At 45.4% G+C, this 70719-nt stretch overlaps 6 protein-coding genes across 17 annotated transcripts in view; 2 read left to right on the top strand and 4 right to left on the bottom strand.

Annotated features, from left to right (window-relative positions):
- homer1 (homer scaffold protein 1) overlaps positions 1 to 8399 on the bottom strand; it is a 22369-nt gene extending 13970 nt beyond the window's left edge. The window contains exon 1 of the mRNA XM_027004312.3: positions 7500 to 8399. Coding sequence (XP_026860113.2) covers positions 7500 to 7504 — 5 coding nt within the window. The 5' untranslated portion in view covers positions 7505 to 8399. The remainder of the gene's footprint in view (positions 1 to 7499) is intronic.
- A 2520-nt stretch (positions 8400 to 10919) lies between these two features.
- On the top strand, positions 10920 to 14654 carry si:ch1073-398f15.1 (uncharacterized). Its single transcript, XM_027004289.3, has 2 exons — positions 10920 to 11248; positions 11765 to 14654. Exons 1-2 carry the CDS (start codon positions 11112 to 11114, stop codon positions 13908 to 13910), a joined length of 2283 nt encoding a protein of 760 aa, XP_026860090.2. The 5' UTR covers positions 10920 to 11111; the 3' UTR covers positions 13911 to 14654.
- A 3059-nt stretch (positions 14655 to 17713) lies between these two features.
- zgc:86839 (CKS domain-containing protein) lies at positions 17714 to 20643 on the top strand. The gene is made up of 3 exons (XM_027004184.3): positions 17714 to 18378; positions 18869 to 18996; positions 19603 to 20643. Exons 1-3 carry the CDS (start codon positions 18320 to 18322, stop codon positions 19647 to 19649), a joined length of 234 nt encoding a protein of 77 aa, XP_026859985.1. The 5' UTR covers positions 17714 to 18319; the 3' UTR covers positions 19650 to 20643.
- Positions 20644 to 21324: 681 nt separating this feature from the next.
- LOC118241550 (uncharacterized) lies at positions 21325 to 27253 on the bottom strand. The gene is made up of 6 exons (XM_081718979.1): positions 27221 to 27253; positions 26619 to 26756; positions 25655 to 25988; positions 23565 to 23792; positions 23141 to 23232; positions 21325 to 22242 (listed from the first exon to the last, which is right to left on the bottom strand). Exons 1-6 carry the CDS (start codon positions 27251 to 27253, stop codon positions 22213 to 22215), a joined length of 855 nt encoding a protein of 284 aa, XP_081575105.1. The 3' UTR covers positions 21325 to 22212.
- On the bottom strand, positions 26837 to 62939 carry LOC113573722 (sema domain, immunoglobulin domain (Ig), transmembrane domain (TM) and short cytoplasmic domain, (semaphorin) 4D). 12 transcript variants are annotated; one of them, XM_081718885.1, is made up of 17 exons: positions 62390 to 62934; positions 50897 to 51006; positions 46156 to 46230; positions 37039 to 37172; positions 35088 to 35233; positions 34755 to 34817; positions 34567 to 34665; positions 32694 to 32787; positions 32388 to 32504; positions 31917 to 32068; positions 31170 to 31345; positions 30741 to 30897; positions 30252 to 30474; positions 29967 to 30082; positions 29000 to 29169; positions 28611 to 28657; positions 26837 to 28282 (listed from the first exon to the last, which is right to left on the bottom strand). In XM_081718885.1, the coding sequence occupies exons 4-17, from the start codon at positions 37133 to 37135 to the stop codon at positions 27294 to 27296; spliced, it is 2646 nt and encodes an 881-aa protein (XP_081575011.1). In that variant the 5' UTR covers positions 37136 to 37172; positions 46156 to 46230; positions 50897 to 51006; positions 62390 to 62934; the 3' UTR covers positions 26837 to 27293. The 12 variants fall into 12 exon arrangements, with proteins under 12 accessions (XP_081575011.1, XP_081575010.1, XP_035382858.1 ...); XM_081718884.1 differs by lacking the exon at positions 62390 to 62934 and adding an exon at positions 61931 to 62267; XM_035526965.2 differs by lacking the exon at positions 46156 to 46230 and having other exon boundaries at positions 62390 to 62939.
- A 7620-nt stretch (positions 62940 to 70559) lies between these two features.
- The window catches only part of LOC113573687 (synaptic vesicle glycoprotein 2C), a 42063-nt gene continuing 41903 nt past the window's right edge, over positions 70560 to 70719 (bottom strand). The window contains exon 13 of the mRNA XM_027004101.3: positions 70560 to 70719. This exon is cut by the window's right edge and continues 3105 nt beyond it. The gene's annotated coding sequence lies outside the window, so the exon portion shown is untranslated.

The following is a 70719-nucleotide window of genomic DNA, read 5'->3' as shown; positions in this document are numbered from 1 at the left end:
GAGAGAGAGAGAGAGAGAGAGAGAGAGAGAGAGAGAGAGAGAGAGAGAGATGTGTAATTGGATGCTTCAAACCTCATAAAGAGCTGATGGGGGCTTTTTCTGGGACAGAGCCATCATGGAGCTTAGGGACTATTTGTTCTCACTAGTGCTCTCTCTCTCTCTCTCTCTCTCTCTCTCTCTCTCTCTCTCTCTCTCTCACTCACCTTCACTCCAGCCTCTCTTTCTCCCTCGCTCCCACTCTCTTGGCGGGGGGGCATATACTCCTCTGTCCCTGGTGTTAATTAAGTTAGGTGAATGAGGGAGTGCCAGCTGTAACTTAACACGGGGAATTCAGCACCACTCCTGCTATGGAGAGACCCTGAAACTTCAATCCTAAATTAGCATTCTTCCTCTGAGATGCTTACAGGTCTTAAGTTTTTCCTTTATACCGAGTAACACGTGGAGTAACACGTATTTCTTATAGAAACACTTGGTCCGATGTCCACAAGCAGTCGTCCCAGAACGGTTGTCCCTGATTTCACTCGCTTCCTGTGCCACTTGTCAAATAGGATCTGACAGCTTTCTGGTGTTCCTGGCACTCGGTGTCTTTGGTCCATGACTCTGGACCGCAGCCCTGGCACAAAGGTTGGCAAGGCACTGTGCAAGCAGTACACTAGCCCACCAGGTGGTCGGATTTATGATGTAGTGTCAGTTCATCTGAAATGATCAGCAATGGTTTAGTTTTGAAAAAGTATGTCATATGTTAAACTCTGTTCAAAGGACAAACTTGACCATGGGCATATGCAAACGAGTTAAGGCTGGGATAAGGCTGACTGGCAAAAGAACCATGTTCTCATTCCCAGAGAGTCAACGCAGAATTAGCAAACCATAACTAAAGTGCACAGCATAACCCAAACGTAACACAAACACATCCTGCACCATTCCAACATTCATCTCAAACTCCATTTACAGCATTAGCTGACACTTTTATCCAAAGCAACTAACAATTATGACTGAATTATGACATCTTCAGCAATTGACAGTTAAGGGTCTTGTTTAGGGGCCCCACAGTGGCAACCTGGCAGTGGTTGCGCTTGAACTGGCAACCTTCCGATTACTCAAGAACCTTAACCACTGAGCTACTGCTACCCTAAAAGAAGAATTAAATGGTACAAAGATAGAAGCCCACCAGTTTCTATTAAACAACCGTTGTGCTGACGAAATGGCTTACATCATCCCATCACAGCCTTGAGCATGTTGGGGTTAACTGCCTTGCTCCGGAGAACAGGCGCTATAAGTTATAGCTGCTACTGAACCTGTGACATCTTGAACAGTAGCCAAGCTTCCCAGCCACAAGAAATCCCAACAGGAGAGCATCCAATAAGAACGCTTCGAAGACAAGCAAATGGCAACGCTGATCACTAATTGGCTCAAAGAACGAGTCTTCGTGAAGTGTGGAAAGATGGACGGAAGCAGCAGAGGAAGACGCTCCTCACAGCAGATCTTTGTCCTTCCAGAACTCTGCTTTCTCTGTGCTTCCCAGATTTTTGTCCCTTCCAGATTTTTGATCAAGTGGTTTCTTACTTTTGCTGGAGTGTGAGTATTTGCCTTTCTGTCTTGTGAGGCTTATTGTAGATTTTACACGGTGCTTCTTTCAGAGTGTACATTTTGAATTGACATTCATCCAGAATTTCAGGTCAAATAGGTTGAAAAAAAAAATCTATTTTCAAGCTCAGTGTGTTGTATTTTAGCACCACAAGTCCCCTTGACCTGTAGCTAAAGGCAGTTTTGTGGTAATATTTGAGTTTGAAAAAAAGGCGCTCAGGTGAAGTTTGGCTGTGGGACTTCAGTGATATTGTAACTGCATTTGTCAGTACATCATTTGTCATCCAAGTCTTTAACAGGCATGCAATGTCACTTAAAAAAGATTACCTACACGGGTGAGTCTACACAGGAGAGTCATATTAGTTTGGATGTGTTTTGGATTTTTCACAACAATTTTTCTCCCCAATTTAGGGCAAGGACTGGCACATGCTTCCTCTGAAGCGCAACATGCGGCCAATCGCTGCATCTTTTCAGGATGTGCTGTCAGGAGGCAGAGTAACACACTCGGTTATCCGTGCCTTTGTGACGCACGAACTCACAGTCACCCGTAATTGGCCAGTACCACTGTGATTGACAGGGGAGAGCAATATGCCACTCCCTCACTGAGAGCATGGTCAGTTTGCTCTCTCAGGCTCCCCGCCACAGATGACTGACAATCTGATGATAAGGCAAATATATGGCAAACACTTTCCTGTTGCATCCCTTAGGAGCCCTGGATAAACACTGTTAAGTGGGTTAAACACTACAATTACTAAACACCACAAAAGTACTGCCATTCGGTGTATGGAGCAAAAAACAAGAAACCCTTAACAATGGACATGAATTGATGAGACAGATCTGAAGCCTTGGAAAAATCCCTTCAGTCCACATCCCTTCAGTCCGAACATGTGGAGATGGATCTGTACACATGGGGGTATAGCAATCCATAGATTCCATTATGGAATTTGGTTGGCCATTTCATGGGAATCTGTTGATTCCTTGGAAAGTTCTGGAGTGCAGAAAGAGAGTTCTTCCTTCATCCAAAAGAGCCTTTTCCTCTTGAAGACTGCTCTACTGTCCTGCTGCACTCAGTTCAAGATACAGCGTGACAGCACCCAGAAGGGACTGAATCTGTCCTGGTTGCCCTATTCGTTACTTGATATAAAGAATATGTTTATTTTGTCCACACCTCTGTACATTCATTCACACCCACATAAACACCACTAAACAAACACAAACAATACAAGCAGAACATGAAGCAACAAGAAATTAGTTGTGTGGTCTTGATTTGTATGTGTGATAAAAGCTTGACAAAAGACCATGTTTATGAAAGAGGAAGCATTTATGTGTGTCTCTTGATGGGGCACCTTACCGTATGTGTGTGTGTGTGTATGTGTGTGTGTGTGTGTGTGTGTGTGCACGCACGTGTGCATGCACTGAATGTAGTTAATAATCTCCAACACTACAGGCAGTTTGTAACATGCATACTCCGTGATGAAAGTCACTTTGCAAAAGAAATTGTCTAATTTTCATATCACATCAGCAGTTGTTCCCTTCTACTCTGTTCCTGTTGCATATCACTGCTTGGTCTGTTCTGGGTTTGCAATTCTGCACTGGTCACCACTGAACTCTTTATTAGCACGTGGTTGGCCAACGTTTCCACTGTTCCACTCTGCTTCACTGAGGCTCAAAACCTTTCACACTAATCTAGGACAAGCGTTCCATGACAGAAGCTGAACAAAAATCCATTACAGACACCACGCGACCTGGATCTCTTCATTCAGAGGGGCCTGCAGTGTGCAGTGTACAATCAGAGCTACACTGAATAGTCAAGACTTCACTACAATTTGATGCTTTTTTTGCAACTATGTATTAACATGCCAGCAATTAGTATATCAAGTATTTAGAAAAGAAACTGTTTAGTATATAGTGACAGATATGGAATTACCGCGACTGAATTTAAGATCTTGTTCTGAGCTGTGAAGGCCTGCTAACAGCCTGCCAATGTCAGGAGAGCACTATTCTCTTCAGTGAGACCCACCACATCCTATCAAGATGTCACATGTGCCTTGTCATTCCCACAGGGATCGGCCTGCAATGAGATCTGATCTGAAGAGCCACAGACGGAAGCAGCATCTGGCTCATGCAGTCGCATGTGACTTATCTGTGGACATAAATCTAGCCACAGTGTGGATAGTGCGACCAAGATTGTCCACAGTCCCTCCGCTGACGTGCCTACCATTGTTTTCTGCTTTCTCTCTCTCACACACACACACACACACACACACACACACACACACACACACGCACACACACACAAAGAGACATTTGCCATTCCAAAAGCCTAATCTTGTTTCTGCCACTCATCTCCTCCCCTCTTGTTGCCTTGGAAACATTTTCAAAATCATATACATTTGCCATGTTAAGTCCAGTTCCACATTAAGTCCAGTTCCACGTTAAGTCCAGTTCCACATTAAGTCCATTTGCCATGTTAAGTCCAGTTCCATGTTAAGTCCAGTTCCACGTTAAGTCCAGTTCCACATTAAGTCCTGTTCCACATTAAGTCCAGTTCCACATTAAGTCCAGTTCCACATTAAGTCCTGTTCCACATTAAGTACTGTTCCACATTAAGTACTGTTCCACGTTAAGTACTGTTCCACGTTAAGTCCAGTTCCACGCTAAGTACTGTTCCAGTGCTCTGTTCTCTTCATGTGTCACTTTCAGTAAGACCTGATTTAAAGTGTACTCTCTGAGGGCTCACACACGACGCAGGAAGAAACACTCAGTTTGCATTTTCATTAACAGTGTCTGCAGCCATCTGTATGTCAAACGTCAACAGTTTGTGATCTATGAATGAATGCTGCATGGTATGCACGCATTCTCCTCATCTCCTCATACTATGGAGCTCCCTAAATGCCCACACTGAACGAGACAAAAAAATAAGACAATCACACTTAGCTGCATGATCTCCATGGCAACGGTAACATGACCGCTGACCTCATTGAGCAATGAGCATCGCCTCCAACCCCCTCTCCTTACCTTCCCCTCCATTAGCCAATCAGAACAAAGCACTTTTCTAACGTAGTCACACTCACACAAGCGGTGGTGTTATAGGCCACAGTGTACAGTTCTCATGCTTTTTTGCAACACACACACAGAGTAAATGTAAAGAAAGACCCACATGTCTCTCAAGCATATGCACATGTGCACATACATAAACTCACACAGTAGGCAGTACAGACTCACACCAGCACTGTTCCCCTTCTCATCTCATGATCTTTATTAGGCTGGTAAACGATCAACATATCTGAGTTTCCGGAGATCTCAACCCTTTCCCACAGCTTGACTAAAGCCTTTCATACACACTCTCTGTGCTGTACTGTACTGGGCAAACACACACACACACACACCTTACACAGGCTCAGATTCTTAGTACACTACTGACCAACAGATCGACAGAGGGTACATAGATCTTTCTCTTTATCTCTCTCTCTCTTGCACACACACACACACACACACACACACACACACACACACACTGCAGTGTTAAATACCAGGCACAGGCTGAGGGTGAGAGAGCGCCCATCTGCTCACAGTGCAGACACAATCCGACCAATCAAATCCATCTCCAGCCCTCATTATACTCCTAGGCTATAGCCCCCTGCAGCCTGTGTACTGGACAGCTCGCCCATATCCTATACATGCCTGGGACTTTAATCCCCGAGCAGTACAGAAAAGAACTTCACCGTCTTAACAAAGATGAGTCAATGTGGCACAGCAATCAGCTGCAGCATTGTGCATTTCCACAAGCATCGCAAGGCCTCCGTTAGAGAGTGAGATACCACAGATACACAGAGAGGTGTGTCTGTATGTGCACAGCCAGTTGGGCTGGAGTAGAGGTAACAGTTGTGGGTTTGTGTGTATCTCAAGCATCTCAAACATGAGGCATGGGACACACACTCACACGCTCAAACTATCATCAAAACGAGAAGGGAGAGAAAGGGTTAAAGGGGCAAACACACTCACGTTACAAGCTACATTACAGGCGAACACTGGAGCGCCAGCCATAATGTGCGCTTTACACACCGCTGCTAAATCCGTTCTCCTGGCAGGAGCAGTGTGAGATCTCTGTTTAGAGGCATCTCTTGTGCAGTACAAGTGCTGGGTATTTTCATTTGAGCCAGCAGAACTGGCTAGGAACGGCAGCCAAACCTACCCGGGCAGGAAAACTCTTGGTCTACCATGTGAGAACATGACATCAATTTCCAAAACATTACAGGAATAGAAACATTCTCTCAGGGCTAGGTGCGGCTACACGCTGCATTCGCTAGTGCTAGTATGGACTGAAAAGCTCCAATAATTTACAAACATTTCCAAAGCATTTTTGCACTTTTTGCACACTCAAATACAAATCTCAGATCAAGTCTAATTATCTACTGTATGTGACCAGATCTTTCTTAAGGCATACAGGGGCCTCATATCAAACTACATCATATTTCCAATAAACATATTCAGGAATGCAATATCTCCCAACACACACACCCTTAAAACCCGTCTCACACACACACACACACACACACACACACACACACACACACACACACACACACACACACACACACACACACACAACTACCTGTTTGTATGATCAACCAATCCCAGCCTGTTTCTTTAACCGCTGCTATTGCATTATCATTTACCTGGCCAATCCATGCTCAGTATTAGATTACATGCATTAATCACGTACAGCCCAACACACCAGAGGCCCTTTGCTCAGCTGCGCCCCAACAAACTACAGAGGAGGATTTTACGTTGGCTATTTCTGGACCGGTTGAGTGCTCTCCGGAGTGTGGCTCAGGGAAGGACCACTGTCTCCTACATTCTCCATGTTTTCTTTATATGACTTAAGCATGTTGAAATGTCTGAGAACATTCTAGCTATAGCCGTGAGAGCTTATCCGTGGCATAGGTTATGACTGACAGGAAAATAAAAGACTTTGGTAAGTTAAAGAATGTTATAACAGCACCTCGCACAGTAATAGTGAGATTTGTCTGAACAAACCGTAATGATTGCACTGCCGCTAAGAACCGAGCATAGGAAACAGGGTCGGTCCCAGCCATGTAGTGTTGACACTGCCAGCAAGCCCAAACAGACCCGCACAGACCATCCACCAACCTGCTCCCTTTCACCGAGGGGTACGTCACGTCATGAAAAACTGCTGTGTCAACACGACTCTTCTGTGTGACCTCACAACTGGCCCAGACAGGCAAGGGAAACAAATATGGCCGACATCCCTCCAGTGGACGTTGGTGTCAACCCGGCCCCTTACCCCAGAGTAGCGAGAGCTGAACTCAAAGCCCTCCTGCGTTTATTCGTGGGTATGAGACCTGAGGCAGAAACATCGGCCAGCTGAGACATAAAAGGCTTTGCATAAAGATTTCTTTTATTTATCTCCTCTCTTGCTGATTTAAGCGGCTTTCAGCTCTGCGAAGTCCAAGCAAATGTGAAAGTGTCTTTCTGGCTGACCTCAGTGAAGTCATTTTGCTTCACATGAACTGCTTACGTAACACATCTACATGCAGTAGGTGGGATCAGGATAAAATACACCGCTCTACAAAAACCCACGATCACAAAGCTGTTATACAGTGAGTTCAAATGAGAGGCGAGCTAGTATGTATGGCTATGCATGGCACTCATCAACGCAATCCGCAGTCCAGACTATGCCCGAGCCTAACTCTGGCTCTGCACGTCGGACACGTCCACGAACGGGTGGCTCTAGGAGAATAGTAAGGTCTAATCACACAGCTGGGTCGGTCACACTCCAAAACACAGGACCTTGGTTTTAAAGACACGGGGCCTAGGTAAGAAGTGGCGAATCGGGCTGAACTCTCACAGAAAAACGGGCTTTTGCACACACACCGACGTGTGGTACTCACCCCATGTTGCCTTTCCTTGGCTAACCGAACAGATTCAGTACTGGAAGCCGGGAGTTGTCACGACACGCGGAGCAGGCTTTTCCCTCTCCAAAATCCGCCGAGCGCAGCTCGCAGTTTGGTGGTGGTATCGATGCTGGGGTCTCTCCCCCTCGGTGCCGACACGGCTGGCAGCGCAGTGTTAACTCTGAAGGCTTTTATCTTTAGAGCGAATGCAAACAAACGTGTGCGTGCATGATGGCAGAAATAGGCGCACTTTTCCTTCTCCGTCGCGCAGGGTTTCGGAGCGCACCGCGGGCTACCAGGAGCGAGCTGCGTGACGGACAGACTCAGGCTGCAGGACCAGAGCGTGCCCTCGCCTTCTCTCTTAAATCTCCACTTGTACGCTGCCGGTGCTATTGCCTAGCGCGCGCGCGCGCGCTCGGCGCCGTTTGGCATTCACTCCCACGAGCGGAGACCTCTGCTGAATTTGCCCAACTGCAGCGCGCGTATCGTTATCCAGGGGCGAAGAAGATGCTGCGCGCTCACCCCACCATTTCACCTCGGAAGAAGCGACGGCTTTCGACGTCCCCGCGTTCGCAGCTCCCCGGTGCCATCAAAGGCGCCCCCAGCGCATATCTGTACGCATCCTCGCCCACGGTGGAGCGACGCCCGCAAAATATCTGCGCTCAGCTGGTCGCGCAGAGCCGCGTCTCAACGCCCTTGCTCGCCGAGGCGCTGTGCATGCATCCCCCCCGTCTCTGTCTCTCCGCCCTTTCCGCCTGTAATAACGGGCCCGCCCGGGAGATACCGAACCGTTATGTGGAGATGAGCTGGAGATGAGCTGGAGATGAGCTGGCGCTCCAGGGACCCGCAGACGGAAACGTAACTTGCATTACACCGTCCCTTTCACCCGCCGGCGCATCGCCTCAGCCCTGCTAGCTACCCATTCATCACCTCCCCACCCCCTGCTCGCCCACAGTATTCAATTAGCATACGTCATCACGCCAGCATCAGCACCAACGTCATTACAAGCGCTAAATTCTGACGTAATGGACAACACAATTATTCCGTCACTTCCGGCTGTTTGATTATGCGGCATTTGTTCTAGTACATCAAATGTTGCTCTCGGGAGGACAGGCAGAGATATCACGTGGCTGTAATGGACACAATGCGAGTCAAATCGATGCTTTGACAGCAGAGCAAATATTACTGGGAGATGCATGCATTTAAAAGTTCCACAGTAACGCGACTTCTTGCTATGATTTATTGTGAAGAATTCACTACTGTGATTTAGCAAATGACAGCCGCACCTTACCTGTTGGGATGAAAACCGTAAAGAGTGCAGTAGCACCACTGGGAAGTGAAAGTAAACCTAAACACAGCTCTAACAATACCCACAGTCCTCTAAAACAGTAAAACAATACACAAAAACACAGTGCACAAAAAACTACATGGCAGCAGTTTCCCAGTGTTTGATCTGATGGTGGATTGAATGCTAGATTACCATGCCAAAACGAGAGATCATATGTACATGTGATCATATAAACACACAGAGAGAGAAAGATTTACTATTGTCACTTTTTAAGGCAGTTTTAAAATTTACTCATAAATGCATGTTGTCATCAGGAAATTAATCGGACATAATATATCAACCATATTTTGTAGTCGACTTCTGCCTTCCTTTTGTCGCGTATTTAGTTCTATAATCAGTCAAGTGACGATTCCAGCGGCTCTATGACTTTAAATCATAACTGATGAGCGCCATCTTGTGGACAATAACTGAAATGTATGTAGGAGTAGCACCATGCAAGACATTCATTCATTCATTCATTCATTTATTCATTCATACCTCCTTATAATACATTAACATACAATACATAAAACATGTGTATGTTTAAATCTTGTATCTATATATGTTGCTTAGGTCAAACCTTTTCTTTTGAAACAAAATACTAACAGTGTTCTTTAAAATAACTAGCTACTGGAGGATCTAGTTAACATGACACTAAAAAAAAAACTCCATTTCAGGGATCTGTTTCCTTTTGAGAAGACTTCTTAGGAATTCCCAGACTGTACTGGCAGGCCTGGGGTGTGTTAGAGTAGCAGGCCATCCCATGTTTTGGATGGAGCACCTCTGCTCCCACATCTGCTTCCTTCTTACATACATCCCCTCTTACTGGCATGCGCACATGCTGGACTTGTTAAGAGTGCATGACCTAATTAATATATGGTAAATATGCAATATATGAATGTCACAAGTATGAGTGAATATATCTTGTGAGTTTGTCTGCCCAAGTGAGGCCATTAGAACTGGCCAAGTTACCTTTAAATGAAAATAAGACGCAATGCATACTTGCTTGCGCACACACACACGCATGCGTGCAGGCCCGCGTGTATAGCTGAAGACTCTCTGTATGTGTTCTACTCTTCAATAACAAGCACAAGCACACGCACACACACACACACACACACACACACACACACACACACGCACACGCACACACACACATACACACACACGCACATACACACACACACTTTAGCTGCTTTAGCTGTCTCCTGTTTCTTGCCCATCTTCTCTTACACATGTGCATAACTAAGGTAACAGGCATTAACAGGTGACTGTATAACCTTCAATCTTTGTTACTGCCCCCAGTTTAAAAGCCAAGACTCCATAAGACATTATCCACATGCTCCCAAACACTGTAATAACTGACTAATGCAACATATCTGATATAACCTCCAGCTGTTATGACTGGTTAGGACTGAGCTGGGATCAGGGAAGGAAACTTTCATGAACTTTCAACTTCATGAAAATGGATATGACAAATGCCTTTTTTTTCTAGAATTTTCCATTTCTACTTTTTTTTAATTTATCCAGGTGCGTCATGTCAGTAGAGCATTTTAGGGCAAGCTTACATGTGTTGAGAGGTTTTTGAAGAGAGGAGTGACGAGACACTCTGGCAGGAAGTAAACAGCTCAGTCTAGGAGAGGTTGTGTTGCAGCTTGGTTTCTGAAGACTAAGAAGGTTGTTTACTGCTGCAATTTGGCACCAACCCCCCGCAAAAACAGAAACTCACAGCCAAAACACAGTCAGCCCTGTCAAACTGGCCTGTGGTTGTTGTCTTTCTTTAAAAGAGATTTTCTGCAATTTATGTGTTCCTCTTGGAGTTAAACACTATGAAACAGCAGTTTGACAGGTCACGTCCCTGTACACCTGTAGCTACTTTTTGTCATTAGTCTGTCTGGTACTTGTTTTCCTTCACTGTGATTGGCTGGGTTGTATTTCGGACCCTCAGCAGGATGTCTCATAACTGACATGTATTTTTAGCTCTGGCTAACGTTAAAGCTCCCAGAGTCTGAGTTTGTATTGTGATACTGATATCCGGGAACCAAGATGACCCCCAGTTCTGTGACGCAAACGAAATGTACAAATAAAACGTCTAGTGCGTAAGTGGGATGCGACGACCAGTGAACTGTATACTGTTGCGTTTTACAGATAGTTTGACTGGTGGGTAGAGGACGCATGGGATGCCGATCTGGCTATTTAGAGATAACGCTGAGCAAGAGAAAGATCTCTCGGCTTCGGTGGCATGAGGCTCACGACACGGAGGTCTCCAAAAGAGTAAGGAAATGAATGCTACAAAACTCACAACAAAAATGGATACAGTGGGAAAAGCTGATCTGGTCAATCAGATGACGATACTGCAAGTTGCAGCCAGGGACGAGACAGAGGTTATAAACGATGAAGTTGAGGATTTGAGGAACAGGTGATGTGCATTTGGATTTTATAATCATGTTAGTGTACGGCATTCCCATTTCACATGTTACACGAATATGTCACATCTTATGAATTTCACTTATTAATTTTATTCTATTATCTATTTTTCACAAATGTTCACATTATGGTTGCAGTGTACGTAGTTTTTATTCCTAAATAAGATCCTTAAAAGGTAACGCAAAAAATGGCCTTTTTTGTTTTTACTTTTTTGGTTACATTTATTAAAATTTGTATACTTACGTTATTTAATCAAAAACACATTAGTAAGAATTAGAAGAGCTGCTGACTTGGAGTGAACGACTAAACCTTTAGACACTTGTACATTCCAGGAAGCAAATATTGAAAAATTGCGACATGATGGCTGGCTAAATCCTTTCTTACATATTTATGGCATCGAGAGAGGAATTGTTTTAACCAAACATTAAAATAGCAGCAGGCACAGCAGGCACAGAAAATCATACAAAGGCATGAGAAAATAAGACGTGAATTGATTACTTTTTTCCAGTCTCAGAGAGATAGTCCAAGACGAGGCAGTGAAGCCCAAATTGCAATGTCTGATGATGGACCCGGATTTCTCCATGGTAACGGTGCAGAGTGAGGACAGTGGGATTGTCTGGGAGACTGTTTCTAGTCGCTGCTCCACCCCCTGGGCTTCAGAATTCAGTTCCATCGCTCCGGAACCCTGCCTCAGCGTAGTCCCAAAACATTCTGGAATGCCAGCTTCCGGATCAGCAGGAAGGATCATCTTTGAAATGGACAAGGATTCTGGGATGATGAGGAAGAAGAGGAAGCGGAATAAAGCAGGGGAGAAAGTGACGAAGCACGCAACTGACGAAGTACCGGCAGAACCTGACAGACGGGCCATGGTGGAAGTCTCCCTGCCCAACATGAAAATGGAGCAAAACACGGTGGACGAAAAGACTGACCTAACAGAGGAGGTGAACCAGCGCCTGTTCCGTCTAGTATCCGAGGGATCCGAGATTCTGAATATCATTGTGTCGCCCAAGATGTCCACAGTGGATGAGGAAGAGAGCAACGAGCTGATGGACAACTTGTCTTACCTTGAAAACACACCAGTTATAAAACCTGACGAGACTGCGGAGGACCATGAGACATCTGCGGAGAACCCAACCGGAAACCTAGAAGGCGTCCGAGCCATCGTCCTGTCAGAGCCAGAGCCGTTATCTTTGTTACCGCCGACTAAACCACCACGAAGGGGGACCACTAGTGAAGACTACTTTGAGAAGTTCACACTGTTGGACCATCAGGCATCAACAGGGGTGCATACAGAGGAAGTTCCTAGTGAGCCCGAGAGCAAATCAGGGGAGAGTTCAGGCAAAGTGACTCATGCAAATCCAGCACCAGTGGTTTTGGATGACTCTGCGACTATCGGTGGGCTGGAGATCCCCGTCGAACTTGTGGACGAGGTATTTTATGGTGGAGGAAGCGATCCGAAGAGTCAAAGCTTCTCCACAGACAGCGCAAATGTAGAAGCAGACTTGCTAAAATCACCCTTAAAGGAAAGTGGATCTGCCTTGTTCGGCAGCCAGGAGTCAATCCTCACACCCGTGTTCCTCCCTGAAGGACCTCGGAAAATCATAGACCCTGTCCTGCTGGAGGAGCCGAAAGCCATGGCGTTCATGTACACGGATCTGTACGCTGATGCTGTAGGCAGCAGGATGAAGCAAGATGACATGGCGAGTGTGACATCAGAGAAGTCCTTCCACAGTCAGGAGTCGGACTCAGAGGCCAGGGGATACCTGGAGAAGTTTGTGCTTAAAGACGAAACTGTGGTGACTCCGGTGGAGCCTCTTTCTGACAACCCCAAGGAGGAACGAGTGAAGCTGTGGTCACAGGATGCCTTTGGCATAACACGGCATCAGAGAAACGAGGCCAGGGCCCCAGAAGATGAAGATGAAATTACGGATTTCTTCAGGAACAGCGCTAGCTCTTCCCCATGTGAACCTCTGCAGATAATCCAGGTGGAAGGAGAAAAAACGAGGGAGTCGTTGAAGACCCAGTGCGTGGCTTTTCAGGATGAGGCGGCAAAGGAAAACAAAATGGCAACAGAAGCAGGAAGTGACATTTCACAGTCACCAGAGGAGGACATAGAAATTGCAGAGGCATTTTCACCACTTGACATTAGCGTGGCGCCTCCAGCAGCGGGAACATGGTGGGAAACCGGAGACAGGAAATCCACTGCGGAAAATGCCGAGCTGAGCCAGATGGGAAGGCCTGCCAGAGTCGGAGCACACAGAGTGGTCCCATTCTCCATCCAAGCTCCTCAAGCACCCAAACCTAACACCCCGTGTCACAAATCCTTCCTAGACCTGACTCCTCTGCTTCTAGCAGTAACACCCAACGAGGGAGAGAGGTGCGAGATAAAAGCGAGAGAAGGAGAAAGTGGCCAGGCCAGAAACACCGTTTGCTTGCCCTCCATGGAAGGAGAAGAGACCACGGGCGAAGCCCTGGACTTCGAGCTAATCACCGAGCAGGAGGCAAGTGAATACAGCTTGGCTCAGAGGTGTTCGCCCATAGGTGAGGGCACCGACATTGGTGGCTTTACCATGGTAGATCACCCTGGTCAGCTGGACGACCTCTACCATGCTGATGAGGCAGATTATGAGATCGTTGAAGCGCTGCTGTCATAAAAAGGTCTTAAAAAATAAAAGGGTCACACGTTAGGTTTGGACCACTAAACTTGCAATCTGTAACTGTTCACGTGTGAGTCCTTTCTGTATCTAGCCTGTAAAATTCAAATAATCTTTCACTCTGTACAGATTTTGCTTTTAAACATCATATGATTGATGACGCAACATGAAGGTAGTTGTGCAGGTCCTGACACTGTCACTTCTTGAGTGTTCTGCTTAACACTATAACATGCTAGCTGCTCAACGCTCATTATTTCTAAGAAGTTTTTATGAAAAGCCAGTTATCCACATCCAGCTTGTCTGCACTGAAACATAATTTCTGCCGGGCTCATATGGAAACAAGGGCTAAACAAAGTTTATTCCAGGACCGTAATTAGGCTCCAGTAAGTTGTAAGTGTATTAAGTACGATAAAGCATCAGCTTTCTGATGCTTTGTAAAAATGCCCTTGGTGTAAAACAGACACGGAGTCGCGGGTTGGTTGTCTAATGATGAAGAATAGTTTAATTGTATGCATGAATCTTCCATGTCTCTGGGCGTGTGTTATGATTTGGATATTTGTAAATCGTACTAATAATGTTAAAAATGTTTACCCTTAGGTAAATCAGATACATATATTGTCAGTTTTCTGTAAATGTTTATCAATTCTGAAGCTCTCATGTATGTAAATGTAAATACACGCTCAGTTAAGAAGAGAATATCGACATCCATATTAGATAATGTGCATTAAAAACCTTATAAAAAGATTTTCTGATTCAAAAAGTATGTACACATACATATGTACATGTATGTACACAGGCATTATTTTACCACTGCTATATGGACTTTACAGGACATTTGATTAAAAAATCATTCCAGTTATGACTGGTCTGGGATATTATGCACATTTGGATGTTTTTAAAAGGTCTGAATAGCTCACTACTACTATTACTACTACTACTACTACTACTACTACTACTACTACTACTACTATTACTATTACTACTACTATTATTACTACTACTATTAATATTACTACTACTATTACTACTACTACTATTACTACTACTACTACTACTACTACTACTACTACTACTATTACTACTATTAATATTACTACTACTATTACTACTACTACTACTATTACGATTACTATTATTACTATTAATACTACTACTACTACTACTACTACTATTACAATTACTATTACTACTATTAATATTACTACTACTATTACTACTACTATTACTAATATTACTACTACTACTATGACTACTACTATTACTATTACTACTACTACCATTACTACTACTATTACTACTACTATTACTATTACTACTACTACTACTATTACTATTATTACTACTACTATTACTACTACTACTATTACTATTATTACTACTACTATTACTACTACTGTTATTACTACTACTATTACTATTACTAGTATTACTACTATTACTACTACTACTATTACTACTATTACTATTGCTACTACTATTACTATTACCACTATTACTACTACTACTATTACTACTGCTACTATTACTACTACTATTACTATTATTACTACTATTAATACTATTACTACTATTACTATTACTGCTTCTATTATTACTACTATTACTACTACTATTACTACTACTATATTACTACTATTATTACTACTATTACTATTACTACTACTGCTATTATTACTACTATTACTACTACTATTACTATTACTACTACGTCACAGTGCAGACATAAATGTGCAAACTGTAGGAGCAGCACAGCATGGTGTGTGTGTGAGAGAGAGAGAGAGAGACAGACAGAGAGAGAGAGAGACAGAGAGAGAGAGAGAGAGACAGACAGAGAGAGAGAGAGGGTGAACACAAATACATAACTCTTTCAGAATTACTACTATTTGAATCCTTGGGATTTGTCTCACCTAAAATCATCAATCACTAACAACTGCCACTAGGTGGCCCTAGAATTTCTCATGAGGCAAAGAGAGATTGCAAGCGATGAGCTATTTTAAAGGAGAAATGAGTCATTTTTACTGCCAAAAAGTAGTAACCAATAGTTATGAAAGTTGTACTTTATAGAAAAAAAAGTATAGCTCACATGAGTTTGCTTTGCATTCAACCAGTTCTCCATAGAGCGTGACCTCCACATGGAGACGGTCATGTTTAAAATAGATTTAGTACAGAATCTTAGAAACATCCAGGCCACTAAGATTCAACATTAAGCTTCATGATTCAGCTATATGATTCAGCTTTATTGTTCTTGCTCAGTACAATGCAACAAAATTCTGCATAGAACAGCTTCTTTTGAAGCTGAGGTTAGAGTGCAGGGTCAATGTAAAGAAAAAACTCACTGGTCATTCAACACCTGTATTTTTAATTATCAGTGCATTATGATAATGAATAATTTTGCAGTGTCAGAAGAAACATTTATTATTAGTTGATTCTCTGTCAGTTATATATGTCACAATACATGTAACATTGGGAAATGTCTATACATACTGGTCTCCCTATTCAGAGATCTTACAGGTAACCTTAAGCTGTGTCTGAAATAACATACTATGTTCTCATTACTAGAGTGTGCACTGCTGACAAACATCTGCAGAATATGCAGTTTAAGAACACTGCCATATATGTGTTATTCTGTGCTACTAAAAAGCACTTAAAGGATATGACGCCCTCATATGATGGCTAATCCATTGGGTAACGACGCAGACGTGAGCTGGCACCTTTCAAATCTCACCTAGCCAGATTTAATGGAACTAAAATGATACACGCATGGTGAACATGGAAATACAAGAAAGCGTTTTCTCATATCTAGAATTTATAGGTACAGCCAGAGCTGGTGTAAGGGCACTCGCTGTTTTATCCAGGCCACGGATGTTTTATCCAGAGCGTCTGGATTTGTAATTATATCGGATAATGATATAATTCTCAGTTCTACTATAAATGGCTAAGTATAGTAGACAAATGAAAGTAGACACTGACTCAGTACCTTAGAAGTCTAGCTAATGCACAAGGCTTTAACATCTGTAGAGTTTTGCGTGTTGTATTGTATGGGCTCTTCTGCATGCAGTGCCACAGGAAGTCGCACACAGTACAAAGGAAGCCGAGCTGTGATCTTTACTGGAGTCCAACAGGGGACCAACAGTTGCGCTCTTCAATTAAATCTTTAATTTCTACCAGCTTTTTAAATTAAAAACTGTTAATTATGTACTACAAACACCATATGCATACCACAAACATTCAATGTAGCTTAAAAATATTTCAATAAAAAGGCATTTGTAGAGAGAAAATTAAGTGATTTGGAAACAGTTATTCTTACCACGCTTGGCTACGTGGTGTTTGTATGGCCGTTTTATGAGCTGGTGGACTGTTGAGCCACTGCTCCATACTAGCGACATCCATCAGATTGATAAGATATCAAAGGTAATTTTATCAAAGGTTGTTTGATTATTTTAGATTGCTGCCATAAATTATACAAGCTAACAATTTTTTTTAAATTGCATTAATTTCCTAAAATTTGTTGTGTCATTTTAAATTGCATTATTATGAAAGTTATTGTTAAACTACACAAGTTTGCAGAGTATTGAAATGCAGAAGTGATTTTTACACCCATTCTCTAGTTCTAATAGGTAGGTGTTTCTTTGAAGTATCACAATTGTTATTTTACAGTCTTGTCCGTTTAAGTGGCTTTTTTGTCACGCTTTCCGAAAGCAATGGAACTAGCCGGAGTAAAAACCTAAAACTTTCAGCGCATCGCAAGCTTTTGGGAAAAGCTGTGGAACAAAACCTACAGCATCTTGGTCAATAGCTTCATTCTCACTTCTGTTTTTATTCTCACAGTTTATTTTCTTTTATTTATTCATTTATTTGTCAACGTGATGTGAACATGGTCCAGAAATACCTAAGGTATTACATAGCATGGAATAAGCATAGAAGTGCCCTGACACGCGGGTTAAAGACACTACTTTTAGTTCACTTCTTTTCTATCCTTGATCTTTTTCTCTCACCTACTATATCTTATTTGCTTTTATGCATATTATTGTTTCATATTTTGTTTTTATGATTTCAACTCAACTCATTTCGAGTTTTAATTTGTAATCGACTTTGTTAACTTTCTCTATATTCAACTCAGTTATGTGCGTTAACACATACCTGCGCCCTCTTTCGGTAGAAATGCGCCACTTCAGGTCGGTCACGTGTGCGTTTTCCTTCTTTCGCTCATTGAGCATGTCCGAGGACATCTACTTGGTCACGTGATTGCTTGTATCCAATCACAGGCGCGAGGTCTCTTTCGACAGCACGTTCAAAACTCTCGGCTTGCACGCGTGATTTCCTCGCGACCGCTCAGGAACACGCTCTGTCGCGGGTTTTTTTTTTTCCCCTTCATTATTACTTCAGGTTTCCTCACGCTTTTATCCGACATGGCTCACAAACAGATCTACTACTCCGATAAATATAACGACGACCTCTACGAATACAGGTAACGCGCGGGTGTACAGGTTGCTAGGTTACGTCTAGCTGGAGCGCGTGGGTCTTGGCTAGTTTAGCTAGCCACAGCCCAGAAGAGTTAGCCTAGCCTAGCCTATCTTATCTTAGCCTGCCTAGTTTGTGTGTTTGTCAGGCAGACTGTAGCTCGTTTGCGATTAGATTACCGTCACATATTCAGAACTTGTGTCCTAGCTGGCGAAGGAACTGTTCCCAGAACTGCTCTGAGGTAGCATTCCTGCGAGTTAGCTAGCCTAGCCTAGCTGGGATCCGCGAGCTGTCCGGGATAAATGGGCTCCTCTCAAATTGCGTATATTTTGTTTGGGTCGTGCTCACTCAGTTTCCTTCGTTTTCTTGAAAGCTGGCACAAACCTGAGCAACAGTAGGTAACGTTAACTAGCCAGCTGAAGGAAACCTGTCCTACCTCCGATCACTGATCATCTGTTTTTGCGTCTGTGCTTGTCCCTAATCGCGCTGGCTGGCAGGCACGTCGTTCTGCCCAGGGAGTTGGCCAAGCAGGTCCCTAAGTCTCACCTGATGTCCGAGGACGAGTGGAGAAGACTTGGAGTGCAGCAGTCGCTTGGATGGGTGCATTACATGATCCACGAACCTGGTCAGTAGAGTAGACAGGAAAACCCATTTACAGCATTTTATCCAAAGCGACTTACAATTATGACTGAGTACAACTTGAGCAATTGAGGCTCAGGGGACCAGTGGTGGCTTGAACCAGCAACCTTCAGATTACTAGGTTCAAAAGCAACAGTGTGGATGATGGCGTGTGTTATGGTATGATCGGTGTGTGTGCTTGTAAAAGTTGATATCTGTCTATAAAGCATCCTTGAGTTTGAGAATGTAAATAATAATAATAATAATAATAATGTGTCACTAGAGGAGGAACTGAAACCAGTACCAGTACTCGTCGTCAACCTGGGTATTCATGATTAAAACTGAAACCCTGATCAAGTAAAATGGTTCAGGTGGCAGAGGCCATGTCAGAATGTTGTGTGTGATTGGGGACAGTTGTAATAGACTATAAACACTGTAGCTGAACAAGATGGTTTAAAATGTGATTGTTTAAAAGAGAGATGGAGTAGTTGATTTCATGATTGGTTGTTTAGTTTAGATTTGACTATTGATTATCCATACATTTCTTCAGACATGCATAGTGTTTTGTTCTTGGTTTAATGTAGTCATTCTTTTTGGGTTGCTTACCTTTCAGAACCCCACATCCTGTTGTTTAGGAGACCCCTTCCAAAGCAGAAGTGATGACCGTGATGCTGGTCTTCCTCTGATCCTTCCTCTGGATTTTTCTGGTATTCAGTGAATACTTGGGACCTTTAAGTTGACGACCTCCTGTGCAAGAGCTGGATTTTTCTCAGCAACTACGCTCAGTCAGGGAATCAAGGCTATGCAGAATGTTCCAGCACGGAATTCCAAAAAGCCTTTTAAACAAACGGATCTTTTCTACTGTCTGATCAAAGTGCCTGATTTCTATTATTATTACTTAAGTGATCAAGACTCCTGAAGCTCTTTAGTGACTCTAGCATTTTGATATCCAGAAAGTCCCTGTTTTCTGGCCCAAGGAGAAGAAATGTTTTGGGTTTTTTGTTTGCTTTTATAAAATAAAGTAAACAGCTTTTTGTATTGCAAACACAGCATGGGGTGCGCACTGGCAACCAAAGAATCATTGGGCAGCACCTGATTCAGCTTAACAGAAGACTAGCTGGTGAATTGAATCGTGTATTGTGGAGAACAGAAAATGCAGTTTTGTACAGGGCTTGATTTGAACAAACAAGTAAATTTTAGGATGAAATTCTCTTTAGTGCTGTAACACCTGATTAAAGTCATCATCCGAGTGTTGAGTTCTGAGAGGTTCTGTCAGTTGTACTAGAGGGATGGAAGCCTGGTTAGGACATAAAACTGGACTTCCAGTACACTGACTACCTTTTAAAATGTCAGGATGTGAAAGGTTACAGCAGTGCTATGTTTAGTGCTTGCTTGAGTCTTGGAGTGATAGTTATGCTGATTAAGATTTGAAGGTTTTTGGCTTGTGTACAGTAGGATAGCTATGCGTGATTACCAAAGGACCAGTGTTTGAGTTATACATGCCTTGCAGAGCAAAAATGAAAAGCTCATTTTCGATAATCTTGAATTGTGACTGCACTTCTGTTGGTTGCCATATAGAAAAGATCACAGTTTTCACATTACCAACACAGTGTGACTTGTACAATTTATTGATTAAACACCTTTTTCATATTGAGTTGTTTGTGTGCGGAAAAGTACTTCTTGGAGTAACTATGTAATCTATCTTGCAGTAGAGGGTGCTATTTTGCCATTTTTAATATTAGTTTCTAAGGATTCTCCATTAAATGTCTTACAGCTCTGTCTGCTTCATTGCACATAGTTGAGCACTGCAAGTACTTAAGCGGTATATATTAAATCATGAAATTGCTAAGCCCTGCTGTGCCATGTTCTGACTAGGCTCTGCTTGAAGATATGGGTGTGGCTCAACTGCTGATGAGGGCAAGTCCGATGCCCAGTTGTTACTGCAGCAGGGAAAGGAGAGAAGCTTGCTGCTTGGTTTGTGTGTGGCGGCTTTGAAATCTTTTAGTGTTGGGGCATGGGTTGAAATGAGCGTCTTCTATGTAGAAGTTCCCTTGAACCTGATCGTGTTGATCTACGCCTGCATTTGTCGACTGTGCATCAGTTAAGTAATTTGTGCCCAGTTCACAGAGGACGACAAAGTATGAGAGTGGACTTGTCATTTGGGAGGAGATAAATTATTCAAACCAGATAACTGTGGTGAGGGTTATTATATGAAGGAAGGAGGGACAGTGATGGTTAAGAGGACGTATAGGCGCTTATATGTAAATGCCACCTGATAATCTGATCTGTATAACACTGAATGCTATAAGATCAAAATTACAACAGTGCACTGCCATATTGTATATCTGATTTATTAAATGTATTCAATGTTGCATACAATTGTGAATAATAATAGGCTTTACCCTGGAGTGTAAAACATGTTAACAGTCCTTCCATGAATCAAAAGCAATGAAACTTAATTGCTTTCTTTATGAATACAGAAAAAGGAAACATCAGATCAGTGGCAGAAAACTAGAAAGAAAATAGATGTCATAATATATGAATACTGTATTCCTACCTTCAGTCCAGAGGTTTATGTTCATTGTAAATGCCTGGACAACACTTTCATGTGATTTCTTTGAGTTATTCCCCAAAAATGGCTATTGCATTAAAATTAACACCACCACACATACCTTTGGCTCAAAAAGTAAAATAAGACACACAGTGTACACAAAATATAGGATGAAGGATAAAGGGACACTTGATTGCTCATCATTTTTTAAATACAGGTAACGTTAAACCACTCAGCCAGAGTCTAAGATCAGCATAAAAGCTCATTTGAAAGAAAGAAGAGAAAACAATGTGATTTTAGGTGTCTTGGTGTTTTTTTTGTTTTTTTTTGCATATGCTGTGTTCATTTGAACTGAATTTAAGCCTCACACTAAAAAAGGCCAGTAGTAAGTTTAACTGATCATCACTAACTGCAAGCTGAATCCACGTGATGACTTCTTGAATTGTTTTCAATATCACTGCTTTTCAGAAAACTAATTTCCACCATCAGAAAAGTGACTGGAGAGCTTTTCCATATATTCTCCAGAGAGGAGGAGATCCCTCATGCTATACAGCCACAACCAGAGCAGATCTTGGACGTCTGGGTGTAGGCAACAGCCGTGGCTAGTGCACCCTGGGATTTCACTCCAGGTCACATTGCCGTGGAAACTCATCCTGAGTGAGCAGAGCCTTCTCAGAGCACCCCCTGTCCATCACAGCTTTCCTGGAGAGGTGGCAACACACAGGCTCAGCATTTACTGAAGAAACAGTGGTTCCATGCGAGTGCAACCATTAATAATTAGTCCACACAGGCTGTTATAAAGGCATGCGAAGGCAGAACCCCTGAGACCTTCCCGCTCACTGATTGGCTGTTTGATGCTGGTGGTACGTCTACAGGCAGCAAATGTATTTCTTAGCAGAGCTAGCACCCAGACAGAAACTAGAACTCCACCACACACACACACACACACACAGTGTCGCACCAAATGTATTTCTTAGCAGATCTAGCACCCAGACAGAAACTAGAACTCCACTACACACACCAACACACAGTGTCGCACCAAAAGAAAACCACCAAAACAATGGCACAAAACATGCAGTTAGAGGCACATTTCAGTATCAGCTGCAGTTATAACCCTTAAAAGGACAGCACTGGAAAAAAAAAAGGTTTCAGAAAATTCAAATGACTGTCAGAAATTTTTTCCAGTGTGTTAAATGTACAATGAATTATTGATCTCCCTATATGAGGATTCCCACACATCTTCATTTACATTGAGCAGTGTTATACTACTGAGTTATTGTTAAAAAAAAGTTACTATTAATTTATAATGAAGCATATAATTGTGTTCTGCTCCTTAGAAGTGGGTGAGCTCTGACCTCTCACCTGTTGTAATCTCCCAGATACTCTGCTCAGAGAGCTAAAGCTGCCTTCTTCCCCACTCACACAGCAGATGGACATGGCTTTTTTAGTCACCTTGTTTACTTGGTTCATCCCGCCCCATGTTGGTTCTTTTGGCATTCCGACTACAGCCCCCCTGCTTCAGGATTAATGGCACCCCTGTGCGCTGCTCTCTCAACACCCGGTTGCTGTTTGCCCACCACAAGCCCTACTGTGGACATACCCAGGCCTGCTTCCATTTCTGAAGCTGTCTGTCGTGCTCGGCAAGTGCGTTGCTCCAGTCGTTCAGCTCTCTAGAGAAGACATTGGCCTCATCTGCGAATAACAAAGACCATTCTTCCCTGAATAGGTAGCCATTAATCTGGAACAGATTCTTAGGTGTGGTGGAACAGTGAAACCCCACTACCTTTGGCACCACAGCCATTAAATGGTAGCTTCTGAATGTCAGGACAGGTAAAGTTCCCACACTAGTCGGTATGGTAATTCCCAAGAAAGTTTTGTTTTTTTTTTGTTTTTTTTTTTGAATGAAGCCTTTAAAGATGTCTCTTATTATGGAATGTAACGTTTCAAACAACGTATGGGCCGATCTGTATGGATGCCACACTTAAAGCTGTACTAGTTTAGAGTGACTCATACCAGAACTTTACCTCTGGATCCATTACCTCTGCTGCCGGGGAGAAGGTCAATTTTCGACGTATCATTTCCAGAACTGGACACGGCGACACACTGGTACTGGGCGTGTTTGCCCAGAGGCTCCTCCCTCACCCAGCTGCTCACAAGGACAGCGTCATGGGTGAGGGCGTGTCTGTACTCCGTGACGTGTGCGTGGAGTCTCCGCCCATTCGAGTGCCAGTGAACGCTAACGTCACTGGGCCCTGAAGGACAAACGGCCCTTACACATGAGCCCAACACAAAGCACAGCGGTTGCTTGCTAGTTCAGTCAAATCCATGCTTTTGGGGTGAACACTTCAAAACCAAGGCAGCTTTTGTTCACAGTCTGAATAGGGTGTTTTTAGGGGGTTGTAGCCTGTTAAGTCACAACCGGAAATCAGGTGCACCGTCTTACGGGTTTAAAAAAAAAGAAGGGATAAATCAGTTCTGTCTTGGGATCACTTCTGTTGGTAAGAGTTTTGGATTGGCAAGTGTGCGCTATTTGGTAACTGTGATTTGCACATCAGTTTTAATCCTAAGAGAAAGTTTAAAAAAATTATCGTTTCAAAACCAACACTTTTGGCCTCCCTTGTCCTAGTTCGTAATATTGAAACATCAAACAGTTTACAATATATATAAGGAATCATTACTCTTTAATCCAGTAGTAAAAGATGTCGCCTAACTAAAGCCCAGCGGCACAGAGAGCCTCTTGTGTACATGAAAAATGAAGGTACCCGTGGTTACCTGGCAACAAGTTGCCATCAGAGAAAATGATGATCTGGGTGTGTCTGTAGGTCAGCCCAGATAGACCGACCACTGAGCTAAATGATACGTCTGTTACCTTATTCATAACCTTCCGAAACTTGATTTATGACTGGAGAGGCAACAGCAGACCGACAACCATGGAATGGGGCAAAATATTAGACCACAAGAAGGCCTTGTAGTGGTGAATTTAACGGTGACCATCTTGGCGACAGATTTGCTAAGGAAATTATGATAATGTTTAAACATTATGAAGCACTGACACAAAGGGAATAACCCATCTATGTTTAGCACATATCTGCAAATAATCCTTATATTTTGATTGTTATTAATAGACATGATGTATATCCATCATTTATAGTCTCTTCACTCACCAAGTATCATAACAGAAGAAGCCAACAGTATCTACAACTTAAATGAATTAAAAATTTATTGAAGCTTCCTAGAATTTAAACAAAAAAAATATGTACAAGCAGAACATATATGTACTTATATTTACACTGTACAGATATATAACCAGGTAACAAGGACAAAAACTGCAGAAGATCAAATATACACCAGGCCAAATGCATCATTCTGGCAGATCTTCAACAGACATCTCCAAAAATTTTTAAGAAGCTCCTTTTAAAAAAAATGTTTGCCCCAAGGCAACGCTTCCTAACGTACTCTCTGGATCACACAAATTAAGTCTTGATTTGCAGGTTCTAACAGAAAATACAAAAACAATGCAAAATAATTTATTTAAAAATGAAATCTTTGTTCAAGAAAAAGGGGAAAAAGAGAGAACTGAATCAAATACTGGCCAACGTATCATGTGAAGAGGCCTCTGAATCCTAAACCCTGTTTGTACCAGCGCCTTTTAAAGTGACAGATCACAGATCCCACCCATGAAGAGAGAGTGATGGCAAGGTATGAACATTTGGCAACATGCATCAGTTCAATACTCCACAGCAGCTTCCTCTCTTTGACCTCAAAAAACCAAACAAAACAAAAAGCCCCACAACCTGACGTACAGCATAAACCTGCACTGCCCTATCAGAGGCATGTATCCTGCCGTCCCACCTGTGAAGGTGAAAGCGGAATACTAAGGGAAGGAAGTGACTCTGGAGTACCGTGTGACCAGGTTGGACAAAAAAAATAAAAAATAAGTAGAGGGATAAAGTTAGTAATCCTGGGAAAAGGGAGACCTGAAGCAGTCAGAAAGAGCTGGACAGAGAGACACACAAGTCCACAACATGCAAAACTTTGGGGGGGGGGGGGGGGGACAGAGAGAGAGAGAGAGAGAGAGAGAGAGCGCCAGGCAGAGGTCAAAGGTACCACTCACCAAGGGCCAGGCAGAAGAGGAGAAAGGCCTGGTGGGAGCAGACCCCCCAAGACTGCTCCTGCAGCAACGGGGGCAACAGGCGAGCCCCCCCGCCCTCCACGCCCCCCCAGGCAGACGCGGCAAAGGCAGGGGAGGAGCGGGACACGGAGAGGCCGCCTCCCGAGGCAGGCGGGGGCGAGGAATCGACAGGGGAGGAAAGAACAGATGAGCAAACTGTGCAGGGAGAGGAGTAGAAGGATGGAAGGAGAGAGAGAAAGATGAGAAAGGAACTTAGAAATGGCTCTCTTGGGTATGTGGGAAGAGAGGCAAGGCAGAAGGCAGAACGGGGAACTTCTCAAAGACTATACAACGAGACAAGAACCCGCAACTCCAGACAGAACCTACCTGTTCGTTAAGAATGAAAACATACCGATACAGGCAACTCCAACACACACTTTTTTTTTTTACATCTAAATTGTAAAGCTTCTCCTTTGTTCAGGAAAAGAAATGTTCTGGGAAACACAGGGACAGTACTGGGAAAAGTATTATTTTCTTTCACATATACACGTATAAGACCACAGGACGGACAGAACCAAGCCAGCAACACCAAGAGTCAGAATACATTTACTGGGACTCCAGTTTCACAGGATGAAATTGAGGGTAGCAGCTCAGTGTCAAAAATGACATAAGTATCTGTGTGAGGGGGTAAGTGTCCTAAAACCCCCCCCCCAGTTGGTCGGAATTGCCCTCTCCCACCCCCAGTGCGCATGTGCGCACCCACCCACTCCCCCATTACTGACAGCGCAGGAACAGAAGCACAAGACCCATCAAAAAAAATTGATACACCGTTCTTGGCCAAAGAGGTGTATTGATCTTTTCTCTCCATTTCAGCAGGATCGGGCATCTTGGGCTGTGTGGTGTATTCGTCTCCATTCTTCATCACTCTGCCAAGTGCAGCGTTCAGCCGGACACTTCACGGCCACACTCCGGTTCTGGCCCCGCCCCCTGCCGGCTCGGCCAGCCCATGCTCTTGCCTGTGAGCTGCTTTGCTGGGATGGGCGTCACTGGTGATACTGGGGTACTGGATGTGCAGATCTAAAAGGGATTTGGCAAACTTGTGTCCCTGAGAGTAACACACCGAGAAGGAGGAGCCACGGACATCAACTTCCTTCTCATGGCTTCAGGGCATGTTGCGGGGGTGGAGGGGGATAAAAAAACAAAACAAAACAAGAAAACGTTGCCCTGCCTCCCACACCCCACAATACCTTGCTCCAATTTGGAAAACATTCAAACTTACCAATTTGGTAAACAATGTTTCCAATTTGGAATCACATGTGGAATTCTTCTTCTTCTTCTTCTTCTTTTTGTTTACAAAAACACACAAACTAGTTCTGCTCTTTCTCCACCAAAGGAACTTTACGCACTCTTAGAAAGGCCAGTTCCAAACCAGTAGGCTAAAGAGCCAGTCAAATCTCTATGCAGGGTTGTGAGATTTTACAGTGTTGCCTTTGAAGCTATCTAGACATTGTGCAGGCACGTGAAACTGCCTTTTAAGAAGGCAACAGACGACACTCCAGCTGTGCTGACGCTCTCTGCTCCTGGTGGTCTTTTTGTAGCCATCACGCTGGCATTACACTCCACGCGGTAATCACACGACGACTCAGTAAGGCGCGTCGGCGTCTGCGTACTCGATCGGCTGCGATTCGCAGTCGACGTCGAACGGCCGCGCTTTTGAAGGGTTGTTGTCGCCCTCCTCATAGCTGTGCGACGGGCCCTTTACGTTTCCGCACTCCGACTCCGTCTCATAGCCAGTGTCTCGGAGAGCACGCAGCTGCTGCTGCTGCGCACCGTTCTGGTGCGGCGCTCCGGCAGGGTCCGGCTTGTCCGGTGCCGTCTCCATCAGGCCCGCCTCGCAGGCCACGTACTCGGGCTGCGGCTTCTTCTGAGGCCCGAGCAGCGCGGCCCGAAGCCGGAGACACGGTGCAGGCAGGTACCGCATGTAGCAGTTGTATGCCACTGCGCACAGGAAGAGGAGAAAGAAGAGCAGGAACAGGAAGAGCAAGGCGCTGCTGTTGTCGTGCTGGAGGAACCGAGCCGAGGGGTCGAGGGCGTCGGCCCTCGGAGGCGAGTGGCTGGCTTTGGCAGGGGGGAGGAGCTTAGGCTGAGGTTCGGCGCCGACGCCGCGGCCCGTGGTTGCGGAGGTTAGCGGGGACGCCTCTGTGGGCGGTGGAGACGACATTAGCGGAGGGGGTCCTGCTGTGTGACCGCTATTACCTTTGGCCTCTGCTGTGGCGACACCCTCCGCGGATGCGTCTGGATAGGACAGCGCCACGACGTCGGCTGCCGGACGAGCCCTTTCCGGAAGGTCCAGACGGAGGCGGTAGGCGGCCACCAGGCGGACGAAGTTCTTGCCCGCGGCCGTCTCCACGGCCCAGCACTCGTAGCGGCCCTGGTCCTCGGGCGCCGCGCTGTACACGAGCAGACCCGTGTCCCTCATCTGCAGGAAGTGGGCGGCCTCGGTCAGGTCGCTGCCATTCACCTTCCACTGCACCCGGGCCAGCCTGGACCGCACCTTGCACGGCAGCTCCGCTGAACCTCCGGGCTTTACCGCCACCTGCTGGTAGGTCTCTGACGAGCGGGGTGTCACTGCTGGAGAAGAAGGAGGCCATAGTTCTTTACTGCAACAGATGTACTGACACACACATCAGATTAGGGATCTGGGTCATGTGACCAGTTGACTAGTTACATGGTTGCGACAGCTCTATCATTTTCACCAACATTACAAAGCAGGTGGGTTCCTGGCTGCTGGAACTACGGCGACACCAGGCTTCTGGTGAAACTGCCAAAGCCTAAAGCTACCAGGAGTTCGACCTCACCCAAAACTTCCTGATCCTCTAATTGTGCCAAACATGTCAAAAAGTGCTGATCAGATTCCGTGCACATCGCCTGACCCCTAGTGGCCGTCTCCGGTACTCACCCGCAGGACAGATGCTTGCATTTCCCTGCAGGTTCTGAAGCAACTTCCTAAAGGTGGAAAGATGATTGGGAGAGAAAGATCACAACTAATTGTCATTTTACTGCAACACAGGCTTCAGCCTCTCCTGGGAGACGGTGCTTTTGATTACTGTCTCAGCGTTGAGAAAACTCATTTCAGAGGGGATTAATAAACATTAATCCCCTCTGAAATGAGTTTTCTCAACGCTTAGACAGTTGTCACATGCAACGTGATGTGACTGGACAGGGAGGGGGCATTCTAAGAAAGAGGCACGGTCTCCAGGAAGCAGATAGCGTGGCTCTGGCACAAGGAGAAGGTGAGCTGACCAGGCCACCAGCGTACGCGAGATCAGGAGCGAAGGCGCCACTAACCGGTGCTGATCCTTCCTCTGGAATATATCGATACAGGAAGTGGTGCGCGTCTCCCATGCGCAGTAAGGGTCTCGGGAGAGGATGCAGTCCTCGCAAGTTGTGTATTTGTCACAAAATGCCATGGGGGACTGGACGATGCCAGAGTCAGAACCAGCGTACAGGAATCTGGCCTGTGAAAGACGGCAAAACACACACACAATGTGCGTGAATAGAAACAATTACTAATTTAAATGTACTTTCTAAACTTACTACAGCTCAGCAGATATATTGTAGTAATGAGGTGTTGTAAGCAGGTACTTTGGTATGCATCTATGAATGTGCAAGTGAGACCTGTATGTTCTAATACAAAACAAAGGCAAAAAAAACAAACACAGGGAAAGAGTATGTATGAGGTTTTGTGTTTTTATTTTTTCTTGGTGGGGCCCGTTTAGTCATCTGTCTAAAGAGCCTTTGTGTCTCCACAGCTGGAAACTTCTCCTTTCCTCAACAGCTGAAAATACATGATTCTGGTGTTTTGGTTTCATGAATTCCACCACTCTCCTCACTGACGCATGCACACACACTTAATCCAAAGACAGGAAGTCATAGCGAAATAATTTAAAGTCTAGACTTCATAACCTTCACAGAAATCTCCTTATGCACTCCCCAAGGCCGTCTAAGTGAGACTACAGCTCATCTATTTCCATGCACCTGAGTCGTGATGACAGACTCACTTCAGCTGCTTGTTTGTGTTTGTTTGTTTGTTTGTGTGCGAGTGAAAACTCATGTGAACTTCAGCAGCCACACCAGCTCATGTAGAAACTCACAGCATCAGCACAAACCACAACACTGCCACCAGAGTCAGAGACTCAGAGACAGGGTAAAGGTTGCAGTGTGTGTGTGTGTGTGTGTGTGTGTGTGTGTGTGTGTGTGTGCGCATGCCATGTGAACATGCCCGTGTGAACTGCAGTGTGTTTTTTTGCTGTACCCTTTGTGTGGAGAGCAGGAGGGTTTTGATTGGCTCTGGGTTCTTCAGGAGCTGCACCTCCTCGATCACGTGCAAACCTCCTTCATACACCACGGACTTATGCAGAAACCCTTTATCTGCAATCGGCACATGGCACGTCACAATCACCTGCACTCCTTAACGTCGTCTCAAACAACTACACTTTGCTTACAAACCGAAGCTCAGAAGCCCCAAACTCTTGAATATTCGCTGTAACCAAGCATTTTCTAGAGTTTCCACACTTCACTCTACATCCAACACACTCACCCGTGCCGGTAAAGATTACATCATAGACATTGTTGTCAAGTGCGGGGACTCTCTCCACGGTGATCTGCGTGTAGTTGGTGTCCCTGGCGATGAGGCGGGGCCCGTTGCCGATGGGCAGGACGGGGTCAGCTAAGAGAGGGTGGTCCTTCACGAACTGCAGGGTCTTGTCAGGGAGCAGCAGAGAGCTGTTGATGTTCTGCAGACGGTTTTGGTTGCTGATGCACTGTGAAGGGAACGTGACACGGTCAGAGCGAAGCCGCACACTGAGCTACTTAAAAAGACAGGTTCCTGAATCCTCTTAAAAACGAGAGACGAGTGCATGAGGCACTAAAAAAATATATATATTTTTTTAAAAAATCGCCATGTTCGCTATATTTTCACACCGTAATATATCCACACCATACGCTCAGCCTGTCAAGGTGAACGGTGTGGTTTCATTTAAGCTTAGTTTAAGTGTAGCATGGTGGTGATGTGTGGTGGGTTACACACCGCTCCAGGCCGCGGGGAGGGCGTGAGGCCGTTGTAGCGCACCCACTTGGTGTGAGATTGCTCCACCGTGGCCTTCTGCATGTACTTGCCCCTGGAGAAGACCTCATCCACTGAGCTCATGTTATACGCACAGACAGCAGACAGGCCCATATTCCCCCTGAGAGAGAGAGAGAGAGAGAGAGAGAGAGAGGGGCGGAGGAGTGAGTGGGGGAGGGAGGAATGTTCTCTCAGTCAAATTAAAACACACTTCCTTCATTTTTCAAATACAGGTCAGCTGCACTGTCGTCACAGTCAGTTTCTGTACCGATCGAGACGCTGATGTGCTCATGGTGGGTGACTCAGTGTGACAGCATGACAACATGGGAACGTGTGCCGCCGGTCAAACCAGAAGGGAAGAATTAGTGACGCGTTTCATCCGCTCATTCGTACCACTGCGAGGAGAAGACGCCGTAGATGACAGATTCCCTCCAGTCAGGTGTCTTGAGTATGAACACGTCATGGACCACGTTGAAGACAAAGTTGAGCTCTGGCATGGAGCACACCAGCTTGGCCTTCAGGAAGGACGTCCACTTCTTCTGTAGGGTCCTCTGACCTCCCACGTCCCCCTGGCACAAATGGGCCTTTTAAATATCTCAAGACGCAACCATGATTTGCTGAAGTGAATGAAAGCATTTCAGGAAGAAGCTGGCTTGGAAATATTTTACTTTTACGTGGTTCAACTGAATACTCCATTCTAACTGGACAATCAATGTGTACAGAGGTCTGATGCTTCTGAATAATGGGCTGCTGAACTGTATAACCAATTACTGCTAATAAGCATGTAACCAGCTAATTAATTACATTAAACCCATTTTTAGTGTGGAGTTATTCATTTCTTTGCATGGTAGCTGTGTAATGTGCCCTCTTGGTTACCCCACTGGGGTTTATTTTGTGAGAATAACTGAGAATAATTGCTATACAGTCTCTCCTACATAAAAGTTATGATCTTAAAAACGGAAGACAGTCTAGGAAACAGAAAGGAGAGAGAGAGAGAGAGAGAGAGAGAGAGAGAGAGAGACAGACACACACACACACACACCAAGAGAGAGGAAAGGGGGAGGAGAGAGAGGAGCACGCGCACGTGTATTTTAGGGGGGTGTGCAGGTAGCAGATGGCCGGCACACGTGTCCTGCTCACCTTGCACACGCGAGCGATGCGGGGGATCAATAGCTTGCCAAAGAACTCGTACTCGACAGAGACCTCCGTGAAGAAGTAATATATCTTATCATCTTCTCCATTCACACTGCTCTTTCCCTCTCGGATCACATCGGCGAACACAAAACTGGGCTCTGCACACAGCACGGGGGAAAACAGAGCTTTAGGCACGAGATCCGAGTCTCCCCGCACCTAGCGTTCCTATGGAGATGCAGCATTCCCCCTGCAGGGTCCGCTAATCCCGGCACCTAATCCTCAGTCACTCCGCCATGTCCCAGTCATTGCTGGGAAGACGCAGCACAAACATGAGAGCCTGCGAGTTTGCGTTCCGATTAGAGCGACCTTGATGCCCTCTGTCACAAACAAAATCAACGGATTAATAGCGATGAGTGTCGTAAAATCCCCCAGACACAGCCACAACACACTGCTCTGTGACAGACTCCGTGTGTGTACCGTTGAGCCAGGATGTGGAGTACTCCGTCCGCAGCAGGCTCTGAGAGACTGAGTATCTGGAAATGATTGGCTCACTACCCAGGAAGTTGTATGCAGTCCCTGAGTACAGTTCCCCATCTAAAGAATAAACACAAACAACAATTTAAAAAAAACCTTTGGGAACAGACATGTTTCAGAACAACAACAAAACATCAATAGACATTTCACGCAGACATTTTTCTCCCGGTGCATCACACCAGGAGTGTTCGGAGGCTTTAGGAGGTACCGAGGAGTGCTCAGGAGTGTTTGCTAACCGAGAGCACTCACCGACCATGACGGTGGTGAAACTCTGAGCGGGGTCAAATGAACACTTCCCTCTCCCGTCCTCCTGCTTCTGGATCAGCTGGAAGTCCTTCAGAGACTGGGAAAGCAGGAAAGGGCATGGAACAGCAGACAGGAAGAGGTGATTCAGGTGTGATCACGTTTCATTTCCCATCCAAAATCCTTCTTCCCCTTTAAATCGGGAGCTACGTGGATGTGCAGAAAGCTACCCAGGTGCTTGTGCAGTCTCTTGTGATCTCAAAGCTAGACTACTGCAACACGCTACTTGCTGGTCTTCCTCTACAACTTATCCAGAATGCAACAGCGCGACTGCTCTTCAATCTTCTGAAGTTCACATGTTACTCCACTGCTGCGCTCCCTTCATTGGCTTCCAGTAGCTGCACGAATCAGATTTAAAACTTTGATGCTTGCCTACAAAGCCAAAAATGGACCAGCCCATTCATACAGGTCAATGGTCAAAGCCCGATCCGTACCTCGAGTACTTCGAACCTCAAGTACGGCTTGGCTTGAAATACCAGGCTTCACGTCTCATGGAAGACAAGCATGGAGACTATTCTCTGTCCTGGCTCCAAGATGGTGGAACAAATTTCCGCTTGCTGTCCGGACAGTAGAGTCCCTTGCAGTCTTCAAACGCAGACTGCAGACCCGTCTATTTGTGGAATATTTAAATGACCACTGACCCTGCTCCGATATTGACTAGCTAAATTAGTACTTATTGTAGGGTAATGTTTATTACACTGATATTAAACTTGTTTATTACACTTATCATTGTCTAAGATAGAGCTTATATGTATTGTGCACTTCTAGCCATCAGCAGTGATCCCTGTATTTATACAGTATTTTAGTTCATTGGTATGTTGGACTCTAACCTACTGTACTCTACTAGGATGTGTTCTATGAGGAAATGACAAAGCACTTTTGTAAGTCGCGCTGAATAAGAGCGTCTGCTAAATGCTATAAATGTAAACATAAATGTACATGTTGTGGGCAAGACGCTGCCCCAGCCTGAACGGACACGCGTAACCGGGTGCAGGAAGGTGGGTCTCCTGGCCAAGAAATCAGAAACAGTCAGTCATCGACCTCAGCGTGAAGTGCTACTGTTTACGTGCCTGACAGGAAAAACATCATCAGGCTAACATCCACAGTGGATTAGCAGGGCAGCTAACCACACTGACTAACCAGGACATTTGTGAACCTCCTGGTGGAGCGAGAGTGTAGATCCAGGGTTTGTCTTCGATTAGTAATGATTAGTAATGCGAGTAAAGGGGATCTATCCAACATAAGGGCCCAGGTCACTGGGGAAAATGTGTTTGGCGTACCTACACCATAGCTAACCAGGGAGAAGGTAATCGATTTTAAGATTTCACACCAGCTGATTCCACACAGCTTTGATGCCGATTTACACGGCCCTGCCAAACTAAGACTGTGTTTTGGAGCGGACCAACCAGAATGAAAGACAGCAGGCTGGAGGCCAAGCCAGAAAGCTGGGGGGGAAAAAAAACACACGTTGGTAGAAATCACAGGCTCCAAAAGCGTGGCCTTTCTAACCTGAGCTTTCTTTCCTCTTTACCCTTAAACAGGAAAGCTTCATTCAGGAGCAGGACAGGATTATTTTGCCCTCAACTGTGCAGACATAGTGAAATGAATCCCAAACTCTTAATTGATTGCCGCTCTGCCCTTTAACGAGCATAATGGACACATTTACTGCCAAAGACCCTACGTATTAGGTCACTAAGATCATGGCAGATGTTTCAGTGGTCAGTGTTACACTAGAACTCCTAATCCAAAAAGATTCCAGAACTGCTTCCTACAGCTCGAGGGGAGGTGTGCGCACACACACACACACACACACACCCACCAGGTAATCGCAGAGTGGCTGGAACGCATGTGTACCACACACATATAGTTTGTTTTCATCAAAGGCCTGCAGAACCCGGATATGGTTTTGACAGTCAGTCTGTAACACAAAAAAACACTGCTCAGAGAACAAGGGAAACCATACAGGAACAACCCCCCACTTCTCAGTTGTTTATTTTTTAATCATACCTCTTTGGACTTCCCTTTTAAGATGCATTTGTTCATGTGGCTTTCTGGAACATTCCATACTACCTTTAATAGTACACAAAGGAAAGAAAACACTTGTAATACCTGCACCAAAAAAAAACACTAGACTCCGGTCATTAAAAAAACATATCAAGTCACGTTAATCTTACGAGCATTTAACCTCATCACAGGTAGTGTCACTTTACCTTTCACTAAATAAGCAGCATCAATTGGATTCACAAGTGCGCATCACCTCCAAGAGATAAAAGTAGCGCTTTAAACCCGTCGTGGATAAATGACGGCCTTCGCCGGGCGTCGCGCAGGGCCCGTCCTCACCTGGTTGTTCTTCACGGACACGTTGTTGAGGCTCAGCTCAAAGATGGTCTCCCTGGCTCCAACATACAGCACGTCTCTCTCCTCACTCAGCAGCAGGGTGGAGTAGTTGAGGACACCCGGCTCAGAGAACTCTACCAAGCTCACGTCTAGACCGGCGGAAAGAGGCGTGCACACACACACAACCAGCTGGGGTTAAAGGAAAGCTTCGGTTTCCGAGAAAGGATAACCTGAAGAGAGGCAAGAAGAACTGCAAACTAGAAAATAAATGAAACACAATCGCTCGCAAGGACTCAGCATAAACTGATCGGCCATCCTGGCAAGCCTGCAAAGGGCAGGAGGACCCAACGCACGGCCTGCGCTGCAGAGACTTCTGGGGACCCGGCGGACGGCCTGCCTGCACTGGAGACACTCCTGGTCCTTTAGGTGCTCATTTCTAGACTGTTCTAAACGCAGTGATGTGAGGGCAACTGTGGGTTACATAAAAGGCACCAAGTGACAGCATGTTTTCTTGATCCGTCACGTGATGAAATTCTTTAGTGTCCCTGGCCAAATGTGCATGTGAATAAGACAGAGAGAGAGAGAGAGAGATAGGCACAGAGGCACCATGCTGAGCTCCCAGGATGTTCAGGTCAGACGGATGTTTGACCCTCCCAGTGTTGAGACCCGCTGGTGGGAGTCAGGCTTCTTCCAACCCTCCTCTGTGTGTGTGTGTGTGTGTGTCTGTGTGTGTGTGTGTGTGTGTATATGAGAGAGAGAGAGAGATATGGATTTTATACCTAGATGTGTGCACCTGTTTTAGAATGAGACCATTTACATGACAGTGACAGAAGGTGTGTGATCTAACACACCATGCAGGTGTGTGGTAGTGAGTATTTATGGGGGTGTAATTCAGTGATTTACATGGCGCTGACAGCAGTATATTCTTGGCTTTGTGACTGTGTGTTGTGTGCACACGCACACGTGTTTATCCATGTCTGGGTCTGTACCACACACACACGTTAAAAAGTAAAAATGTGAAAAGACATTCTGTTTCTGTACATCGCGCGCGCGCACACACACATACACACACACACCACTCTTCTTATTGGACACACAGGAAGCGACACACACACACACAACTGTCTCTGCAAAGTGCATGCCAGACTGTCTACCAGCACAAGAGGACCGCATGTGGCGAAGGGCACGAAACTGATAAATAGTTGGCAGTTGCTCAGGACGAGGCTTCATTGTTCAGGCACTCTCTAGAAAAGCCAAAATGCAGCGCGCGCCAACAGTTCATCCATGAGGCAAGATTTAACGTCAGCCCGTCTGCGTGAAACCGGCGGCCCCTATCCCCACAGGACAAAAATGATCCCATGTGTGTCGCTGAAACTCTCAAAGCTAAAACCTCACCAGAAACTGACATTACATTACACTCTAGAACCACTTTGAGAATACTAGAAACAAAATCTCTAGAAGCAGGTTGACAGCTTACAAAATACAGGCTAGGTTTAAAAGGTTTTACTCAAGTCTTGTTATGGAACAAAGAGAATAAAATAACAATAATAATAAAAACAACAGGAAAAAACCCTCAGAATTGTAAATGTGGGTAGTGGTAGCCCAGTGGTTAAGGTACTTGACTTGTAATTGGAAGGTTGCTGGTTCAAGCCAAGTTGCCACTGTTGGGCCCCTGAGCAAGACCCTTAATCCTCAATTGCTCACGTTGTTCTCAGTTATAATTGTAAGTTGCTTTGGATAAAGCTGTCACCTAAATGCCATAAATGTTTTCAGTAAGGGTGGCCTTAGACAAATCAAAATGTGAGGTGGTGCAGTTTTTCTGCTGAGACTGTGGAACTGCTGCTACTCAGAGCAGTCTGACATCTCAATGACCAGAACAGTGCACACAAAGAAATAAGAGAGACCAGTTAAGATTCAGTATTCAGTAAACGTAAGAAAACTCAACTGCCAGTACCTTCATGTCTCCACGAACTCCTGGCGACACTGGACGGTCCATGAGCAGAAACTTCCAGAAGCAATCCCAGGAAAACTCCCAACACGCTGAGCGCCATGTTAGGCTCCGGAACCTTGGGTAGCGTGAGGTTACCTCTGTAGGACACAGAAACGAATTTAAAGAGGACAGAGAAAGGGAGAGAGATACTCTCTCTGAGACTCCACCTGTGTAGCATGCTCAAACAATGGCACAACAGTCAGCTGGAACTGAAAAAGGCCCCACTTCCTGTGTGTGTGTGTGTGTGTGTGTGTATGCATGCATGAGTCAAAGGAGTGTGAGAGCAACACAAGTCTTTTTTATCTTTCTATGCAAACCTCTGAATGTCCACAAGTTGCTATTGGTGTGTGTGCACTTTTCCTTCCCCCTTACAAAGCAGAACAAGAGATTTCACAGAAAACGAAAAGAAAGAACGAAAGAAAGAACAAAAGAAAGAACAAAAGAAAGAAAGAAAAAAACACATCAAACTGCTGATCACAAACAGGAAAGTGCTTTAACTGTAAAACAAAGTGATTGGCTGAAAGTGTTCACCTTCCTGCATGCGTTTAGGTTTGCTCCTTGGACAAAGTGTACACTTGGTAATGTCAAGTCTATTTAGAATATTTAATAATAAACATATGAATGACTATTAATAACCAGAAGCTATTGCTGATTAAACACATATTTGGTAGAATTGTATCTTTAGAGGCCCAAAACCAACCAAAAGGTGTTAACTACTTTATTAAAAAAAAAAAAAACTTACAGAGTTCATTAGGCCATGGTGCAGTTTACTGATCCACATTCCTAGCTAGCTACATTAATCAGATCATTATTAAACATTCGGATTAAACTGGCCGTCTTGGCGCACAGAACACACTAACCAGCAGAGCAGTTAGCTTCTGCAACCAGTTTTAGACCCCTTGCTAAGGCCAACTACAAAAAAAAAAAAAAAAAAAAAGCTGATCCAGTGTACGTCTAAGCCTAACCCTCACCTTCATCAGCTCTTCATCGGTGAAGAGCGCCTCACCCTTCGGGTAGATTTATGGCGCAAGTTTAAGGTAAGATAAGATGAGGCCCCTTTGCTGGGGGCAAATCCCAGTGTGACCGGGCCAAGCTTTGTCCCTGCTCAAGCTCGGCGGTGCGCGCCAGGGGTTAGGAACGCAACACCGTAAAACCCACAAGCCGATACGGACACCGCGCATTTCCACGAAGAGGCGGGAATGTCCCTTTCCGCTCACCTTTCCGAGGTTTAGGGCAGAGTTAGCGTACACAGGACAGCTGTTCTTACTCCACGGCACCCACGGTGTAAAGATTACACCTGAGATAACAGTTACTATGGCGACGGGCTGTTCCTCCGTCTTAAAATTGCAAGGAGAGTTTAGGGTTTTGCACGAGAAACGAGCGATGGTCACAAAAACGAAAAATATAGAAAAATAACAGAAAAAGAAAATAATCTGGTTTGGTGAATTAGATCGTGTATCCACACTATTCTCATCTGTCACACTAATGGAGCCGTGATGGGGGATTTAACGAAGCGCGTTCAGACAAGCACTGTGACTCCACTACTCACTAGAGGCAAGTTTAAAACACCACATTTCACACACACTTAAATCTGATTAGAAACAGAACATCCGGAAATCAGTTCCATAAAAACCATCTCTCGCAAAACGTGTTTCAAAAGAAACACGGACAAATCCCGCATTTGTACCGTCACCGCAGAACAAACCACCCCATTCCCCCGCCTTCCCTTATTCTCATTCAAGCACATTATCTGATCGCAGCTCACATATCTGAACTCGATGCCACACCTCCGTAACGTTCCCGTTCTGTTCCCGAGCTCGCCTCATCCCGGTCCCACTCTTCCCCCGACCGCGTGGCACCGCCAGACTGCGAAAGGGTCCCGCGGTCTACCCAAACAGGGACGCGCGCTCAAAAGCACAGCGCGATGGCGCCCGAGGTGCAGAGTGACTCGGAGAGGCGAAACGCGAGAGCGTAACAGCCCACGCACCGTGTGCGTGACAGTCCATTGCCTTGGGAGGCTTTTCAGATCCAAGCAACTATGGGAGGTAGCGCGTGCGACGACAGATCTCTCGTTTTAATTTTATAGAGCATTGTTTAATTGTTTTTCTTTAAAAAAAAAAAAAGCAAACAAACAAACAAAACTTGGTTTTGCGTTCATAGAGCAGCACGATTGCCTTTTTAGCGTCACGTGACCGCTTCCGCTGATCAGCTACACTCTGGCCGGATGAGATCTGCGTTTGTGCGTCCTCCGGGTACGCACGTGGGCGGTTCGTGTCCAAGCGGTGAACCCTATCGCGTGTCGCGCCGAGAGGAGAAAGGGGATTGTGCGACCTGGTAGAGCAGGTTTTGGGTTCCTACAGTTTAGTGAAAAGATCTCAGCACATATACAGAGGGAGGAGGGCGAGTCTGGCCTACACAAAAACACCAGAAGAATCAAATTTCCTGCTTCCTGCTAATGCTGCCATTAAAAAAAAAACTATTAAAAGAGCCCTTTTACATTTAATATACCGAGAACAAATGAGTTCAGCACAAAAGCCGTAACAGTCAAGTGCCCTACAATGCTCGGCTGAAGCTGAGAGACCCAGGCTGGTGTCTGCCCTGCCCCGCAACGCTGCCGCCTCATCCATCCTCTTGTTCTGCCACTGCCCCATATTTCAAGGATCAGGCTTTGAGGTTGAAGAAAGTACAGAGAAAGCCAGGGAAGAATGCATCAATGGAACACGATCTGAGCAAATCTGAGCCGGTGGCGCGGACGCCCGTCACCATGGAAACAAGATCACGGGACACTCATCGTTGTAACCATCTGCACGAGAGAACATCACAGGAAAGATGATTTTTATTGACTCGGCTGGATGGAGCATCCCCAAGGCCTAAGAGGGGTTTGCCAGTTGTTTCCATTTCATTTTTCCGTACTCCGTCTCCTGTAGGAGGGAAAAATCCATAGTGTTCTCCCAATAAACGCTGACAGAGCATAGAAACCAATAAAAGAAGACCAATAAAAATGTGCAATACAAGCAATAGTATTACCGATAAAGTTATTAAATTAAAATTCATCAATAAATTGATTATTGTATAGCAGTAGATTAAGTAAAATGTTAAAAATGAAAACAAATAGAATAAAAGAAATAATAACAAATGATAATCAATAAAAGTAGGTAGAAATACTAAGACCATAAATTTATAAAACAAAACACGCTACATGAAAGCCAGATGAATTAAATGTTTCCATTTAAAAATATCAATATTTTCAGTCTCTCTCTCAAGCACTCGAAAGCTTTTCTTGGTGGTGGCCTGGGTTAAACCCCAGTGCATTTAGTTTAGAGGTCAGATACTTTCTCTAGACCTTTGAACCAGTGATCAATACTTCTGTTTTATCCTGGATGAAAGAAAAAAAAAAAAAAAAAAAAACATCCCGAGACACCCAGGCCTTTATGTCTAAGATATGGTTAACAAGCACGCCAGTCGCCTGACGTCATCGAGAGAGACAGCCACGCAGAACTGGGCGTCATCATGCAGGAGATACCACGCCTCCTGACAACACTGCCCAGGGGCAGCACGTACAAACACAAATGCAACAGTCCTAAAATGTCTAAATTCTGATTTACACTCCGGTCCCTGACAAATAAAAGAAAATAAACCATGACCGTACGCAGCAGTGAAACTCCCCAGAGCACCACAGACAGAGAGGTAGCTCTAATAGAGTAGGCCCGAGCTCATGCGCTCCATAGTGTCTTTACTCTATGCGTTGTGGATCTGTGTGAATGCTGTACAAGGTAAGAAGGCTAGTCTAGCGTGTGCTGCACCTGTTTGACCCACGCCGCACCCCTACAACTCTGAAAACGCAAATGGGTCACAGATACTGGCACCAGGCCTACTGGGATGTCATGTGCCTTTTCAAAACATTCAGTTCCTGCCAAACCCATTCTTTCACATTCCCTCACACACACACACACACACACACACACACACACTCTCTCCATAATCTCTGTCCATCTCTCCCTTTCCCTTGGCTTTAACAGTGCTCTTGGCTTGCGTTCAGATGGCACACTGATCTGGCATCGCTATGGGGCCACTCAGTCACCACCCAAAGGCCTTCCCACAATCTGCTTTCCCACTGTGGCCACTGAAATCTCCCACAATCCCACTCTCTCTCAAGAGCTTGCTGTCCGACGGTGCCCGTGCCCGCATGCGCGCGTGTGCGTGTCGCACTCTCTAATCTCAGTGCTTTACTCATCTAACGGTCACCAGCACCGTGAACTTCGGTAGGGGACCTCTGGTCAGGACGTCCCAATCCGTGTGTATAGAGGAGGAGGAAGGGACAACAATGTAAGAGCAGAAGGCAAACAAACTCCCCATGTGAAACCCTTTGCGAGTTCAAAGCTCATTTGAAGCACCACAGAACCGTGGGAGGCAGTGATGCATTGTGGGAGTTTGGTAGCTGTGTCTAGGACTGGAGAGTAATGAGGGGTCGTGCGGTTCCTTAGGTACAGACCACCAGACAAGTCTCGGCTTCTTTGCTCTGGCAGGAGATCTGAAAACATTTTCATGACATCATTTCAAATGGCCGCGTGCGTTTACAACGGCGTGGGTATGAAAGGAAGGGAAAAAAAATAAAATAAATAAAAATGAAAAATTATATATATATATATATATATATATATATATATATATATATATATATTTATTTATTTATTTATTTATTTTAAAGTAGGGCAAAAAAAACAAAACAAATAAAAACAAAGTCGAGCGGACATGGACGGAACCCTCTCTGTTCACTGCGTTTGTTTTGTCCATATTTGTGCATGTTTTCTGAAAGCTTTTGGATGTGGACAAATGTCTTCAGCTGCTCTGGAGGGTCAGGGCAAGTCCCTCTCTGCCTGGTTCACCCCCCCCCCAAAAAAACCAGACCCTAGCAGTGGTTTAAAAATATCATCTAAAAAGGTACAAGAATTAATGAACCACGTGAACCTCTTGTTCTTTGTCACAAAAGCAAGAAGAGTTTGCTTTTATTTTACCACTGAAAGATGATATGATAAAAGGAATTCCTGAGGAGGGATCACTGGTAGCGCTTACTATTTGCTCCAGGACTGATGACTCAACAGCAGCAGGCCGAGAAACTAAAACACTCAACAAAATTCAGCTACAGTAGGTCGGCGGCAAGCTTGTTCCCTTCGGCAACAAGAAACTAACCAGGAATAAACAGAAAAGCTACACATTCTAACCAGGCTAAAAGCAAGGCGCCTTGCACTTTAGTACGTCGGCGCTTGCGAAATGACTAAAGGGGGAGTTTTGCAGCGCTAGGCAACAGCAGTGCTTCTCAAAGGACACCAAATAGATACCCTCGCATATAATTACAGCACGGGGACAGGGTTCTGAGCTGAGCCAGGCCTAGAGTGACCACACTAAAGGCAAAGACAGGGTCAGCTACCGTAAAGGCCTATATTTGGAGTCCAAAACCCCAGTTTGCACACGCGACCCATGTGAGTTTGAAGAGAGGAAAGAAGAGGGCGAAGATGAAATGGTGAAAAGGGCGGGGGGGGGGGGGGGGTGTTGTAAACAAACAGAGACTGCAGAAGTGTGTGAGTTTCTCTCCCTTGCACTCTTACAACACCAAAACACACATATAAACATACTCGCGCAGCTTTGCTCTTACGGAACTGTAACACACAGTTGCTAGGTGCGTTTAACGCTTGCTGGGGTGCAAGAAGGTGAGCTCAGAGGTCCTTTTAACGTGTGCATGTGCTGAAGTCAGGAGCCCTGTTCAGGTACAGAGGTCAAACTCTACAAAAATAATTAAAAAGAAATAAATAAAAAATAAATAAAAAAATTTAAAAAAATCGGCAGAGGTGCTTCAGCCAAGCAGCAGAAAAAAAAACAAAACAGGTAGTGGAATAGAGAAACCTCATATGGAGCGCTCTTATTTTTGGAAGTGAGCGGGAATTCTCCAGAGCAGTCAGCTGGTCCTACATCCTCTCTAACACATGGCTCCGACTTCACCGAGCAGGTGGTAGAGCTCCACGGCAGTGGGACAGGTTGAGGAGAGCGCATGTTCTTTGAGAAACTCGAGACTCAGGGCAGAAGGCAGGGCAGGCGCAGGCCGTGCTAAACTAGCCGCTCGCATATGTCTGCCGGAGCTCTCGCCATTCTGGGAGATGTAGTGTCACTGACCTCCAGCAGGAAGAGCAGGTATCACAGTGACTGAACATCTGGAGGAGTAAACGTGCGCTCACGTTCCATGCCAATCAGATGGCTCTGGTTCCACGTCAGTGAGCAGCACTAACCAGTCCCTAATACAGAGAAGTGTCTGTTCAAATCCACTCAGTGCCATGACAACACCAGAGGGAGGTGTGTGTGTGTGTGTGTGTGTGTGTGTGTGTGTGTGTGTGTGAACCAATCATTGTAACCAATCAGCTCACTAGACAAAGAGGGAAGAGTTACATGTTAAAGGTCTAGATCTTTGACAGGAAATATGTTATTACCAGGAACACCTGAACATCACTTTATGAGCAATTTGGTTCTCATCAGCATTTCATGCACAAAAATTTTACTTCAAACCCTAACAGAGTCAAAGAAACTCTGACTTACTCACAGATGTTTATGTTTAGGTCTAGAGATATAGTGGTATCTGCAGTTAAACTTTTCTTTAAAGGCCTAAGATACGTGTGTGTGTGTGTTCCTACCTTCCTTTGACCCTTGACATCTCTGTAAGAGCCAGTTCTCAGCACCAACCACACCTCCCTTTAATTACCAAGCAGCCACTGACCATATTCCCCCAAGCTACATGGGAGTGTATAGTAAAAAAAACCAAAAAACACCCACACCCCCACCCACACATTAATAAAAGCCTCAGAAATGAAAGCCAGTATAGTGCAGATGCAATGTACTAAGAGACAGGAAAAGAAAAAAAAAACAAATTAAATGAAAAAAAGGAAGCACTTCAGAAGAAAAAGCGACAGACGTGTGCGGGTACATGTCTGCCACCTTACACAGCGCTATTCTGGGACTATAAAGATCAGAGAGGTAAAATCACAGGCCTGAGCTACGATGCTCTACCGCAGGTGCCTGTGTGTGCACGCATGTGTGCACAACTCTGAAGAAAGATCAAGTTTAACTCTGGGAGGGCCAGATTACCTTTAGAGAGTGACAGTTATCGTGATCCTCCTCTCTCTTTCTGTGTGTGTGTGTGTGTGTGTGTGTGTGGTGTGTAACCTAGAGGGACTCAGTTTTCTAGAGCTTCCTTCCTCACAGAGGCCAGGCATTGCTGCAATACTAGAGTGGTGTCCTGTCACACACACACACACACAGTGGATGAAACCTTTAGACTATAGTGTGCACTGTAATTACTATATTGTATTACTGTTACGCATATCCCATCGTTGTACTCTACTGTTAATCTGAACTGTACAGAATCGAGAACTTCCCTCTGAATCAGGTTTCAAATTCAACACAGCAAACTTAACACAGCACTGCAGAACTGCTCATTGAGCCTGCTACCTTTAGACAGCTAGAAACCAGGAGGTGAGAGTGGGGGTGCAGTATCACACACACACACACACACACACACACACACACACACACACACACACACACACACACACACACACACACACACACACACACACACACACACACACACACACACACACACACACACACACACACACACTATTAAAACAGCCCTCCCTCTGCAGGCCGAATTAAGTACATGCTGTAAACGCAGCAGTTTTGCCTGCGATAGATCAACTCATTTGCCACCGGCCAGCGTCTAGCTCTGGCATTCCGTAACAGAGCGATCGCAGCGCGCCAGGCTCCCACTCGCTACCCATTCAGAGGCGCAGCGGAGCGGCGGGTTCATGCCAGGATTTAGGGTCACCGCACACAACCGCCCCCCCCCCCCCCAGCAGAGAGCCTGGCAACTGTGATGAAACACACAAACCAAAGCCCTCATTTCACACACAGGAGGGGAGAGGAGGAGAGAGTGAGCATTACAATAGAACAATTAAACAGATTCTTTACGCCAAAGAACGGCGAGGAGCACATGTTTTTAGGAGAGACGCCACAAAACCCCGCTGAGAACACAAGGAATGAGGAGCTGAAGTGTTGTGTAACAGCTGACACTGTGCAAAGGTCTGGTCTTTCCTGCACGTTGTACTGCACTCCGCCCCAACACAGTGCTCTTACTCGGGGTCAACCCTGGAAAAATGACTAAAATACACACACAGAAATCCACCGAACGCGCACATGAGCCAGCTAGAGCCAGCTAGAGAGAGACAGAGAGAGAGAGAGAGGGGGGGGGGTGGTGGAGAGGCTGAGAGAGGGAGAGAGAGGGGAGGGAGAGAGAGGGGGGTGGAAAGGCAGAGAGAGGGAGAGAGAGGGGAGGGAGAGAGAAAGAGAGAGAGAGAGAGAGAGGGGGAGGGAGAGAGAGGGGAGGGAGAGAGAGGGAGAGAGAGGGGGGTGGAAAGGCAGAGAGAGGGAGAGAGAGGGGAGGGAGAGAGAAAGAGAGAGAGAGAGAGGGGGGGAGGGAGAGGGGGAGGGAGAGAGAGAGGGAGAGAGAGGGGAGGGAGAGAGAGAGGGAGAGAGAGGGGGGTGGAAAGGCAGAGAGAGGGAGAGAGAGGGGAGGGAGAGAGAAAGAGAGAGAGAGGTCCGTGACCTTGTGACCTGCCATGGCAGCAGCTGGACCTCCACTCCTCCTCTTCCTCCTGCTCTCTCCTACCCTGACACAGACTGCCACATGTATTTGAAGAGTTGCACTGCGAGGCGAGTAGAGGGCAGGCAGGGTGGGGACAGTGAGGAGAACCAAATGCAAATCCAATAGCACATCAGCTGAGGCAGAATCAGAGAAAAGGAGACCCACCGAAACGAAACAAACACCAAAGCCCAACTCACACACACACACACACACAAAATCAATAAATAGCAGAGTGCACCATCAGCTGTGTGGCTGAGGAGAGTTAGCCTAGCAGCTGGAAACATGAGGAGGTACTGCTCCCTCACAGACCCACAAAACAGCAAGAGGGAGAGTGTGGTCAAGCAGACGGACGAGTGCAGAAGAGGAGGGGAGCGAGGAAGGAAGCTTCTGACCTGTAACTCTTCCACGATGTTCAACTAGATGAGTGAATCCTGGCTTCAGGGAGGGAGAATTATAAAATCCTCCAGCTGGGAGAAACACACAAACACACATACACACACACACACAGAGAGAGAGAGAGAGAGATGGCAAAATATCAGGGTTATTATGAAACTTCATACTAGTGATGGGCTGTTACAACACAGTAGATGCTGATGGCATGCATTAACACACAGGACAATGGAGATGGAGACTAATAAATACATCACATCCTCAGGAGACAGACACACACACACACACACACACACACACACACACACACACACACACCCCTCCCACCGGGCAAGTCTACTAATCATTAGCCAAGTTCTGATAAACACAAACATAATCAGACTCCCCTGTACTCCCTCCCTCACACACCAGCAAAAACAGAGAGAGAGAGAGAGAACATCTCAGGCACATTTGCTGAACCAGGAAAAAGAATAGTGCTGCTTTGAATTGGCAGCTGTCTTTGTGCATTTTAAAAGCAGCGTTGATGAGGTGTGTGTGTGTGTGTGCACATTAAAAACCACAAAACATGCACCCCAAAGCATGCTCGCACGCCTACACACACGCACATGCTTGCATGCACGCACAGACGACAGAAGCATGCAAAATAACCACAGCACGCAGGAGTTCAAATAAAAATTCAATAGATAAATAAACAAACAGATCTTTACAAGTTCTTGCATTATGGCTTTACAGGGTAACAAGGGTTTATAGAGGACTAAGTTACAGTTTGCAGGTGTGAGTTCTTTCTAACAGCAGTGAGATTATATTCCTGGCATGCCAGTATGCCAAGCAAAGCCCTATGGGTTTTAAAAGCCAAGTATCCACTGGTGATGCCAAGCCCCACCCGCCAGCTGGAACCTCCATCCAAACACTCCATCATCAGGACAGAAAAAGACACACAGACACTTTTCAACCTGTTACTAGGGGCGCACGCACGCAGAAACAGCAAGCTGTCCAAGCGATGGTTCCAAAACACCATTATTTGTTTTTAAATGCAAAACAGGAGATGTCTTCAGGCTGATGGGATTAACTGGAGCCCTTAAACAGGCAAGTGGGACACTGGGTAGCAGCGATCAGCCTAGGACACTGATCTGACATCAGTCGGGGGTGGTAGAACAACAACAACAACAACAGGGTGTCAGCTGGCCTGTAATGAGGAGAGGGATATGAGATTCTGTCCCTCTGTCCGGAAGCTTCTCTTCATTGACAAAGTGCTTCACAGGGGCCCTCCCAGTGGGCAGTGAGATACCGAAGCACTCGCTCGTCCCAGTGATTCAGACGTCTTCGGGATGAGATGTGCGAGCTGGTACCTGCGCTCTCCGAGAAGGTTCGCAGTGCCGCTCTGCAACACCTTCTTGCGGCGACGCAACAGAGCCGACGACTCTGGGCCGCAGGTGCGAGTGGATGCGATCTGGGATCCGGGAGCCTCGCACGGACATTTCACACTTCCTGAGCCAGAGGGGCGACCCCGACCCCGACCAGAGGTAATTAAAGCATGCCATACACATGGAATTCCATCACGTGCATGCACAATCAAGTGGCCAAATAAATAAAAACTAAAAAAAAAAAAAAAAAAAAGAGAGAAATTATTAGAACAAGACACAGTAGAGTTCTTTTAAATACTTTGCACAAATTTGACTGCCTCTTTATTTATATAGCAATTTAATTCTGAGCTCTCTGCACATCGAGTAGCCACAGTATGATCCATCTTTAGCTACATTTGTAGTTACGACGGGACCAGCTCATACAGAAACACAGAGTTGATCGGGGGGGAGACATATGATCCTGAATCAGTCCTTTCGGATGTCTGGTAAATAAAGCCATGAACACAACACATGCAAGCTAGCCTCACTCAGACCCCTCCCCACGCCAATCCACGGGCTCAGTAGTCACTATTGTCTCCATTCTCCATCGCACAGGTTCTCACACACACACACACACTCGAGTCAGAGCATCAGGCTTGCCTTCTCATGTCAGGTGCCAGGCTCGCACTCGCACACAGCTATCAAAAACTCTGGCGGGGGCCACTGACAGGAGCTCGAAATTGATGAGCTGGAGGTCAAAGCTCGTGTTCCATCCTACAGTTGACGGAAACGCGCTGACATGACTTCACTCACCACAAACAAAACGTGTCATCAACGTCCGACACGACTCATTCTCGGATCCGCTCGTGGGCTGACTACTCCTCCCCCCTCCCCTCCCCATACGACAGGACCCAGGGACACGGAAAGAGGAAGTGCCCGTGTCATAGGTCATGCTTTTCATAACGGCCGAGACAACGATGCGATTGTGGGCGGGTTGACGGGCGCACAAACGAGTTTGATGAAGCAGACGGAGCTGCACTCTAGTGCGAGCGGTGGCTGCTGTCATTTCGGACTCGAGGGCACTTACGGAAGCGTCACGAGGACACTTCGAATTGGCGAGAAGGCCGCGTTTCCGTGCGCCAGGCCGTTGCAGCTGCACCTGCTGACGCAGGATTCGTTTTGACACGCACCACGGGGGATGCGCTCCGAGATGCTGTAGTCTCTTTCAGAGCACCAGAGGGGGTTTGTCTGAATCAAATATTTACTCAAGGCTTTTAGAGGACAGAAACATCTGATAAACCAGAAAGTGTAGAAAGAAAAGAGTTGAAAATAGAGAGAAGTGGCTCACTTAGGCAAAGAGAAGAATGAAGGGTCCGAGACCGCCCTAAAAGGGCACACCGCTAGGGTCCGAGACCGCCCTAAAAGGGCACACCCCTAGGGTCCGAGACCGCCCTAAAAGGGCACACCCCTAGGGTCCGAGACCGCCCTAAAAGGGCACACCCCTAGGGTCCGAGACCGCCCTAAAAGGGCACGCCCCTAGGGTCCGAGACCGCCCTAAAAGGGCATGCCTGGAGGGTTTGAGACCATCATGAAGAGGATTTTGCTCTGCTCCTCCCCCTCCTACAGCTGATCTCATATCAAAATGTGTTGGCGTGTAAAACATTTACTTGGCTCAGTGCTCCGTTATGCCAAAGGTTGCATCAAAAGATCCAAGTAAACCATTCCGACTAGTTTTGTTGTTTATGTCCAGGAATACAATCGCAGTCATAAATAAACAAAATAAACACTTGCAGCATTTTACGCTGTTCTTTCAACCACCGAGTATCTAAACACAGAGATCCAGATCTGCCCACCATACAAAGTCAGGAGAGAGAGGAGACAAGACATCAACACTATAGCTAGCATAGTCCCTAGAGAGAAAGAGAGAGGGGGGGGGGGAGAGAGAGAGAGAGAGAGAGAGAGAGGGGGGGGGGAGGGGAGAGAGAGAGAGAGAGAGAGAGAGAGAGAGAGAGAGAGAGAGAGAGAGAGAGAGAGAGAGAGAGAGAGAGAGGGAGGGGGAGAGATTATGAGATTAATGTAGGGAGAGCGTATGAAACCATGTTTGAGATGAAGACAATCCCGGAGTGGTGGGGAACCCTCTCTGCTCTTTGTGATCAGGGGCAGGTGGAGTACAGTGCGTGTGGGGCAAAGGCTCCATAAAAACATGAATGTTAAGTGGTCCGACGCAGAGGCGCGCTTTGTTCATGCTCCAATCTCCAGAACCACCTCCCTCCCTCATCCTTTTGGCAGGACATTTATCATTCTTCCACACCAACAATTGCACAACAACGCAGGCCAGCACTGGCAATACAATGGACAACTAAATTGGGGGCCTCGGTCCGCCACTTGCAATAGTTGCTAGGATACCTTTGATACTTTGGCGAGGTTGTCCAGAAACTCATCCCTTACTTGTGAGCTGGGAGCATGACGGGGGGGGGCGGCGCAGCGTTCATCGCTGACAGAGCAAGCCAGGGAAGCAGGAGAGGAAGAGAAAAGCAGGGCTGGATTAAAGTCTAATCTGCACACACAGGCTTGATTGGGGCAGAGCTGATCTAGCAACTGAGTTTAAGACACAAACATCTTGTATAAGATTAAGAACAGTCATGCATGCCTGTGTGTGTGTGTGTGTGTGTGTGTGTGTGTGTGTGTGTGTGTACCAAAGCTAGCCTTGTCAGGCAAACCCACAGCCATCTCCCAGAAACATGGCCAACATGAGCTGCTACCTCCATAAAGAAAAGGACTACAGATCATCCGAGATTCCAAGACCCGAAACGTTCCAATCCAAATTCCAAACATTCACACAGAGAATGAGCCATTAGAGGAGGCTCCCCATCTCTCACCATCAGCTGACAGGCAGAGATTCACTGTCTCTCCAGTGTCCTACATTCTGCCAATTGTCTCTGTGAAGATCTGGCCCCGCCCCCCATTTGAACGCAAGGCGAAAAAAGGGCATCAGCTCTCACTCGAGCAGCTCTGTCAAGCCCTGGAATAACGGAGCAGCCGACCAGCTTTGAAGAGGCCAGGCTGGCCCAGCACTGACCCTCAGATTGGGTCTGGAACTGTTCTTGGATCAGTGGGGCAGGCCTGTTTCCAACAGCGATCAGCAAACACAGCTCAGCCAGCATGGCATGCTAATCAAGCTTCTTGCGAATGACATGTGCATTGCGGGGTCCTGACAGAGGGGGCCTTTATGCGCTTGGGCTCCGCTGCACTTTTAGGCGGCCGCAACATTCGCCCGAGCGCAGGGAAAGGCGTCAAGCTGGCCACAGCGCCATGCGCTGAGCTCACGCAGGAGAACACAGACGAGATTCTTTATTAGAAAACGCAGCTGGACATCGGGAGACGGACAAAAACAACTTACTTGTACGTCATGACGTCTGGAGGCGAGTAGTGATTCATTAAAGAAACGATCACCTGGGATCCAGGTCTTAGACGGCAGCGGAGGATGCAGGAAGCTTCACCAGTGCTGATCTGGGGAAGGAAAACAGCCTTCAGATGAGAAAGACACACACACACACACACAGTAAAACAGAACTATACGCTTGGTGCGGAAACGCATGCAGCAGAGAAGAGTATCTGTACACACACGTGCACGCACAGAGGAAACTTTGTTTAAAAACAACCAACCACCACCGCAGAAAGTTCCATACACGGCAAACACAACACTCACACCTACAGCCTGAGGTTGTGCGTAACGTTTCTGCTAGGGACGCTGAAGACACGGGCCTTTCTCTCCGTCGCGAGCCATGGCGCGGGGTCACACGGGAACACAAAGGAGCTTGGGAGCAGCGCAGACACGCACGCACACACACACACACACACACACACACACACACACACACACACACACACACACACACACACAGCCTGCTTCTCACACTCCATCAGCCTGGCTAAGGAGACACAGGGGGGAGGCACTGCAAGCTTTGGGGGGTGTTCTGTTGTCATGACAACCGCAGAGCCCAGCAGAAAAAAAAAAGAGAGTGTTGAGGAATCCTGGCAGTGCAGACCAAGAGAGACAATATTATGGGCTGTATTCTCCTCCTTTTCTGGTTGGTACGGGGGTGGCATTTGGGTTCCTACTGCTGGCTACAATTTCTTCTTCTTATCATAACCACTGCCAAAACGTCTCCCACCAAATGCCGATACACAGGGAATCTCTATAAGCTGGTCTCCAGGCAGTGAGACCAGCCTGCCGGTCTGGCTCCTGTTCATTTTACTTACAGCGTTTTAGTGCGTGCCAGAGCATCAGCAGAAACTGCCGTTAGCCTCCATCTTATCTCTGCATTACAGATTAAAATAGCAATGTGTTAGTAGCTTAACAGATGATACTGCATGTCAACACATTCATGACAAGTTCATGAGAGACAGAGATCCTCAGTGAATCAGGACTAGAAGAGAACAGAGAACACACCCCATGTGGCAGTAGTGGAGATTGGTCCTCACGAGCCACGTGTGCGGCTGTTTGGCCTCCCGGCTTAACGCAGGCATCAATGACCCTGCAGCCTGCTGAGAACCTTAACCCTGATCTCACACACAGCCCAGTAATCCCTGCCTACTGCTCCCTGTCTGTGACCACTACACAGTTCAGCCTTCCAGACCACATCACGGTTCTGCTAGGTCAAACTGGGACAAAGGACACACAGGCCGCCGCGTAATACTGGGTCCTGTGCTGTCTGGTGATGTAGGACCTGTCAGAAGGGCCTAGGGAGAGACGTTAGCTTCTGACTGTATTCCAGACTGCTTTCAAGGCTCTGACTCCAAGGCCGAGACTGTGGTCCCTCGGGGGCCGCTGTCAGACTGCAGCTCATTAGCGTTTAAACATCTGCTCCAGCCTGAGCACACACCCGAACACACCCAAAACTGAAATCCCTGTCTGAAATGACTACCCTTTCTAAACAGTTTTTATGACCCTCAGTAGAGAGGAAGCCAAGTTCGTCTCTGCAAATCCAGCAATGCAACCTGTCTTGACCTGCAGCCGTGCCCAGCCTGAAACCACGCCCACCGAAGGAAGCAATGAAACCACGCCCACTGAATGAGCTTGAAGCTTTTCGTTCTGAAACTAAAGGGCAACATCCAAACAAGGACCTGCCTCAGCTTCTAGTGGGGGAGACACCAACCCTAAAGATGGAAATGAATTTTTGCACACAGCAAGTACTACACTGTGGCTTATTTGAATATTAAAGAATTGGCCTCAGCGGCGTAACGCGGCGTGTAGGGGGACGCAGATCTGGACACGGTGAGGAAACTGGCCCTTGCAGGAGCTGACTTCCTCTAGATTTAACATGATGCGAGTCTACTTTTTTTTAATATCAGAGTTTTTAAACTTGGAGCATATAGTCTTAACTGTTCCTAGAACAGTTTCTAAGCCTGACCTGTGTTCCATATCCTCTCAACAGCGTTAACGTGCAGCGGCACTACGTTTGGGTCCCTCCAGCAGCACAGGCTCTCCTGTTTCTGCACATCCCTCTAATTATTCACGACTGTGCTACTTCGTCATAGTTTAACGTTTTGACGACCGGTGCGCTCCATCTCGTATCCTCTCCCCAGTGGCAGACATGTCCCTCACAGCACGAGCTCTGCACTACTTAAACAACGCTTCAAACACATTTAGGCAAACATTTCCCCTTCCATGTTTGCCCAAACTGTTTATAGATCCCGGGAGCCCAGTAAAAACATTCTCCATGATGCACCAAGGTAATAAAAACGGGGCCAAACCCAACTTCCGAAACTGGCTCTCAAATGTTTGAGTTCCACACTCAGGAGAAGGCTGAAGTGGAAAATGATAAAATATGCAGATTTCTTTCCATGGGTTCCCACTGTGGGGCTGTTGGCTTTCTTGATGAAGACCCTTTACAGTTGATACTGCAGAAAAACTTTCCAATGTGGGTAATGCATTCCTGAGACACAGCAGTTCAGACCAGATTAACTTTAATACAAGCATTTATCCCAGTCTTTAATACATACATAAACCATACACCCACACACACACACACACATACACCCCCCCATACACAGACACCACCCCCCCCCCCACACACACACACACACTTGTTTTTGCAGCCATAAGTGTTGTGAATGTATCTCTTCTGGTTTTTGTTTTTTTACCATTACCCTTTAAAATTCTAAGGGTTATGAATGCATTACCCTAGAAGACAGGAGGCAGTAAAGAAAAACCAGATTTGTTTTTTAATGAATCAATTTTGGCCCCTTGTCTGAACTGGCACATACTATAGAGGGATTTACATCTTTAAGAATCACACACAGTTTGTGAAAAGTAATACCTGACATTCCAATGCAAGACAGCATGGAGGGCTTAAAAAAAAGAAACCAACCACACCCACACAAAGCATGCAAACCTGTGCACACACACACACACACACACACACACACATACATACACACACACACACACACACACACACACACACACATACACACACATACACACACATACACACACATACACACACATACACACACATACACACACATACACACACATACACACACATACACACACATACACACACACACACACACACACACACACACACACACACTCACCCAGACAGGGGAAACCGTGGCTGACAGGCATGTGTCTGGAGCTTTCAAGTTGCCCGACAGCACTGGAAAACGCCTACTGATGCTCTCTGATCTCCGCGAGCCAAGCGCAGCCTTCTCTAGAGCAACACGCGCGCCGCTCCGGGTCTGACTGTCGCAGCCCACGCTAATTACACTCACACGTGCAGCCACTGGTATGGCTTACTACGTGGCTGGTGTCGCCGTGGGGACAGACTGACAGGAGTCAGGACGACGTAAGTGAACTCCTTTTCCCAGCTCCTCCTCTGAGAATTACAGGCGGCAGGAGTGCTAACAGCGATGTGCAAAACCACGGTGACGGGGGGCTTCTCATCACCTATAGACCAGCGCAACGCCACACAGCTCCTCATTCATTTAGCCCAAACGTTTCTGCATTACTGCATTAAAAGCAACGTTAGCAATATTCATGAAGCACAACGCGCGATTCTTACTCACCCAACAACAGCAAGAAAGTCTAAATGCTTGATGACAAACACAAAAAAGGAGGAAGGCATTTTGCCTTTAAAAACAAACAAACCAAAAAATCCAGAAAATCAAAGAGCTCACCAACTCCCTCAGAGCGGCAGCGTTCTCACCTGCGTCCGTGACGTCCCTGCGTCCAGAATCTCGGCAGCTCCAGTGCGAGACACGAGCTGCACACGAGCACTAGTCGCCCAGCAGCTCCCAGCGACAGTGGGTGTGGGGGGAGATGCTCTTCCTGCCCCCCCCCCGGGGTCAGGAGGCTACGGGAGCAGACTGAGGACCAGACCTCAGGAGGAGAGAGCGCTGAGTGCGCCAGCGCAGCAACGATGAAAGACGCGGAGCACCTTCACCTCTCGCTTTCAGTCTCTCCCTCGGTGTGTGTTCCTTTACTCTCAATTTCTAACCTCTCGTCTCTTTGCCTCACAGCTAAGCTGCAATTAAATATTTATGGATTAAAAAAAAAAACAAAAAAAAAACGACCACGTCAGGGGGGAGGAAGGAAACAGACGGTTGCATCTCTCTCTCTCTCTCTCACTCATACCCACCCCCACCCAGCCTTGAGGGGGCTCATTGGAGAGCATTCCTGCCACTGTCAGCTTCAAACAATAGCAGCAAGATCAGCTGGCACGTGTGTGTGTGTGTGTGTGTGTTAGAGTGTTAGCTGTGATTTGACATAAATGAAAATCTATATAACCATTTTAAAAATGTAACAAAATTATTCAGAAGTGCTGAGAATTTCTCTCATTTTTATGTGAGGAAATTCAAACCAGACAATAAAATTCGACGACACATTTTCATTTACTTTAGAACGCGTCGGCTTCAAAATGCGCAATAAACAGCCCATTTCCCGCTGGCCTCTCCACCTGACTTGCCCATCTCACACACACACACACCCCCCCAACACGCTGACCTTCCTCGCATCACCCGCTACAGCGGTCGCTTGTATCCCCCTCCGTGAGTGTGTGTGTGTGCCGTGGGATCCACGGCTGCGTGTACGGGCTCTGCTCTCCCGGCACTGAGAGCATGCCTCCTCTTACACATACTAACTGTAGCCACAAGGGAAAACCAACCATCTGGAAGAATGCTGATCTGGGATCAGTTCTCCCATGCTTGTGTAATTCCACACATTCTGATTGTCAGGTCTTTACTCTGACCCTGTTTGCGTTGCACAACTACTAACGAGGAGAGCAGTCCTGATGCATTTTTCCTGTTTTCATCCCCATGCAAAGAGACTATTAATTTTTTCACCAAATAGCCATTACAACAGCGTAAATGTGCACACACACACACACACACACACACACACACACACACACAGAGAAACGTCACATGCAAACCCACCACAGGGCTTGCTCTCACACACACCCACACAGCACACCTACGAGAATGAGAGCGAGCGAGCACAAAGCATGCTATCAAGTATCAAGGTATCAGCTCACGCAACACACCTCACTGTGTTTGGTGAAGTCATCATGTTTCGTTGGGGCCCCCTGCCAGCACCTCAGTGAAACCTTCGGTGTGGTTCACACGTATCCCATCAGCCCCTTATGCCTTTACTAAACACAATTTTTTCTGCACCACCACACCTGCAGCTTCTGGTTAAATCAATAGCCCTTCCTCCGGCCTCAGCAGGGAGCGCCCTTCTGGGGTTTACGTACAGGATGGGTGGGTGGGGGCTTGAATTGCACCAGGGCAAAGGGGCAATTGTGCAGAAGAATTTCCCCCTCCTCTCATGGAACTTATAAAAAGAAAACAGGAAGAGAGAAAAATCAATCTCACTGCAGTGGATGTAACGAGATGTTTGCATATTTAATAAAAGCAAATGCCTGAAACTTTGGGGATCAGCATATTTCCACATGGAGATAAACATCCATCTTCCCAGAAACGATGAACACACAAATCATGATTTGGTTCACACCAGTTTGAACATCATGGTTCAGTACGAGTTCTGTACAAATGAAGCACCAAAAACCCCCAAATACAGAAAGCTAGGAGCTTTTCCCTAGAGTATGGAGAGTAGCGCAAGTTACTGTGGTACAGTCCCCCCTGTGGTCGTTGGTACAGTCTGTAGTGTAGTAAGCAATAATATGTAAACAATGAACATACACTCTTGCATAGTTGATATTTTTGTATAGGGCTGATAAGATTTTTTTTAAAGGCAACAGATCACAACAGCTAGAAAACTGAAAAGCATCTTGTTTTTAAGCACAAAATAAACAAAAATGCAATGTAAAAAATGTAATTTGTTCCACGCAATTTATATTCCAACATTTAAAGCTTAAGCCCAGACAGATGACATGTAAATGCCAGTTGCTTCGGTAATGTTTTCTACTTTTGCACCTAGATGCAGAAACATGGATAAGTAGTCAGAATCCCAATATAACATCTGCCTGCGACCTGAAAATGGAAGTTGCTCTGGATAAGAGCATGATGCCCGTGAATGCGTCTCAGTACGCTGACGCGTTGCCGCACGCACACACACACACACACACACACACACACACACACACACACCTCGGACACACCGTCCTTATCCACCACTCAGTTCACTGGGAACCTGAAATGAATAGCTGAAATAGCTGAAATGAAACAAGCAAGCAGGTCTTTTTTGCTCCTGTGCGTCATCTGCATTCGCCATATTGTGAAGATTCGGGATGAATACATGTACCGTTAACACCTCAAATCACCATGCGAACAAACGACTGGTCACTTGTTATGATTTGGGCTTATTAGTGAAAACAGACAGATCACCTCCTTGTGTCTTACTGGACTAATAATCAACCTACATCCTCCAAACAGAATGCAATCAGACATCTCAGAACATTCTGATATCAGGGAATGCTTTGGATCCCTGGCGCCAGAAAGCTCAGGGACACCAACCTCGGTTTCCTTACAATTAATGCGTTAAGTAGATGTTATTCACATTTGGTTCTAATTAGACATTCAAGCCTGGGGACATGGAGTGAGACAGGGTGTGTAGGTTTGGGGGAGGGGGTGTCTGAATATATTTATTCATGTCAATGTTTTGTGTATCTTTCCAGTGCCATCGGGTGATGTTTCCTGTGATTCTGCGACCTGGAAGGACCTCAGGCATCCTCAGGTACAGATCCAGCAGCTTTCCCCATGACATGTGCACACCAAATAACATGGAACATCGGGCGCATAATTAGTCACTTGGGTAGTGTCATCAGAATATATAGTTAGGATGAGCAGTTTCTCTGGAGAAGTATACAAGCACCATTTTACAAGAAACATTACTGGTTTCTGTAGGTAAACATGTATTTGACCGATTGCATTTGATGTTCATCTTTAGCCATTACTGAAAGCAGATTTTAATTAACATTACTGTAAAGAAACATTGCATTGCCCCATTTACTGTCAAACTGACGCCAGTGGAGAAGCAGGTGATACAGATCTACCCCGTATCCTTAAAAATCCTTCAAGAGCAGCACTGCGACTTACACATGTTCAGTTTTTTCACTGCTGGGGTGGAGCCATCACGCAAGCCCCTGCACCAAGGGTTGCTCCTACAGCACAGAACACACCTCATCCGCCTACAAATCCCACAGATCTGCTTGTGATGATAACCACCCACATGACTAGTCACGTGACCACTAGTGCAGCTTACGTTACAGGTGATTCAAAGCTAATGGTAAAAACACGGAGATCAGATGAGAAATCGCGACACGAGAAATCAATGAATTCTCTTTTTGCGAGGGCGGTCACTGCACAATGAACCTTTTCAGTCAATTTTAATCAAAATCACATTGGACTTCCTTTCCTACAGGCTAAAACAGATTACCACTGGAATGAGACAATTTTGGGAGTCTGGTTTAAACAACATTACATCTCTAATGAGATGAGATCCTGCGAGATGCCACAGTGCTTTGGGATCATTGTGGGATCATTTCCCATAAGTGTTTCTAATAGCGGAGTATGTGATATTTACTTCTTTAACATACCAAGTACTCCCAAACACAAACTGCCATGGTAGCAACTGACAACATGCTAACAACTTAAAAGGTTAACACAAATTAACACTTAGAATCGACAGTAAACAAACGCACAGTTTAATTTTCCTGATAAACCCATTCTTCAACACTACCAAGCTGATGCTGACCATTCGGAGGATGCGCGGGGGGGAGGGGGGGGGGACTCATGGACACACAGGTGAACGGGAAGGAGAGAGAGGACACACAAAAAAACGACACAGGCAACAACAAAAAAAAGATTAAGAGAGAGAAAGAAAAGCTTGTGTCTGCACAAGTGCCTTCAGCGGAGAGGTCACTGAGAAACTCTGATCCCTGAGGTCATTTGTCTAAGATAACAGTCTGAAGAGTCTCACGTGACAACCAGCCGATCAGGTATTAACCAAACATTCCATCACGCAAACCTATTGCATCTGAAGGTCAGAAAGACATTTGTATAAAGACTTTAAAATGTACTTAGAATAACTCGTCCTATCAATAGCAACCACTTGAATTTGACTGAGTTCATGTTCAAGTTTATGGGTGTTGGCACAAGACAAACACTCGGTTCTGCTACTAGCAGGGCCACAGTCGAGCATGTTGGAGCACTTTTCCTCTGACCCCATCCCACCAATCCCAGTCACAAAGGGTGTGCCGAGGCAAAGGTAACAAGGCACCGGTAACCAGGCTGGTGCTTTCCAGAGCTGTAAAAAAATGAGCGCAGGCACCTGGCTCCTCCGCCTCACCCAGTGATCTCTGCGCAGAGGCTGAAAGACGCTGGCAGAGCGAGACAATGCAGGTCTGTTCTGCCTGCGGAGAGAGAGATACCCAGCCTGTGCCTTGTCCACTCCCACAAACAAAGCAAGGAAAAGCAGAGGGCAAGGGCCAAGTTCAGCAGATCACGGCCGTCACGCTAAACGAACGCTGGCACTGAGAAAGGGCTCGTTCAGGGCACCACTGTGGCCTGGAGACAGGGTAATGCTGTTCTAGTCCCCACGCTAGAAGGTACCACAAGGACCAGTGGAACCATGTGGTGATGTCAGATTGGTCACATCGGCTCCCAGTACTTGTCTGTCAGCAGAAGAGCCCATGTAACTCAATCACCAAGAAGGGCAAATGAGGTTATTTTGGTCAGTCACAGTAAACTGCAGACGTCTGCTTTTATACATAACTTAGATAAAGATTTAAATCATTTACCAATTCAGATTAATACACTTATTAGGAATAACAGATCAATTGGAGACCATGCCAAATCATCTGAATTAATGGGATTCAGCACATTTGAATGTTCAAAGATTCGAGACGAGCCACGTTTATGCCTGTACCAGTGGGTTACGGTAAAGGCCTGGCCATCTGTGCACAACGCAGGCCAGGAACTAAAATGTACTGCTCTGCAGGGCCAACTTCCGCAGCTAGCTTCGATGGAGACTTTGAGATTTGATGATAATAGGCTACTACTGTTATGAACCAACATTACTGATTAAAGAATCCTACTGAATAAACATGTGTGAACTGGCAAATTAGAAAATTATCCAATAATATTATCCATCATGAAGGAAGACCAGTCACGCACAGGTGGGTTTATGGCTACAGGCAGTACTTCAAGGCTAAATGTTTGACTGGCAGGACACAGGCCAAGAATAAACACCACTGAGTTACTATTTAAGTCTTTTTCACTCCTTTTTAGGTTTTGTCCAGGAATTACACCTGTGTTAGCATTTTCTCAGAAGAACATCAACAGAAATCTATCTAGGCCTTTCTTAACTAGTGCAGATAAAGCAACTTCTCTTGCCAAGTTAACGCAATAGCTGCCAAGGACACATTCTAAAGTCTAAAACAGATCAGTTAGCTTAGAGCTAAATGCATTTGATCGGAAAGGCTGAGATGTACTACAGTAAATATCACCATCAATGCTTCCAATCTATTAAATTCAGATTATTCCAGCATAAAGTCTACTTTCTGTACAGTGGCTGTCACAGGTTCTAGACACATCATATCAGATGGGTTGAGAGGTCAAGGCCGTATTAATCGATTGGCTGCCAGTGATGTTTGCCTTACAGGATTACAGCGTGCCTGTATGACCCACTGACAGGAGGATCTGTCTGAGATGATTCCACCATATTAAAGTGTCTTCATCAGGTTTGTGTGTGTGAAATAGCAGCTATCTGACTGTAACGTGTCCTTGAGTTTGAGAAAGGCACTAAATAAAATGTAACATAAGAAGAAGAAGAATACTAATGATAATACAGAACACAAAGAACAGTGAGAGATATTCCATCTACATCAACCCAGTGGATGGGAACACACACACACACACACACAGAGAGCACTGCTCCATTAAAATACATTTCCTCAGGGGAAACAGAGAAACCAACTCATTAAGAAAAGATGAGTGTGATGGCATTTGCTCTAATTAACTACTGGGTACCCAGTGTAGTTGGAAAAAAGAATAGGGTCATGAATAAGAATTAAATCACTCAGTGACTAAGGCAACAGGGAATAGGACATTTATATAGAAACATCTCAGTTTTTGCCGCACTCCCTGAGGACATCCAATCAAGTGGTGAGGAAACCTCCCCGAGGAGACATGGGGTACAAGTCATCTCCAGCTGTCACCATACAGTGAACTACTGTGGGTGAAGGTAAATGGTATTTTGAAAACAGCTGGAAAATGTGCATAAATTATTATAAAAAAAAAAAAAAAAAAAAGCCTCTGCCGAAAATTTGACAGGGCTCTTCTGTAAACATGTCTAATATGTCCACATCATTCAAACACCAGCCAAGCTTTTAGCTCTACAAAGCAAGACTTGTAGAGCTCCAACTGAAACCAGAGCACAGACAAAGCCTCAGCATTCCCGGGTACACGGGTAGCGTTTACCCCACAGCCCCGGGTCAGGTTTCAAACATTTGGAGGTAAGGATCCAAGGTGCACACATGCACCGACATCTGACTTACGCGCAGCAGTTACTCTCGGGGTAAGATTCCGCCGTAGCTTTACGCTTCTGAATTAGGCTGCACTCACGTTTGGAAGCGCTGAAAACGAGTATCGGTGACCGGCGGGCTAGAGAGAGATCCATCTTGAAGATCAAGGCGATCTTAGGAGACAGACTAACCACAAAGTGAAATCCCCCCCTCATTCAGCGGCCCGGGGACAGAACTGCATGCTCGGAACAAACCTGCTTGTCTCAAACACTCTTTTGTTGCTCAGATGGGAAACGCTAATGTATGCCTTCTTTACACAGCAACCGTCCACCGGCCCTTGAAGGCCAGACTTCCATTTAAATGTTTATAGCTGCCGAGCTGAACAACAGATTTCAACCCAAACTGAATGAAGGACAGGCGGAAACATTCAAACTACTCACTTCTTGCAAGTCAATTAGCTGGCCATCAAGTCAAACCTCCGGCTCTTTTATTCGCCGATATGTATGAAACGGGTCCGGCCAGCAGGCTTTGTCGTATTTCGAGAAAAAGAGAAAATACTTTGGGAATAAACACCGCCAACGAGCGAATACTGGCCCGGCACTACAGCAGCGAAAATAAAGAGACGTTCAGCGCACCGTGACCGGCTACTGTGTGTCACGAAGCTTTTGATGAGAAAACAGCAAGAAAACGCGAGGAAAGCCCACGGGAGAGCTCGCGCAGTGGGAGCGTTTCCACGCAACAAGTGCAGGAACACGAGCTCAAAGTCCAAAGCGTGACCGCAGAACAACTCTGCATCGCCCATTGCGACGAAGCAAACAGTGAGCTCAAGTTTAGCCACTCATACAAGAACCCCGCGAAGAGGGGAATTAGAAATATGCCTCCGCACAAATTGCACTTACCTGGCGACTTAAAACAAAACCCGTTTCGCTGTTTCTCGGGCGAGTTAAAAGAATCCCGAGTAGCTGGAGTGGCGTGAGAAGTTGCTCTGTCCCAGCATGGCGGAGATCTGGTTCTCCGCAGACAGACGGAGGGGGGAGGGACTGAGCGCCACTACAATGAGCCCGAAGCCCGGGGCCAACAGGTACATGGACGCGCTCGGGGCCCGGATCAGTACAAGTGTGCGCTCTGATTTTGTTTATGTTTCGAAAAAAAAAATTGTTTTAAAGTTATGAAATCGTCAGCACGACTGAGCGGACTGGCCGAGTCAGGAGGAGATGAGGGGAAATCGGCTCGGCAGGTTGTACCGCATAATTGCAGATCGGTTGTTGTAAGTGGAGCCATCATGCAGAACTAGACTGAAAAAAAAATGTCGGGAAAGTATCTTGATTCGATGATCTTTCAGAAAAATTAATTTAATGCGTAATGTATATGTGTGCATTATTTCAGTGAGTACAAAAATCCCATAAAAACCTGATAAACTTTAACGATATTAACTGAATCGATATTATTGAAAAGTACATACTTTTTATACCTTCAATGTTACAAAAGGTTGCTCTTTAGTAGTCTTATCTACTGGTATAACATTGCGGATTTACTGTGTTTTGTTGTTTGTTTGTTTGTTTGTTTTTAGCAATATCTGTTAGGTCTTCATGTAATGCTATGGCACAAACTTTACTTCATCTTAGGGTGATCCCAGATGATGAAGAGGAACATTTCACCGCTTCTGTACAATAAACGGAAGAAATTGCAGTAAGATATATAGAGGCATTGTACAAGACCCAGTCCAGGAATGGGGGTGAGATCAGAGAACTGCACCAAGGCTTAGAAACCATAACATTCTGCCAGAACAGTGGCAGATCTGTGACCATAACCCTGAAGAGGTTACTTTCTTTAAAAAAATAAATAAAATAAATGTGGGGTTTTTTTTGGGGGGGGGGGGGGGATTTCAGGCAAAAAAAAAGGCAAGACATGAAGAGCTTTTTGTCATAAAGGTCAAAGGGAATATGAGATATTTCTGCTAACAGGGACTGACTGAAAACAGTGGCAAAGGACAGAAATGGCTTTGTCTTAATGTTTTGAGAGAGGGGAGAAGGGGAGAGAGAGAGAGCATAAGAGAGAGGAGGGAACTCGAGGGGAGGCGCAGACTCGTTCGAGTGGCTGTGTGAAACAATTGCGTCTTTGAGCCGTATGCTGATTGAATGGAGCCGACACGCCGGCGCTCGCGCTGAATCTCAGACTGCTGGAGAAGCAGCTTGAAACCTGTGGCTTGTTATAGTCGAGGACTTGTGTTTGCTGGATATGCAAGCTGCAGCACAGCTACCCCAGAAGAAGTCAATGACACTAAAATGGCCCTTAAAAGCAGGGTGGAGTGTTTGTGGGATTTGAAGGCTGATCTATAGCAGAGGTATGGTGCATACCACAATTCATAAACTGAGATTTTATCTTTCAGTTTCTTACTAAATGCAAGCCTCATATCCTAATGACTTATAAAAGTAGCAATACCTCACCTGTGGTAGTCAACACCGATATCCTGCTTCATCAAGAGCTGTCCGATAAGAATGTTAGAGCGCCAGTTTCTGTGTGTGTGCGTGCGTGCATGTGGGTGCATGCACCTGTGTTATCTTCTTGTGCTCTGATCTAGCTTGAAGAATCCTTTAACGGCCATGTTTTTGACGTCAACCTACTGACATATTGCATAAAACACAATAGATAAGACATTAGTTCTGTCCTGGTTAGTTTACACTGACCTTTGCAATTTTAATTATATGTCTCCAAGTTTTCTCATGACATGATATAAAGGGAAGGTCTACTGGCAGACAGACTCAGTAGCGGCAAACTAACCTTACTTGGGAGGTCACTTGTATGGTTTGTTCCTAATGATATGCTACCCGTATGGTCACACTGAGTCACATCCATGAGTTTGGGAATGAACAGTGTGTAGGGACGGAGCGGGGAGGAGCAGCCTGCTTCACACGTGACTGCACTGGCCCACGCCTGATTGGACAGGTTTACCTGCTACACATCAGATGTGAGCTGCACGGCGCACCGTGGTGCACTTACTCTTCACGGCGCATTGCATCGTGAATTTTCTGTCCTCCGAGACTGTCCTGAGCCCGTCAAGTTGTTACCAGCCCCTTCAGGAGCTAAATCGGGGTGTTGGAGCACAGAAAACAAACAAACAAGTGAAATCTGTGGAGTGCAGGAGGGGGTGAACAAGCTTCATTAGCCTAGGGAGAATACACAGCCCCGGTGTGTTTGTCTCTGCGGGCTGGGAGGTGCTGTAGCCTGGCGAGTCTCAGCACGGGCATGGACCTGTATCCGTATCTGATAACCGCAGCGTGCTGGCTTCATCATCACAACCCTAAAGCTCCATTTAATCCCAGCCTCAACTTTACCACCATCAGGACCCGTCTGTTAGCAGTTAGTGCTGATAGCGTCTCTGTAAGAATGCGTTCTGGAGAGCAGCTGTTGGAACGCATGCTGTGCCACATCGTGCGCTGTAAGAGGAAACAGGTGATTGCAGAATGCTCCCAGAGACAAGACTCCTGCGTTTAAACTTCTGCTGGCATCACAATAATCCGAGCTGCAGCTCTCGGCTCGGGTTCTGCAGAGGTCAGCACTGGACTGGCCATGCATTGCATTTTTTTTTTTTTTTTAAGATTTTCCCTGCCCTAGCACATATGACTCATGAAAGCCGTGATAAGTAACCGGATAATGTGAATAAGACATCGCAGAGCAGTGTAGAGATGTTCCAGGACCGAGTGTGAAACACTGAAATGGACAGACGCTATTGTCTTCCTGTTCCCAATGCAATTATGAATCAATATGCACATTGAAAGAATGGACTCTGGGCTGCTGGTCTGAGACCAACTGAGTGGTGTTTCTTGTCATAGTTCAAATGTGCAAGGTGAGTGCTTTTACTGTTTGAAAAAAACATTAAGTGAGCACAACGAAAAGTGCCTGAATACCCAAGGGCATGGTGGTCCTGACCTTCAACACCGCGCTTTTGGGTTCAGCCTGTCCCACGGCCACCTGGTGTTTTAATCTGTAAGAAAGGCTACCAAAATAGAGTAAACAAGCAGAACTGAGCTAGCACCTACAGCATGTGCCATGGAGGGGTGGGTAGGGGAGAATTCCTGCCCCTTTAAGGCAGTGGCCTTGAGTTGGGGACTTCCTGTATGCAAGCAGAGATGTGAGAGAGAGGTGTGCAAGTAGTGCCCCCACCCAAGTGTGTGTGTGTGTGTGTGTGTGTGTGTGTGTGTGTGTGTGTGTGTGTTGGTGAGTTAATTTTAGTTCCACTTGTCTGCGTGTATCTATGCTGTTGAGAGGAAGATAAAAATTCACAGTTCAGGACAGCAGACAGTACAGACGTCCTCTGAGTTTGTGTGAGTGCGTGTTTGTACGTGCATTTCTTTGTAGAAGTGTATGTGTGAGTGTGTGTGTGTGTGTGTGTTTAACTTTTAGCCCATTCCCTACTCACATCCTGAAGCAACATTGAGCAAACATTTATTTAACATTTATTGAGATCACAAAAGAAAACCACATATCTTCCCAGAATCTGATGAGCCCAATAAAAGTACCATCTTAATATTGACTTAGCAATGAAATGCTAACAAGCGTGCTGAATGCTCAGATGAAGTCTTGATAAACACTGACGTCGCTGAGATGGCAATGGCAGTCCGGTGTCTGTTGGTAGCGTCCCTGTGCGGGTGTGCGCACTCTGAAGAGTTACACCAGTGCCCTGGACTGAGTCATGCACCGTCACACAGGCATGCTGAAGACATGAGTCAACTCGGCTCTTCATCTCTGTGGTTAACCGGCAGTAATTATAGAATACAGTAAGTATATGCTAGGCCTCTTGTGCACTAGGACGCCTGATGGCTCTTTTTTGTCAAACATACAAAACAAAGGGGAACGATTATGACAAAAATGCAGATTCTGGTCACGGAGAGCCCATTTACTCGTGTGTTTACTCTCAGTGAGACTTGCATGCATCCACGCCATATGTGTAGACTATGTACTTTTCAAGCTGACAGAGGTTGCATAAAATATTACTAAACACGCTGATTTCTCAAGGGAAACAAACACGATCTTGTGCTAGAACACTCCAAGGGCATTTTAGGTCTCTAGATGAGAATTCTAGAAGTCCACTTACTTGCAATTATTTTCTGAGGCCACTTCCACATGTGTCGACTGTGTCTGTGTGACTGTACCTGCATAAACACAATATTCTCATCATCCTTTATAAAAAATGGTGTTGGAGAATAAACCAATAAACCAAAAGCAATCTGAGAACTGAGCCCTGTACCCTTGATTAGTGGCATGTGTGTGCAGTCTCAGATCTAAATGTGGCTTGGCTTAGCTAAATGTAGAACTTTCATAGCGAGGCAGTCAGAATTGCTCCTGAGCCATCCTTAGCATGCCAGACGTAGGGATAAAGCCGTACTACTGCCGTCCCCCTGGGGCTGGGTCCAGAAGCCTGACATGCCTGTCAAGAAACAACCTCACAACGTCTTGGAGGGCTCATGGTGCTCAGAGCTGCCTGTGTGTTGTAGAGCTGCTCTTTGGGCCTCTCACAAAGCATGTAAACCTATCACAGGCTGAGGCCGAGTTCAGCCCAACCCATTGGGCTTCAGACCCGAATCGCCGGCAGTTAATAATGAGTTGGGATATAATGCTGGGATTTTAGCACTTTAACAAAATTTTAAAAGAGCATTCTGCGTCTTTTAATGCATAGAATTGTGCTTTGAGGACTGAGTGAATTTGAGGGTATAATTGCATATAATTGTGCGTCTTCTGTTTAAATCTCTAAATGAACAAATGTCAGGAAATGTAGTTCACATCAACACAGACATAAATGTAATAACAGTCTGATGTTGCCTGCAAAGCTTGAGCCACCTCTGACATCAGGAGGCTCTACAGTGCACAATGACCTACTTTGCACTTATTCACAGACCATATGCTTAAAAACCTAAATGGGCAGAACTCAGGAAAGGTAGTTCAAATCCACACAGAAATGTACCTACACGTACCAGGGCAGTGCTAGCTCAGTGGTTAAGGTACTTGACTTGTAATCGGACGGTTGCTGGCTGGGCCCTTAACCCTCGATTGCTCAAGTTGTACTCAGTCATAATTGTAAGTTGCTTTGGATAAAAGCATCGGCTAAATGCTGTAACTGTAACGACAGTCTGATGTTGTACATTGATGTCAGATTCAGAAGATTGTGGGCTGAACATGCTAGTTTGTAAATTTTAAACATTCACCAGACATGCACTACAATGTGACAGGGGCACAATGCCAGAAGCAGACAGAGAATAAATTAAATTTCAAAGAAAACTACCAAAAAAAAAAAAGAAAGAAAATGAATTCAGTCAGAAACAAAAAACAAAATAAACATAGCTTAACATGCATTCCAATTATAGCGTTGTATCAACTCAAATGTACCGGCTACGTCGGAGCACGTCTGCCTATACGTCACTCCTTTGGACTGGACCATTTACAGGTACCTAAATTATTCCTAATTTCCTAATATCTCCCAAAATATTGTCCAAGATAAAAGGATCATCATTTAAAACATTTTCCAGTTATATAAAATTTACTTTATTAAATATAAATATACACATATATTTATATAAATAAATATAAGTGTATATTGGTATGTACATGTGTATATTTATATATGTACATATATAAATATACACATACATTTATTTTAAATATATACACATATCCAAACATATGGAGCCATTAACCAAGATTTTGTCCTCCCCCGTTCTGTTTGGGAAATGACCTGATCCGATAACGTGAACCAAAAACTACAAATCCCCTCAATTCTGTGCGTGATTCTTTTGACTTGTCCCCCTTGCGACCAGGTAAGACAGGTAGGTGTACTCTGGACTCGAAGACCCTTTTGTAACGCGTGGTGGCCCGAGTGCGTGGGGCAGGACCCACAGACTCCAACGTCTGGGTGGGACGCACATTTATTTACATTTAACATAAAACACTAACGGCACTCACAAGAATTACACACGATCGATACAAACAAGAAGCGGTTAACATTAAACACGTACATTGAACACTAATACGATGAACATTTGCTATGTAACATTAACACGTTACGTCAATAATGACCAACGACAATGCACACCCTGAAGTGGGTTTAAATACACAAAGCCGAAACGAGGTGCAGGTGTGCGCAGGCGTGGCCACAAACGAAGGTCCTCCGGGAGGCGAGCGTTCCGTAACACCTTTACATTATTACAGTAAACATATATTTATATATACATTAACTTTAACAATTACCTGCATAGTCAGTTGGGCACCCTGAACAATGTAAGACAATTACAATTAGCATTCTTTCCCAGAACCCCTGCAAGTTTCTTCCACTTGACAGCGGCGTGCTTGAGTTGGAATAAAAGTCTCTACCATATGTGCCTTTTCACTCTGACTCTACTGAAGCGGAATCCTGTTACATGCAACAAATAATAGAGCATCACTGAACTTTTCAATTTTACCAGCTTTTCACATTACATGCAAACTGCTATTGTCTACATTTTAAAGCCTCTAATGACTGGCTGGAGGGCAGGGGATATCCCAATCTATACGTGTATATGTCTATGTCTGCACATTTGTATTAACCTAGCAAGCTCCTCAGTCAAATTTGCCGTTCATCAAAACACTTTATTTCATTTGTCTATGGCGGATGGTGTCTAAGTCCACTTTGCTTCATGTCAGACGTGCGAGACTGTGCTTGGACCCAGTATCGCTGCACCGGCTATTTGTTATTGTAATCATATTAATATGTTGTATTACATTGTAATCATATTGTAATCATATTATTGTAATCATATTAATATGTTGTATTACAACATTGTAATATGTTGTATTGTAACATATTGTAATATGTATTTTAATTAATTAAGTATTTTTCCATTTGTATTAGACAGGAGTAAGAAAAATGTATGTAATTTGTGTAAATGTACTTTTGGGATCAATAGTTGTGTATTTGAAATACTAAAATATTTAATAAACTAGTCTAGTTAACGTTATACTTTCTTCCCTTACCGAATCCAGTACCATAGAGATTATTAATTTTCTTTTTCCCCCACCAACCGCGCCGCAAAACTACAAGTGTTCAACATTAATCATCCGACATGTGGAGGTTCCATAGAAGTGTATTACCTGTTTATTCAGGGAGAGAAACCGAAGCGGATTCCTTGATTTTAGAAAGCTTCACTTCCAACTTCCAATGACCTTGAACAGCTTTCTTTGACCTTTTTGCAGAGTTTCTTCTTTGCGTCATTTGAACAGAGCACTTGGACTTGTTTCACTTGTTGAAAATGTGTCTAAGCATATTTTAATGTATTTGTATTGATTTACATGAATTTGATTTTGACAGTAATACCTTGATGATAGAGGGCCGGGGTGTCCACATGTCCCCTACCGAGACAGAGGACAGCGTGATGTTTGCCAGATTGCCACATGTGCAGGCTACACGAACACGTGGGCGCCATCTCGTGGTGACTATGCGAACGAAACATTCCAGCTTCCATTGTATCAATGAACAAGTCCTCTCAAAATATTTTTTTCTGCAATTTATCGAAGAACATTAATAAATAAGGGTGTTGATAAAGGTTCGAGGGAAAGACATTAAATGTACTGTAAATCCAGTGACCTGCCAATCTTGACATTTCCACGTTTTCCCAAAAAAAAAAAAAAAAAAAAAGTTTAAATAAGTAAGTAAAGAAACAAATAAATGTGAACCGCGCTGTTCACTCTTTTTTAAGGCATAAAACAGCACGGACCGAGGAAAGGGTTATCCTTGATTGAGTCATTCGGATCACTGTGATTTGTAAGGTTTTACAATAACAACACTACTTAACAGAATTAAGCACATGTACAACACCCAGCAAGAGGTTTAATCAGAATTGCACTGGTTTTGTGTAGCTTGGAGGGTTAAGGTTAGGGTTAGGCCTCCTAGACTGCTACTCATAATGAACTTTTACTGCAGTCACATTGTTGCGTAAAATTGGCCAGGCTGTTCTTCTTTTGTATTGGGAAATTCGCCGAGTTCTTAAATAAAACGACCACATCGTTGTAATGCACTGTAAATAAAACAAGAGACACCTGTTCGTTCTTACAGAGACTGAAAGTCTTTAATTTTCAATACACTTGGATCCAAAACGAATCCACTTCTAAATGATCTACAACTTACACGGCTTTCTCTCACTTCGAAATAAATCATATCAAGGAAAGTTTTTTTTTTTTTTGGCAAATGACTTTACAGACA

The sequence above is a fragment of the Electrophorus electricus genome, chromosome 8 (assembly GCF_041902795.1).
Source record: "Electrophorus electricus isolate QZ-2024a chromosome 8, ASM4190279v1, whole genome shotgun sequence".
NCBI classification, from domain to species: Eukaryota; Metazoa; Chordata; class Actinopteri; order Gymnotiformes; family Gymnotidae; genus Electrophorus; species Electrophorus electricus.
This window is presented reverse-complemented; position numbering and strand designations above follow the sequence as displayed.

What these genes read in the sequence shown, in the direction of transcription:
- si:ch1073-398f15.1 (XM_027004289.3), top strand. Translation starts at nt 11,112, where the DNA reads ATGAATGCTACAAAACTCACAACAAAAATGGATACAGTGGGAAAAGCT. An exon ending in GTTGAGGATTTGAGGAACAG is followed by an intron (nt 11,249 to 11,764) that starts GTGATGTGCATT and finishes ACTTTTTTCCAG; the next exon opens with TCTCAGAGAGATAGTCCAAG.
- LOC113573722 (XM_081718883.1), bottom strand. Translation starts at nt 37,252, where the DNA reads ATGCTACACAGGTGGAGTCTCAGAGAGAGTATCTCTCTCCCTTTCTCT. An exon ending in AGCCACTCTGCGATTACCTG is followed by an intron (nt 32,788 to 34,566) that starts GTGGGTGTGTGT and finishes CTGCTTTCCCAG; the next exon opens with TCTCTGAAGGACTTCCAGCT. An exon ending in CCTCCCCGCGGCCTGGAGCG is followed by an intron (nt 30,475 to 30,740) that starts GTGTGTAACCCA and finishes TTCCCTTCACAG; the next exon opens with TGCATCAGCAACCAAAACCG.
- LOC118241550 (XM_081718979.1), bottom strand. Translation starts at nt 27,253, where the DNA reads ATGGCTACAAAAAGACCACCAGGAGCAGAGAGC. An exon ending in GACCACCAGGAGCAGAGAGC is followed by an intron (nt 26,757 to 27,220) that starts GTCAGCACAGCT and finishes TGTTACTCTCAG; the next exon opens with GGACACAAGTTTGCCAAATC. An exon ending in CCTCTTCTGCCTGGCCCTTG is followed by an intron (nt 23,793 to 25,654) that starts GTGAGTGGTACC and finishes TTTGTCCTTCAG; the next exon opens with GGCCCAGTGACGTTAGCGTT.
- zgc:86839 (XM_027004184.3), top strand. Translation starts at nt 18,320, where the DNA reads ATGGCTCACAAACAGATCTACTACTCCGATAAATATAACGACGACCTC. An exon ending in GACGACCTCTACGAATACAG is followed by an intron (nt 18,379 to 18,868) that starts GTAACGCGCGGG and finishes GCTGGCTGGCAG; the next exon opens with GCACGTCGTTCTGCCCAGGG. An exon ending in TTACATGATCCACGAACCTG is followed by an intron (nt 18,997 to 19,602) that starts GTCAGTAGAGTA and finishes CTTACCTTTCAG; the next exon opens with AACCCCACATCCTGTTGTTT.